Raw genomic sequence first — 67,528 nt, 5'->3', positions numbered from 1 at the left:
GGGCCACCTTCTCCTGCCCAGCCCAGCAAACGGGCTGTGAAGGTGGATCCTAAATTCTCCTCCTGGCACCCCAGACAGGTGAACATCTGCTCTGCAGCTCAGAGAGCCCCTGCCCCATCCAGGTCTGCCAGACCTGGCCCCATCCATTTATAACCAGCAGGATTCACGTGGCAAAGGCAGGTGGCTCCAGCAGCCGCGGGCACCGCAGTGACAGAAGACTTGCTTCAGAAGGTGTTCAAGCTCCAGGAGGGGAAGATTTCTGCAGAGGACACAGAATGGGAAAGGAAGAATACCTGCAACAAGGGCAAAACCACCAGGGACCTGCCGACAGGAAGGTTCACGGTCATGGATGGGGCAGAAGACCCAGAGGTGAAGGAAAAGCAACGCCACCTCTTCGGCATTCCACAGCCGCAGCCAGGAGGTGCAAGGAGGAGCCAATTTTAAGCTGCTCCCTCATAGCCCGAGGCCTGTCAGCTGCTGGGTGCGACTGATCTCACCTGCAGCATGCAGCTACTGGCTTCTTTATCTTTTTTTTTCTTCCTCTGGAAACCGCTATGGCAGGGATTAATGCTGTGAAGCGCAAGTTCCTGCTCCACTCCAGAGTTTGGAGAGCCACTGAGGGAAAAGGAAGGCATGGGCGAGCACACCCAGCCTCTGCTTGCTCCTGGATCCCGTCCTAGCTGTGCTTCACCCCATGGATGTTTCAGCAAAGCCTGCCCGAAACCGCAGCAACAAGCCATCATCACTTATCTGCTGGCTCTGGAGTGGAACCATCGGGTGATGTCAGCCCAGCAACCCTGGCAGTAGCTCGAGAGGTGCCATAAATCACCAACAATTAGTTAATCACTTGAGCTACTAGCTGAGGAGACAGGGAATACGTTGTTCTAGAAGGAGGCGAGATTTGACAGTGACAAAACACGGTATTCCCCCTCATTGCTTTCTGCTGTTGACAAGAGCAACCCTAAAAGGGGTTTGCTGTGAAATCTCCCCCATCGCCAGCGGGGAGACTGAAGCAGCTCTTGATGTAACTCCAAAACAAAAAGATCTTGTGTCACCGGGGCATTTGGGAGGAAGAAAAAAAAACCACCTCCTCCTCCTCGATAACGTCAGCTGGCAGCCTCGCGTCAACTTTCACCCAGGGACGTGGAAATGCTGTAAAGCAGCAGGATGCTGAGCTGCAGCTCCCGTTGGCACGTGGAGCTCTCCCTCTTCCGAGGTAACACAATGGGAGGCTTCTTTTCCAAGTACATACTTGTATAGACACACAACAACAATAATAATAAAAAAAAAATCCATTGAATTCGCCGTGCTTTCCTCCTCCTGCCTCGCCGAGCTGACAAAGGGTTTGACACCTGGAAAGGTTTTTGAGAGCATTTTTGGAAACCACCAGATTTTGTGCTGGAGAACTAAAGGAGTGCTTTGCTGTCGTGCCAACACTCGTAACCCTCTCCATCCACATAAAGTGGGTGGTATTTAAAAGATGTGTGGCTGTGGTGCTTCGGGACATGGTTCAGGGGTAGATCTGGCACCCCAAAACCTCAGCTATGAACTCCTTCAAGAAACCACTTGTCAATGAGCCGTCCCCTCCCACCTCCCCATATCACACTGGATTTTAGGGACCTGCTCCATTTCCCTCCCTTCTCTTCTTTCACAAGCTAAGGAGCCCTGATCTCTTAACCACTCCTCTCAGAAGGACACAAAGCTCATTCCTGGTGGTGGTGCTCTTGCCAAGAAGGGTTTGGGTGGCATCAAGAGAAACCAGAGGAAGGTGGGGGGACACTGGGCACCAGATCTTGCAGGCGATGTGATTTTCCTCCACAGGCACACACAGCACTGAATTATTTCCTCAGAGCTGCTGTGTGAGGCAACCTAGATGAATCCCTCATCACAAATCTCATCCTCTGCTGGAGATCATGCTTTGAAAGCGAGCTAACATCAAGGACCCCCTGGCTTGGTGTAGGAGGGCTGCTGCACCTCTCTGCAGGCAGCAAGCTCACAAAAAGGGCAGCAGACAGACAGGAGGACCTTGTCACTCCCACCTCCAAGCACCAGGCTGCAGAAATCCAAAGAAAATCCATCATTGGGAGGACATTTATCCTACCCCCGAGCTGGTTGTGAGGTTCTTTCCCATTTTTTTCATTGTGGAGCCCTGATTAGCAGCAGATGAGCAGAAACGTGCCTGAAGTCAGAGCAGGAGGCGACCGGCGTTCCCTGTTCCCAGCTCTCGGCCGGAATCACGGTCAAGGGGGCGAGTCTGAAATAAAAAGCTTTCGTCCTGTGAACTTTCCAGAGGAAGCCCGTTTTCTCCTGAAAAGAACAGAAAACGTGTGTGGCAGGAGCGAGAGGCTCCTCGGGGGCTGCCTGCGCAGGAAGGAAGATGGTTTGATTTATTCGAGGTGTGAAGCCGGGCCAGGGACGCTTGCCAGGTGTTTGTGCGGGTTGTGCTTCGTCACCGGGCTGCGTTCCTGGTGGGAACTTTGCTTCCCAAACCTGGCCTCCTCACACCCACAGCCAGGAGGAGGAGCGGGGGACAGCCAGCAGCAAGTGCACGACCAAATGCCCAAAACCAAGCGCCCAGCTCCTCACGATGAATTTCCCAAGCGATGGAGACCAAAAGCAGCACCTGCAACGAGGCTGGGAGAAGCCAGAGCCACAGAAGCTCGAGGCACAGGGGCGAGCAGCCTTTGTCACGGCCACAATGCAACAACTTCCCGCAGACGTGGCCGGTTCCCATCGGCTTTTGTGCCTCCAGGCAGCAGGGAATGGGGCCAGGGAGCAGCCACCCTCCTGCCTTCCCCCTCCGCAGGAACTGCAAGGTGCTGAGAGAGCCTGGCAGCAGGCTTAAAACAAACAAAGGGAAGTGCTTTTTCACACCACTCACAAATAGACGGGGGAACTCGCTGCCAAAAAGCCCGGCCACGTTACGGCCACTGGAAGCGGTGGGAAAGCAGGCGTTTTGTTCCAGCCCCCAGCTGGCTCGAGGCTTGTGCTTCCCTGAATGCAAGGGGCTTTCCTTCCCCTCCCAGGGTGTAAAGGCACAGCTTTTGCTGCTTTTTACTCTTCCCCTTCCCTTTCCAGCATCTTTTCGCACAGGTCTCAGAGGCAGGTGGCCCATTAGCATCACCCCTTCCCTCCACTGGTGTTGCTTTCTCACCTCATCCTCTTCTGTGTCCTGGAGAGGATGGAGAGTGCCATTCCTCACCTGCTTTCCTCAAATCCTCTACATCTTCTTTACACCCTATTTCTGTCCTTCCACCTCTCCCTCCCTTTAAGTTTTTCCCCTTCCCAGCACCCACATCTATCCTGCGGAAGGCGATTCACCCAAGACCCAGCGGTGCTGAGGAGCTCACATCTTCCCTGTGAGACCACCTCGTGCACATCCCCACCCCATCACCCAGGGCTGGTTCTCCTCTGCACCTCCTGTGGCTTTCCTGGGGCCAGGAGACAACACCATTTCTTATGTTTCTGCTCCATTTGTGGTGCTGAAGTGATGTCCCTGAAGAGTTTGCTAAGGTGCTAAGGTGCTGCAAAGCAGCATGTGCTGGTGTGGGGACTCTTGGAGTCCTGGGGGATGCCACAAAGGGCAGACCAACTGCATCCATACAACCTGAAATCCGGGAGAGGAGTCTCTGGTGCAAGCTATCCCCAAAATCATGCTCAGGTTCCTGTAGAGGACATTCAGATTTATTCCAACAGCAATATAGGTTTCTGCATGCCTCCTGCTGCTTGTTCTGTTACTCCAGCATTGCCTTCACCATCAACTCCCTTCACTGTTAAGAGGGAGGACCAAGGACAACGACCCAACCCTTCTCATTGAAGGCATTCGAGCTCTCCTTTGCCACTTCAGGCTGCACACCACTGCAGCCTCCAGCGCTTTGTCACCACATCCTTCCATTTAGCCTCTTACCAGACCTCGTGCTTTCTCTGCTCTTTCCTCCCAATGTCACCAGAAGGCAACCACACGCTCCACTCAAACAGTTTGCCTTGTACACCAGGATCTCGGCCTCAAACAGAACTTTGCTCAAACCAGAGGTAAAATCACCTCAAAGGACATCCCAAGAGGTCAGAAGTGCGGAGCTGAGCTTCGAGAGGTGATGCAGACAGAGCAAGCGGTTCTTGACTTTGTTCCAGACCAAGCACGCCCCTTTCCTTGGGACAGGGCTGACTTGCCAGGCACACACACAACATCCTGCATTTCCCTGACACCTGCACCTAGCAGGGCCCTGGGGGCGATTTGTGGGCAGTCTTCAGCTCTGAGTGTTCCTGGTTTCACAGCCCCAAATCCGACCTTTATTGTCATGAGAAGGATGTTATGGTGAGCACTGTCACTTCCACTCGCTGCTGGGAATCGGACCTTGAACCAGCACTCACATTCCCTGGAATATGAAGCCATCTATTGGTTTTTAGGACTTTTATCAACAGTCCTTCCTTGGAAGGGCAGGAAGAGACCTGCCTTCACAGAAACACAGGCAACAAAACCCACCTGCTTGGATCCTAATGGCTCTTTCCAAGGACTTTTGTTCCAGAAGGACACGACCCCGAGTGTCACCCCGTTGACCAAGCAGGCTGCTTCACCTTTCTGGAGGGTTTTTCCTATCCTTTTATCCTAAACTAGGGAAACCAAGCTCATTGTGCTGCATTTCCTTGCAGCACCTCCAAACACAAAGAGATGTGATGTGAAAATACCACCAGGTGAGAAATTTCATCAGGTCCAGCTCCATCGCCTCATTCTGCACTACCCACCTCTCCAAAAGCATTGTTTACACCTGATGCCAGGTCCTGGAGGCACCGCAGCACCTGGTAGCTTCAGCATATTCAAATGGGACCTCCAGCCCAAGCCCTGGTTGCTTCCTTTTGTTACGGGGCTGCTGGCAGTGCAGGCAAACCTCACGGGAGAAGAGCTGCTGAAGAACCCATCCCAAAGGCCTCATCATCGGGACAGGCAGCAACGAAGCTCCAGCTCCACGGGAAAGCACCTGGCAGCCCTCTCCTGCTCTGGAGGCCTCTCCCCGGAGAAAGGGGGGGAGATGAAAGCAGCCAGGTGCAAAGCAGGCAGCTGCAAAGGGCACCGGAGCCCGTCCTTGCATGCGCAGGGTGCCACGTTCCTGGAGAGGAGTCAGGGTGGTGTGACCTGCTCCAAAAAGCACCCAGGTGATCACATACCTGCTTGGCTCATCAGTTGGGTCATCATGGGTGACCCTTGGATGCCTCAAAGGAGTCCTCGCCACCCAGCGTGGGCTCTGATCCATAGAAGTGGGCATCTGCATCAAAAAAAAGGAGAGGCAGGATGAGCTGGCTTTGGAAATCAGTCCAGGAGCACCTCCCTTCTAATCCCAAGGCTGTTTTCCCAAGGACATCTCATTGTTATGATGAGAGATGATCTCTGTGAGGCCTCACAGGGGTCCCACATCCCCCAAAACCCGAGCTCCTGACCAAGCGCCGCTTCCGACAGGATCTGCCTGAGCACGCCGCGATATGTGGCTCGGGGTTAACCTCAAACACAGGCACAAAGTCTGAAAGAAAAGAAAATGAAAGATTAAATATCAAAGCTAAACCCACTAGAAACAGAACCCCGAAGGGACAAAATCCCCGGCCTCAAAGCAGCTTACACATCTCAAGTTCCCAGTGTTTTGGGTGTTGTTTTTTTTGTTGTTGTTGGTTTTTGACTAGCCTTAGATAAATCCTGCCCAACTTCTCTCCCAGACACTGCATTTCCAAAGCACATCACTTCCTTACCACAAAAGCCTTGCCCCTGCACTGCTACCCCTCTACTTTGCCACATCTATTAAACGTGCTTTCCCCCAGGATCACCTTCCCCTGACTACATCCCCATGCTGCATCTCCACTTTCTTCCCAGCATTGGTCAGTCCCAAATGGCTGGAGCCCCCAGGATCTCCCCATCTGAAAATCTGAACTTCCCAAACCCCTAGGATTACCACCAGCTCACCCAAGCTCCACCAGGAATGCCATCACCAAAGGCATTTCCAAAAACCACTCTACCCAGCGCAAATCCAGACAGGACTGAGACACCTCTGAGCATTTTTCCAGCTCCCCACTCTTGAGTTTCCTTTGGGTTTAGGGCCGAGCTTCCCCCCAGGTCTCTAGGAGACCTCTGCACAGCTCCTCCATCCTGATGCGGGTAGGGGTGAGCCTTGCTCTCCCCTCAACCCTGTACCTCTGTATTTGCCATCCTGCAAACCCCTTATCAGAGGCAGGATTCAGATGGCACAAAAAAATGTGTGCATCTCAATGCTGTAGCAGGAGAGGGGTCTCAAATGCCACCAGATGCCCATTTTCAGGCCACCAAAGACAATCTGGGTGTCAGCTCTCCCACGGCAGCCAGCAGGTTCTCCCTCTGATTTTCTGCTCTGGCACAGATCTTGTGCCAGCGCTGGGAACGAGCCACATCTCGTTTACCCAGACTGCTTGGATGTTGCTCATCCAACATCAACACTCCCCGTGCCAGCTGCGGGAGCATCTCCCATCACACCCAGGGGACTTCCCGTGCTCGTTCTGCAGGGAAAGCAAACACCCCAGCTTTAAGATGGGTTTTGCAGATTGGTGGGGGAAAGTAATGAATCCCCTATGCCATACACAGATGCCTCAGACACTCCAAGGACAGGCTCCCACACCCAAACCCTTCAGATCCCTAATCCCTTTAGGATTTGCTGTGCCACAGCAGACCAAAGGCTCAGCAACAGGTCTCCAAGAGCTCAGGGAGCACTTGAATTGGGATTTTTGAGGATCTTCTTTCTCATGTGAAGTTTCCAGTGTGCTTTTTCAGTGCCTGAAAGGAAACAGAGATAGGAGGGAGGAGTCCAAGTCTGTCTCCTGCCTTGTATCCCGGATCCAGGGCTTACAAGGCAGATTCAGACCCAAAACTCAGCACCAAAACCTACTGTGAGCTTTGTAATGATTTTATAGCTCCTCTCTATCACAGGTAAGAAACCCACAGGCAGGAGAAAAAATGAAAACCACAAGGCAAATGCCTAAAAATGCTCCACCTGCATAAAAAAGCAGCATTAAGGTGACAATTAAAGAAGAAACACTTTGGAGTAGCATCCCGTGGCTTTCTCCCCCACTTCCAGAGCAGGCAGGGAGCCAGCCAGGAGAGCAGCAGCAAAATCCCAGCCTGTATCCCTGAGAAAGGAGGGATTGTGACAGCTGCTCAGGCCAGGAGGATGCTGCAGATGAGGATGTTGTGGATGTGCTCCAGAATTAACGCCCCACGTGCAGGTGTGGGCATCATTCAGCAGAGCCTTGCTCCGTACCCAACGCACAATCCACGTGCCCTGCCAGCACAGCTCATCCAAAGGAAATCATTTGGGGATTAAGTGGGCGTGCGTGCAGCAGAGAGACATGAGCAAGCAAGCAGGGAAAAAAGGCACTGCCAGCGAGGGGAGCCCTGCAGCCTCCTCCTGCCTGGTGGGGAGATGCAGAGCTCACCCAAAAGGAATTGATAAGGAAAAAGAGACCGATTGCACTTTAGGAGCCCTAAAAGGAAATAAAATAAATCCGACAAAACAGTTTCGAGTTTGGAACTCGTGTCCCAACACCAAACGGTGCTTGTAGCAGTGAGCCAGACTCGTGCAAGGGGAAGCAGCACGGCTCTGCAGGCTGCAGGAGACACTGCAGCCCCTGACTTCCACCTTGTACCTTTCCACAGCAACAGGGAATTTCCAGAGATGAAGAGATCTCTGTATTTTGTTTGGTAATTATCCCCTGCTAGCTGCTTCCCTTCATCTCTGGTTTTATTTTGACATACTCACTGTGCTCTTTTGATCTCCTGCTTTGCGGTGACACCCTGGGTAACGACTTCCAGCGAAGGATTAAATATTTTGACATCTCCACAAGCAGCATCTGCTGTCACTCCTTCAGCCTCATATGATCCAGAACAATTCCCATCCTGGAGCACCTGTGTCAGGTTTGTGTTTCACTTTCATTACATTATTCATAGCCAGAAACATCTGCATTAAGAGAAAATGAAGGTTCTGATGTCAAACTTTAACGTGATGGAGGATGCTTCAACTGGGAGAGCTCCCCATCCTCGCCCTGGGTCCTGGTGCATGTAAGAGCTCACGCTCATCCCCACCAGACCTCATTTTGCTCAGGGTGAGGACAAAGCAGCTCTGGGACCAAATCTGAACCCTATAATAGGAAATCAGGGTCTGCAGCTCTCCTTGGGGGTCAGGGGATGGTGCCCTGCACGAGGCAGGGAAGAGAAGGGCTGCTGCTAAAAAAAGTCACTGCGTGTCGTCAGCAAATACTGACACCACCTCTGCTGCCACACTAAATCACCTTAAGTAGTAGGAGGAGGAAGGGATTGCTCGCTCGCACCTTCTTTATTTCCTAGATGCCCACGGTGGCAGGGAAACCTGCGTCATCAGCTCACGCAGCGCCTCCAGCAGCAGCGGGGCTCCACGCTCCGCCTGACGACGACAGCCAGCAGTCACCCAGGGCAGCGGGGAGGAAACAAAAATAAACCTAAATAACCTCTTTGGTGCACACATAATACAAAAAAAAAAAAAAAAGCACATCTATAATGGAAAATGAAGATTCCAGTTTGTGCCATCACACACCCAAGGAATAACGTAAGCATTAGCACAGGCAGCCTGGCATCCCCCAGCTTTTGGGGTCTTGCGGGATCAACCCTCACTGCCTCAGGGCAATTTAATGATATATAAAGAACACCCACAGCAATGCTTGGCAGGGGAGAGATGGGATGTGGGACAATTTTGACAGGTTTGGACTGAGGGACATGATCTGATGCCAGCTAGTGACAGAAGTGGAGAGAAAACTCCTGTGGATGAGATCTCAAAGCTTTCAGCAAGTGGGACAGCGTGATCAGGTGAAGTATCCTTACACATAACTTCAAAAAGCATTTCACAACGTAGAAAAAAAGTAGAGACCCACCACATCCATCCTAAGAGTCACTTACCATATTGCCCTCAAGCCCCAGGGTTTGCTGTCAGCCCCATTACAGAAGTTTAATCTCTCAGTGCTCACAACCACCAGCCACAGCACGAACAGCGTGCCGCTTTCAGGAGCTCAACCCCCAAATTCATTACAGGGCAGGCTTACATTACAAGCCCTGAGCTGAAACCAGCGTCCTGGAAAACCCCAGGGCACCTGCAAGCTGTGCCAAGGCCGGCTGATGACAGGAACGTGGCCACGGTTCAGTTTCGGGTGGCAACCTGCCAGGGTGCCGTGCTTCTGATCGCACCCCACAGGGCAAGGAGCTCGTCCTCTGGCCAGGCTCCCTCGGCTGCTCTCCTGTTTCAAGACCCCATGGGCTACACAGATGTCAGATGGTCATAGAGCAGGGCAAGCAGATGGATGTTACTGTTTGGGACACCAGAAAAAAAAAAAAAAAAGAAAAAAAAAGAGTCTTAATAGGGCCTTGGGAAGGTGGAAGATGTCACCCCGTGGTGACAGGGAGCAAGGTAATGCAACACAGCCAAGGGCAGTGGTTGTGAGGTGGGACTGGAAGAGAAAAGATGCTGGGAATGGGCAGGTCTGGAGGCCACCCTTTGGGACCAGCTTGGAGTTCCAGCTGGAGACAGTCACAGCAGGCTGGAATATCCCCATCCAGGTGCTCAGGCTTTTAGGGCTTCTGGAGATGCCTTCAGTCTGCCTTCCCCCTTCACCAGTCTACCTTATCTTAGACAGCACCCTGTGGAAGTCTGGGATGCTCTCAGACATCTCAAACAGCAGCACACCTACCTTGGGACATCCAAGCTTGGCCTGTTGATACTTCCAACCATTAGCATCTCAGTCCAGGAGCTGAATCCCATACTTTTTTCCTGCATGCACGCTCAGAGATGCTGCAGGAAGCACTCTTTTGCTCAATCTAGTTTAGCAAACCAAGACACAAACCAAGCCTCAAAGCAGAAAACAAGAAGCTGATGGACTAGCTGAATACAACCACTCTTCCAGAAGAGAGAAAAAAAAAAAAAAAAAAAAAAAAAAAAAAAAAAAAAAAGCTCAAATATGGTCTGAAGGCCCCCAGGCTGAGTTTAAATAGTGCTCCTGGGTCCATGGGTGGGGTGGAGGCCCCAGGTGGAGGTGCTCAGGGCTGTTAAGGCTTATTAGTGCCCTCAGAGCCCTGATAACAAGGATGTTTCAGGTGACACAGGTGCCTGTGTGTGGACAGTTGAATGGAGCAGGATCAAAACCCTTCCTGCAGCCACACCAGCTGAAAGTTTCAGCGAAGATAATCCAGCTGTGAAGGTGACGCAGATCCCAAAAGGACCTGCAGAGTCCTTTCACATCAGAAATGTCCAAATATCTTGTCTTCAGATGTTGAAAACACCCTCCTGCCTTTCTCCTGCTGTCCTCCCTTACTCTAGGGGTGGCTTTGTTTCAGGGTTGCCCTCTTCTAGCCCCAGGGCTGGCACAGCATCCACTAAGTGAAGCATTTCAGACCCTTGGGCAAGCGGTGCCGTGGTGCTCCAGGAGATGCACGCAGACCGCAAGCCTGCGTCATCTTTCTCTCACCCTTTGAAGTGTGGAAGTCATCTGACCAGTGGGTAATGCAACTGGAAGTTAAGGAGCTTAGCAATCCTGACATTTATGTTCAAAAGGGCCTGGTTTTGCTGCAGCCCAGCAGGGAAACTATTCTGCTGTGACGCCAACCGATCGCTTTGGGGACATCATCTCTCCCGAACATTAATACCCACGAGCAAACAAAAGCTTGTGTCCGAAGGGGAAAGAGTCCCACCCCAGGAAGGAAGGCAGTCTTCTTTTTATGCCTTTACACTAAAAGCTGATTCTAAATTCAGCGTTAGGAAAGGTCAGTTCCCATGCCAGCATCTGCGTGTCCACAGGAGGGTTCACAGGTTGTGACCTTACCACCGAGGGACCAGTCAGTCCTTCAGAAGACCTTGGCCATACAAGAGAGCAATGAAGACCTTATAATGAGCAGAAATCTCTTTGTGAGCTGCCCCAGAAGTCTGAGTTGTGCTTCCGAGGACACAAGCACTGGGAAGAGACAGAACCAAGCCCCAGCTCCTCCTCTCCTAACCCCGTTTGGACCTGTAAGCTGGCAAACAATTATCTTAGGGACCTGGAAAAGCAATGAAAGGCTGTGCGAGGAGTGAAGCAGCATGTTACCTCTGTTCCCAGCTCACCTTCTGCCACCACCCACTGCTAAGAAGAGGTTATTCGAGGAGCAACATGACACAAGCTCTAGGTTTCTCCCATGGCAGACCCCCATGGGGTCATTGCTAGATGTCCAGACCTGACCTGAAGACATCTGGGGCACGTGGAGTCTCTGGTTTCCATGGTCAATGGATGGGATGTAGAGGGAAGGAGGCACCAGCTCCCTTTGGATGCTGGAGATGCTCCTCCAGGTCTTTTCTGCCGAAACACGGAAAAGGTGGGAGCAGGACCCACCCCGCAGAGACACAACCAGCCCGGCTGAGCCACACCGTAGGCATTTCCCACCGTTCTGCTGCCTGGCAGCGATACACACGACCCCCGGCTGCAGCTAACGGTAATGTGAGCGGGGAATCCCTCTGCTTTCAGATCTCCTGCCCGCCGTTGCAAGCCCTGGGCGAAGCTGGCTCACTGCAGGCTGCGGAGCGCCTGCCAGCAGCCCAAGCAAAACAGAAACAGCATCAGCCAGGGTTGCCCTTGGCAAACCCAGGCCTGAAATTCAGGCTGTTTCTGTAAGCCCTGGCTCATGCGGGACCTCTGAAGGAGAAGCCACGGAAGGACCTGCAGTGCTTCTGCTAGAAGGGCTTTATTTACAGAGGGGACTTCGGACCGACCTGGCTGGCAGCCCACCAGGACCCTAGGTTGCTCCCTTGCCCCAGGTAGTAATCAGAAAGGTAGCAAGAAGGTGGTCACTTCAGAGGGTGGGAGGGAGAGGAAGCCTTAACACAGAGAAGACAACCAAGAAGATGGCAAAACCCTTCCTGTGAAGCCTCACCACCCCACCTCTCTGATAACATCTACAACCTGGACCTGGAAATTGAGGGAAGGACGGCTGCTCACCTCAAATTATCATGGTGCCCGGGCCCAGCCCTGCCCACATGCTGGGGGAAAAACAAATTCAGCTCCCAAGTGCTAGAGGATCTAGCTGAGCAAGAGCTTTACGTGAAAGAAGACAAGCAAAGAACAAGTAAATCAGGTGGTGCTGAGTACTTTGCAGCATGAGCTGATCCTAGCATATCTCTCCAGCGTATGGGGACACTTCAGGATGCTTGACCAGCCAATATGGAATGACTTTGGCCATCAGGAGATGACTACCTACCCAACCCAGACTGCAGCCAGTGATACCCTTCTTGTTTTCAGAAGGCGATGCCGATGACCATGAGTAACCAAACTCTACCTGAAGCAGCTCAGGGCATGGCTGTAGCTGGTGTTTCACTGGGTGGGATAGAAAATCCGCTGGGACAGTAACTTCTGCTGGCAGTTAAGGTCATGTCTGCCCACAGCTTCATGCAGCTGGGTTTTTTGGTGCAATCTTTCAAAGCCTCTCTACATCCCCTCCTTCAGAGCCCTCCTGGTCAACCCAGCCTAAATCTCCACGGATTTGGCTGCTGCTTCTCCTCACAGCTCCTGAGCTCAGTTTGAGTGTCTTTGGCTGGCTGGATAGGAGCCGTGGGTGGCTCTGGGGTCCTGGATGCTTTTTTAGTGCCAGTGGCTCCAGCTGGTCTGCCTCTGCTCCAGAGAGCCGGTCGGGGTGGGAGTAGGAAAATAGCATAGGAAAAAGATGTGACTGCGGCTCTGTTTTGTAATCCGTGGGTGCTCTGTTTTTAATCTAGCTTGGGAAAGCCCCGAGGGATGTCTGTGCGAGGAAAATAAAGAGCGAGAGCACTGAGTTGTCAAGGTCAACCAGCTCCGCGTGTTTGGAGGAAGGGCAGGACTCGCGGAGGGCCGGGCCACAAGCAAGGCTCTGCCCAGGCTGCTAGGCAAAAAGCAAGCCCAAGGCAGGCTCCCATGGGCTGAAAGCACAAACCACGGCATTTCCATCGTGCCGTGGGTGAACCAAGGCCAGGCCAGCCCCTGCGAGCAGTCTGTGTCAGTCACAGCCTCTGAAAATCAGGCCAGCAGGACCTCAGAGCCCACCGAGGTGTGGAGCACCCCGAGTCACGTTTAAACATCAGCAAGGGGAAGATGGCAGAGCACGGCCTTGAGCAAGACCCTGTTAATTATCAGCACAAGCAGGCTGAGAGTTGTATTGGTTTAGGGTTATGGTTCTCCTCGTGAAGAAACCTGCTCACACGGCCCTACCAGGCCAGCCGTCAGCGTGCTCGTAGCAAGGTGGTGCTCCCGGTGGAGAAGTTGTGTGAGGAGCCTGAGGGCAACACGCCCTTTGAAATACAAGCTCTGTACAGACACTAGGAGGCTTTATTGATGTCTGGGGGATCTTATCGTGGTGTATAAATACATGAAAATAGGCTGTGGAGGGGTTGGAGCCAGGCTCTGCTCAGGGCCAGGCCCAGAGGCCTCAGCCTGGAGCCCCGGAGGCTGCCCCTGCCCCTCAGGGGGCACCACCAGCACCCAGGGGCCCTGCCTGCCCTCATATTTTGGGATCCTGTGTCCTCAGAGCCCACCCAAGGCTTCATCCTCCCCACTCCACATCCCAGCGATACCCTGGCTTGCATCAACCCCTTCCCCACCATGCTATGGAAGTAAAGCCCCAAATCACCCCAAACTGCCCCCACTCGGTCTCACATCAAGGGCTGGGACATTTCCCTGTGGCCCAGGAGCTCTCTCAACCAAAACCCATTTGGTTTTACCCCAGCCCCAAGCCAAGGACACGGCTGGGAAGCTGTGCACACACACAAACACCTCTGCAACCCTCCCCAACCCACAGCCTCCAGGCCTCAGCACATCAGCAAGGCAGGCATACTCTAATCAAAAATCACAGAACATATGGATGTGTGTCTCCACGGGACAGACTCATTCACATTGCTTTTCCCAGCTCAGGGCAGCTGGGAAAGGTTTGGTGTTGTGCAAATATCTTGCTTTGCATCCTCCTAGAATGCGAGGTTATGAGGGGGTTGATGGGTTTTGCTTTGGTTTTGCTGCTGCATTCCAGATTGAAATTAGTCTCATTGTGCTTGCAATAGTCACCATACCAATAGTTAGGGGAGTTTTGCATTCCTGGGAGAAGGACTCAAAGCTCAGTCCTTCCTTTAGGACATGCAGACTGTTTCTTTGTCATTTACTGCCCTGTATTTACAGGGCTCCTTGTCCCCAGAATCTCTAAATCCCCATATAAATCCTTGGCAATGAGTAGGCCAGTTGGCAATGAGTAGGCCAGTCTCCTCCCCTTTTTAACTTGTGCCAAGCTCCAAACACCTTTTCTCCTGGATTCAAATGGAGATGGTGAGGAAGGCGAAGTGTTAAGAGAAGCAGGAGACCTCTGGGACCTCCCCCCTACAGCTTGGAAGAAGAAGGAATGAGGGGGCTGAAATCAGACACTGGATCTTTCCATAACGAAATGCCCCAACACTGCCAAGAGGGTTTTTTCCACTCTACAGCTACTATAGGGTTGATGACAGGAAAGCTAATTATATCAACATCCTGTTTACCCGGCAGCATGGAACCAGAGCCCAGATATAGTTGGGCTGTGAGGGCATGCTCTGATGCAGTTGCATAAAAGAAAAATTCCAGCCGTGCATCTGGGTCTTCTTCTTTTGCAGGTGACTGCTTCCACTGTCCCAAACTGTTGTTGGTTTGCCCAACGAGAGACACTGGAAAGCAAATCCTGCAAAGTCTACCATATTCTGCTCACCTGCTGCCATCCTACCATTTGTCATCATTTCTCATCTCCTCATTTCTTCCGCTAAGCCTGAAACATCACGGGATAGCCCGAGGACAGCAGGGCTGGGGATAAGAGAGGGCCACCAGCAAGAAGCCTTCTCCTCCTCCCTCCACTCCCCAGCACATTGCCACCACAATCTGCACCCAACCACCTTGAGTTCATGGGTTATGGATTTTTATGGTTAGGGATTATTTGTTATGGGTTAAGGGATATAAGTTATAAGTTAATGGTGGGCATTCACCAGCATCAGGGCGAGTGGTATTCTGTTGGCTTTTCCTTCCAGTATTCAGATATCAGAGTACTTTTAAATGTAAGCAACTCAAATAATTTGTATAGCCCTGGAGAAACCATCCAGGATCGGAAAGCGTCACCTTATTCAGCCTCTTATGCTGGCTTAGGAAACAGGAGGAGAAAGCAACTTCGCCTACCCTCTCCTGGCCAACAACTCGGTGATGTGACAGTGATGGAGAGAAGGAGCTGAAAGGCACAGCTTCCTGAGCTAGGGCTGCCAGCGGGCCAGGGATTTGTCACCTGGATGCAGGCCAAGGAAAGTGCTCAGACCTGCCTCCAGATGTCATGAGTTGACAGCACATTTCTACCTGAGCGTTGTGCTGACGGAGCCCAGAGCGAGACAGACAGACAGAGAGACAGACAGAGAGACAGACTCCAGCTTCTGGATCTGAATTTCCTCGGAGCTCCAGAGGGCCCACCAGAGTCTGGGGTTGGGTCCATCCTGGTGAAATTCAGTGGAAAAGAGGAGAGACTCTGGCTGAGCCGTGGTTTTTGTAGCTATCCTTCAAAACCTTCAACCTCTCCTTACAGGAGATGCGGTCTAGACCCCCAACCTTTTTGGGGTAGCAAACCAAAGTTCCCGGACTGCTGGAGGTCCTGCCTCCCATGGCAAATCAAGCCCAGGTCCTGTCACTTCTTCATTATCAGCAACCCTCCAGCATTTTTAATGAGGGCTATGTCATTAACACCGAGCCCCTAGTACAGTTATCTCCTGCCTCCTTCGGATCCTGCTGGAATTCCCAAGGGCTGTGCAGCAGCCAAAATGTGGCACATGGGTGCGGGGCACAGCTACACGGTCAGGTGTCACCCATCAGGTGGGCTGCCTCTCAGCAGCTAGGGTGCAATAATCACCTTCTAATTAACATGGAGATATTATGAAGCTTAATGACTTGGCTTGCACAAGGTGCTCTGAAAAGAGCCGCTGAAGGAACACAGCTGGGCAAAGAACAAGGGAATTTGGTGAACCCTCATGGCCGTTCATTCCCCAAAACGCAAGACCCAAAATCCACATCTCAGCCAAGTCTGAGACAAGTAAGCCTGTTTTAGAGATTTTGTTTCTCTTGTCAAACGAAAAGCCAATCCTAATTAACGCTAGGCCCAGTGCCATGGCCAAGACTTCAGAAGGCCACTCTTGTTGCCAAACGTTCTTCCTTCATTCCCATCAGCTGCAGAACTGAAATGATGACGGGTTTTTCCAGGCCTCGTTATGAATTAACAAGCCTACCCAGGTGTATTTATTGTTCAGCAACACGGATATATCTTTGCAGAAGAGCATGGCACACTGTTTCAGCCCTTTTTCACCATGTGAGGAGAAGGTAGAGGTCCCTGCTCAGGCCCTGAGGTATTTACCACCTCATGGGGTACCGAGGTAGGATGAAGCAAGAAGATGGATCACAAACCCTGGCAGCTGCCCCACCAGGGACCTGTGGACCACGGAGAAGCTCCAGGCACCATCTGCAAGGGGCTGGGTGATCTGAGCGAGGGCCAAAGAGCAGCATCTGGAGACCCCGAGCTGAGGCAGAGCTGTGGGTCAGCGCTTGCACGGGTGTCCTACATGAGTCACGGCTCAGATGGCCCTTTCTGCTGAAAAAATGTGCATGTAAGTGGTCAGAAGAAATCCTGAATTTGGCAAATCATTCTGGCCAGACGAAAAAAAAATAAAATAAATACACAAAAGCGCAGGGTTTGTTTCAGAACAGCCAACATCTGCCACGGCTTTTTCACACCAGCAGTACTAAATCAAAACAGAGTTAAGGTTAGAAACAAACCCAAAATAACTCTTTTGTTTTGAGTCAGATTTCCTTTTTTCTTTTTTTTTCAGACTCTGTTTTCAATGGGGGGGGGGGTTCTGTTTATTTACCTCATTTGACTCAGCCCCGAATTCCCTTTGATTTTTCAGGGCAAGCTGCTGAAAGCGACACTCACTTATTTACACAGCCGCCTGCGTGCCCCGTGGCTGTCCCTCTTGTGGGAGGACATCGGGGCAGCCGTTTAGGGTCAGGCCAGAAATGCTACGAGACACATCCTGTGACAGGGGAGCAGGAGGTCCTCCAGTGTCCCCATCCAACCCTCAAGCACCATACAAATAAAGGGGCACGGTGACCTCTCAGCACGCTCTCCTGCAGGTCCCTACGTGCCACCAAAGCCACCAGAAACAAGGGCTATTCAACCAAAAGGAGAAACAAGGCTCACAGCTGCGGAAGAAATAATTGGAGCAAATTAATGAAGAGAGTACCAGTGTACCAGAGCTACAAGCACATAGCTGAGCAGTCCCAGGAGGAGATGCAATTTATTTTTTGTGGATAAAGAGGAGATACAATGAAGAACCAGATGCTCTAGTTTGGGTAGCAGGCTCTGTACTCATCGCAGAGTCACAGAATATCCCAAGTTGGAAGGAACCCACAAGGTTCATCGAGTCCAACTCCTGGGTCCTCACAGGACCAGTCAAAAATCCGAGGGCTGAAGACAAAAAGTATTTTACAGGCTTCTCTGGAACTGAAAGGGATTTTCGGGAAGACGTAAAGAGTTTCAGGGCAGCTGCATACGGCCCTTAATCCCTTTTTCCTGATCAAGCACTGCAGGAAGGAGCAGCCCTGCCGTGTTATCATCTGAGGATGAGATCTGCTCAGGGATAGAGCCCCATCCTTGGCAAACCCTCCTGTACAATGAAAGCAAGGACCATTCCTCCAGTCCCCTGGCTTTCAGGGCCCTCTCCAGTGCGCAAGACACAAAACAGCTGCAGAAAACAGCTGGAGCCTTCCCTCTCCACCCAACGGGGGCAAAACTTTTTTTCTCCTAATCTCGTTCTTGCAAAACGCTCCAATATTTTAGCCGAAACTTTCCAAAAACATTTCAGCCTGGAGGCAGCCAGCCAGCCTGGAGAAAAACGAGAGTCTGGCGGAGTTATCAGTAATTAATGGCAAAGTCTTTTAATTGGAAACAAGGAGCATGCTGACAGTAGAGACTCGCTGTCCTTTAAAGATGATCAACCATAAAGATGCCCTGGGGCAGTGAAAAGGAGAGAGTTATGGGTGGGTGGAGGGATGGATGGATGGATGGAGGATGGAGCATAGTGGTAAGAAGCTGGGAAACCCATTCCCTGCTCAGGATAAAGAGCAGGATGTTCTTCATGATGTCCAGGTGAAGCCCTATGAGCACAACCACAGTCAGAGGAGGTCCTCCCAGCCCTATCTCCACGGGCATCAGCCACCCCACAGCCCATGATATGGATGCCACCAGTTGTCATCTCACTGGGAGAAGGGGTGGGGGTGCAAACTCATTTTTTCCCTGATGTCTGCAGAAGCTCTTGGTCTTTTCCAGACCTGCAGCAGCCCCTCAGGCAGCACTGCTGGGCCGGGTGGGTGCCGGAGCCCTGGCACAGGCTGCCCAGAGCTTGGGGAGCTCCTCCTTGGGGGGTTTCAGCAGCTGCCAGAACGTGGGATTTGTGTTGAGACCACCAAAAGCATCGTGGGGACGCAATCCTAAATCACACAGACTGATTTGGGGTTTCCAGGCAGCTCAGGCATTGGACATGCATGGAAACCTCACTGCAGAGCGAGAAATGCAGCCAGAGCCTGTAATCCAGTGACAGACAGCTGGAGGGTAGCAAATTTCCATCGTAACCACAAAGCGTCAGGATTGCAGCTACAGCAAAAGCTGCGAACAATCTGAAACTCTGCTTCGGCCAAGAATATTCACAGCCCGCTTGGGATCTGCAGGACAGAGCGACCAAAACACTCAGACCTCGGGGGCACCGACTGAGGAATTTTTGGATTGTTAGAGTATCTCCTTGGGGCTTTTCTTTTCTTTTCTTTTCTTTTCTTTTCTTTTCTTTTCTTTTCTTTTCTTTTCTTTTCTTTTCTTTTCTTTTCTTTTCTTTTCTTTTCTTTTCTTTTCTTTTCTTTTCTTTTCTTTTCTTTCCTTTCCTTTCCTTTCCTTTCCTTTCCTTTCCTTTCCTTTCCTTTCCTTTCCTTTCCTTTCCTTTCCTTTCCTTTCCTTTCCTTTCCTTTCCTTTCCGGGCAGTAAGGAAAAGCAGCAGAGATCCCATTCAACAGCCAACGCCGTCTGTATCCCTGCTGTATTGTCCTTAATTAGTTTCTTTCAATAATTTTTCTATTAATCGATTTCATTGGTTTGGTTCCTAAGCTACCCTTTCATGGAGCAGGATCCAAGAGGTAGGAATTCCACGACTTTTTCAAGCTGTGTTCCAAATCTGCTCCAAACTTCAAAAACCGGCTGTCATTCCCAACCTTTGTACTGTTGGGCAGGAGACTGATAGAGAAATAGGGTCAGCATCCCAAAACCATACCTGACCACATGCATCTCCCACCAGGGAGCCAGCAGATGCAGTGGCAGCCCGAGGCAGGAGCCATGCTGAGTTTCCATCCTTTTTTTTTGCCCAATTCCCGTTTTTTCTGGCCATCAGCACCCAAGGGAAGCAGGGGGTCTCTCTGCAGGGTGCACGTGGTGATGGGGAAACGCTGCAGGTCATGGAGCAGCCCCATTTGTCCGATCAACATGGACCTGAGCCAAACACCACCAGTGGTTTTAAATATGGGTTTCTAAAGTTTTAATTCCGGAGACATCGCCGCTGCTGTGCTTCTGGATGCAGCCACTAGAGGATGGCAATGTCCTAGGTCACCCGCCGCACGCTGGAAACCACCGAGATCCAGCTTTGGAAACACGAGGTGGCCAAAAAATGCTCCACCGGGATGCGCCGGAGCCACAGGGGGCATTTTGGGGTGCAGGATCCCCAGGGTGACCCTGCCCCATAGCTGAGCTCGGTCTCCCCAGGCAGGTAAATTGAGGCACAGCTACGGACACCGATAATGCACCAGCGGTTTTGTTTTGACCGCTGGAATTGGTCAAAGTGGAAGCCAACCCGTGCCAAAAATGTGCTGCCTGAGGGACAGCGGTGAGGAAACGTTCCTCCTGCTGAGGAAACGTAAAACCTGAGCCAGTCCGAATGAGGCAATCTCAAATGGGACCCGGCTTCCAGCTGTGCTCTTGTGGTGGTCCCAAGTCCTGCTCTGCAGAGCTGCCCCCATCTGGGTGCTGAGCCATCCCGTCCTGGACATCTGATGAATTTCAGGTGGGTCCTGTTGGCCCCGTCTCCACCCCACTGTTGGCCATGGGAGCTAAATCCAGCCGAGGAGAGCTTCTAGCTGCCCGCATCAGGGGAGTAGGAGAAAAAAAGAACAGGAATAAAGGTCCCCACGACCCCCAGGAACACACGGGGACGTGGCCCTTTGGCCATCTGCTCCAGCTGCTGGGTGCTGGAGGGGCACAGCAACACCTCGTCCTTCCCCAGCCCCGGGGAGGGAGACCCAGCAGCACAGCACCTGCCAGCAGCGTCCCCGAAACGCTTTCCCTCTTCTAATTAAAGCCTCTGACGTACGTGTTTTAATGCCACGAGGTTGCATAACACCCAGGGGTGGCCAGGGCTTGCCGCTGCGCCAAGGGCAGGGGTGGAAACAGATCCCCCAAACCTTGGCTCCCCGCTCACTACCTGGCACGGGCGCTGCAGGGATGGAGAAGGAGCTGCTGGCTCGGGAGAAGAGGTCATCCTGCTCCAAAAAAAGGTGCAGAAGCAGGATGGATCAGCACTGCTGACCCCACACCCTTCAATGCCTTCAGAGGACCTCAGCGTGGTCCCTGTTGGGGACAGGACACCGTCAGCCCCATCTGGAGGGTGTCTCCGAGCACCCAGACCCTACACGAGGCTCTTTTTTCCTCCCCTGGGGATTTCCGTGCGGCAGCTCGGCTTTCTGCACCCAAACAGAGCTATAAAAAGGCAGAGCGAGACCCGCGGCTCATCCAGCACATTCCTCCCAGCGAGGAGAGTAAGTTTTCACGGGGGGGACCGGGGCTGAGGTTTCAGAGGCAGAGCCAAGCCCTGCTGAGTCAAAGCTCCTTCGCGCCTTGCCAGCTGGACGCGCTGCACCCCGGCTTCACGGGAAAGGCGCCCGGCCAAGAGGAGCACGAAGCATCGCCCAGGTCAAGTGCTCCAAAAAGCACAAAACGGGGCACCGGCTACGTGGATGGAGGCAGGGGCATCCTACAGCCTTCTCCGGTGATCCTAAATAGCCCCAAAGACCTGCTATAACCTGCTGATCCACGGGGAAACCGCGGCTCTCCGTGGGGCTGGTGAAGAGCAGCTCATGGAGGACCCCAAGAGGGTGGCCCGGCTGCAGCAGATGGATTTTCTGGGTCAACCCAGGCAGAAAGCCTCTCCCAGGGCTTCAGGATAACCCCAAGTTGGGCTGCAGCTCTCCCAGCCCTGCTCCACAGAGGTATTATTCCTCTCCGAGGCTCAGCCCACGAACATCCCAATCTTTTGGGAGCTGCAGGATGTCCTCCGGGACCTCCTGCTCCCTTTTCTCCATGCGAAGGTCCCCTACATATTTCCCATGGGTCTAGAAGTTGCTGCTGCTTTTCCCCACTCTGCCCCAAGGGACACAATTTCTCTCAGTGCCCGGACAAAATTACGAAGCCGGATGCCTCTGGGGAGAACAGGTCACCCTCTGTGGGCTGTGCCTCAGTTTCCCTATCGACCACAAGAGGATGAGCGCCCTTCCAGGATGTTTTGAGGTCCATAAATAAACGTGGCCAGGGCAGGACCCGGGCATCACGTAGGTGGGAACCCAGCACCGCCCAGGAAGAGAAAACACGGCCTTGCCTCCACAATTAGCAGGGTGACGGGCAGGGACGGATGCGCTGGGTTTCCCCCCGCCCAGAAATGACTGCAGTCGCCGTGCCCGGCTCTTCCAGCCTTCCTGTTTATCCTGAGGGTGATCACAGAGAGGTTTATGCAGTCCTGGTGCCTCTCCTCCCCTACCAGACCTGCACGCTGGGGTGGGAGGAGAGGAGAAAATCCCATCCTGGTGCGACTCCTGCTTTGCAAAGCGCTTCTGGGCTGGGATTTCTCCTGCTGGAGAGGGGTTGGCAGGAGGATTTTGCGGTGGAGAGGAGAAAACCACCTTGTGCATCCCCTGCTTACGAAGCCCCACGCTCACCCAAGAGGATTTTGGGGTCCAGTCGGGCTCTTGATTTTCCTCTCACCCGCTCAGTGCCCTGGAAGTCCCGTGTCACCTCGCTTGTGTGCAAGGGGGTGGTGATGGTGCTGGGAGCTGCAAAATCCCACTGGGATATATCAGACATGGGGAAACAGCCTCAAGTTGCACCAGGGGAGGTTTAGATTGGATGTCAGGAAGAATTTCTTCATCCCATAATGCTGCTGCGGGTGATGGAGCTGATTTGCAACCCCCCTTGGAGGAGCAAGCGCTGGAGGAAGGATTAGGGAAGATTTGGGGTCACCCCTGCCGCAGATGGATCTGTCGGTGCCATCTGCTGCGTGTCCTTATCCCCGCTGTCCCCACCAGGCTCAACCTGCTCGATGCTGGAACGCTCAGAGGTGGTTTTTGGGGGGGTTCTGGTCTGTAAGAGCAGCGATGCTATCGGGAGTCTCCGCCCTGCCCGTACTTGCAGCAGGCAATATGCATTCGCTAGGGAGGGTGGGGACTTTCCTCGCTGCAGCTTCACGGGAGCAGCATCTGTCTCTAATCAGCACCCAACGAGCGCAGACGTTTGATGACTGCTGCGCCAGATTTTTCAGGCATGGAAGAGGGAGGCGAATTGGCCCCTCCGGCTGCGGGCCACTGGTAGCCACGAGGACGGGGCTGGAGATGTCATTTCTTGCAGAGGCTCTGGGGGATTTATTTTCCCCTCTCTTTCTTCCTTTCTTTCCTTCTTTCTTCCTTCCTTCCTGCGGGTTGGCAACGCTGCGATTTGCTCCACAAAGGCAGGTTGCCAAAGCAGCATTCCTCGTCCCAAAGCCGGTGTCCTCGGCTCCAAAAGCTGATGTCAGGGATCAAAACCACCCTGCTCATCCCAATGCTGCTGGATGTTCCTGATTCCTCCCAGACGCTGCCATCCCTTGCACGTGGCAGCGTCCCCAGCTCCTGCTGACCTGCCACGGGACAGGGGACATCCCACCACCTTCCCCCCTGCTCTCCCTGTGGATGCTGCTGCTAGGATTTTCCCAGCCTAATTTTGAGGCAAGAGTGGTGCCAAATTGAAATATCACAGCCGGGATCAGAGGGACAGCGTTTAACACAGATGTTCTGAGCTTCCAATCCTCCCGATCTGGTTGCGAGATCCCTATTTCCACTCAGTTTTTGTTCCAAAAAGCAAACCGTCCTCCGAACCCATGTGCGGTGACGGATTTTGGCCTCCACTCCTACATCGATGCTGGGGGATGCTGCCGCTCCTGGTAAGGGTGGGATCACCTCCTGTTTCACACGTAGCAGCTGAAAATCCCTAAAATTGCTGAGTCTCGAGGGGATGCTGGCGAAATGGACGGGGTGGCAGAGCCTTCGTGCTCCTGGATGTGATGCAGCTATCGCTAAAACCCATCTGAAGGCCCAGCAGGGATTTGGGGAGAGGCAGCGTGTGCATACGGGACCGTCTGGGGCTGCGAGGGGCCGTTTGGCCCCGTTCCTGCTTCGGAGCATTCCTGCCTCTTTACGGCTGATGTTCTCCAGATGTTTCGTAGCGAGGCCTCCTGTGGAAATCCTGCTCAGCCCTCCACGCTACAGCCGGCGGAGAGGCGGAGGGTGATGTTAGCTCGCTGCGTTTTAGGATATTTAGGATATTTAAACATTTAGGATATTTAAAGCACATCGAACGCGACCACAGCTGCACAGAGCCACACGCTCTAAGCTCTCGCTGAGTTTTGTGGGTTTTTTTTGCACTTTTTTGCCTGGGGAAACGTGGTGACTGTGCTCACCCCCCTGTCTCCACCAGCCCACCGAGCGCTGTTAAACAGCGAGATCCGGAGACAACCCCCTGGCTCGGGAAGTCCCGAAGCAGCAAATTGCCGGAAGCTGGGAAAATATAATGTGGAAAGCATTACCCTCGCTTGGCCCTCGCCTCGCATTCCTCCTGAGCAGCTCCTCGGGGTCCCAGCCAGCGGCCGGATGCTGGAGGAGACCGCCGGGGGCTCTGGGCCAGGAGGATCCCTCACCACCTTGAGTGCCTCTGTGTCCACTGCCCTTCTTGCCCGGTTTGGGTGGATTTTGTTGAACGAGTGGAAATTGCAACCAAAGAGCAAAGCTGGGGTGGCCCCAGCAGCATCGGTGTGGTGAGGCTGCATCAGTCACTGTCTGCCTGGATATAATGCATATAATGTCTTGGAAGAGCTGGTTCGACCTCCCTTTAGGGCACTTTCTCATGTAATATCTGTGTTTTCCACACGCTACACTCACTCTTCTCTCTGTCCCCTGCATCCATCCCTGTACCAGATCCTGCACAGAGCACCCAGAGCTGCCTGGGTCTCACCACCCCAGCTGGTTCCTGTAGTGGGGCCAGAGGGAAAAGATTTGGGTCTTTTTTTGCAGGAAAGGAGCAGAGGCAGAGCCCAAATGCGTCAATGGAGTACGGGAAGATCTGACTGCATCACAGGAATTCCCAAGAACATCTCAGGCAATCTCCTGCATCCCAGGAATGAGGGGTCCGTGCTCCGGAAAAAGACACTCAAAACGTTTTCCTGACATCAGTGGGAGGAAAACACCCTGGGCAATTGGCTCTCCATCCTGCCCGACCCCACGGGTTTCCCAGCGTGGATGCAGGCGCTGCTTACCCCGATTCCCCTTTCCTATAAGCAGAGCAGAGCCCCACGGCATGCCGAAGGAGAGGAAGAGCCGCGGGGCTGGGGTTGCCACCCAGGAGGAATACCTGCTCCACTCGTTCAGCTGGAGTCGAGGCTGAGCACGAGGTGCCTGGGTGGGTTGCGAGGAGGTGGGTCAGCCGTGGGCAAGCCCCGTGGAAGCGGCGCTGTCCCCTGACTCACAAAGCCACGCATGAGTCAAAGCCCCGGGTTAATCGAGGAGGAGAAGGAGTCTGCCCTGCTCCACCCTGCTCCACATGGGTCTGGCACGGGGCAGAAGCAAAGTCCTGCTGATGCCACAGAGGGAGTGGAGAAGACGTCAGAGGAAGCAGCCCCGATAATGCGTCCTCCTGGAGGAGCCTCCCCAGTATCCTTCCAAGATCTTCCCAAGGAGACCCTGCTGGTGGTCTTCTGCGTCCCACCTGCGAGGCAGAGATGGAGTGGGAACTCTCTAAATGTCTCATTTTTGCCAATTTTTTGGCTGCACTGCCTCCTGGATCAGACAGCAAAGCCACCCCGTAGATCTGGAGAGAAAGGAGGGTGAAGGGGAGCCAAGGATAAATTCCTGTGCTGGATGAAAGCATCACAAAGGGACAAATGAGGGTGATTATTTCCAGCGAAGGGGGGAGGACACAGGGTGAAGGTGGCCAGGAGCTGGCAGCAATATGCCACGTGTGTTGGGATCACAGAGGGTCTGCAGGAGCCCATCTCCTCCTCTGCCCACCAGGTCTCCTTTCTGCAGCACTTCTATAACCAGCCTGGCAAAGTCCCCTTGACCAGGCAAAGCCAAGTTTTGGGGACAGACAGTCCAGACAGGCTGTTTTTATGTCCTCTCTACCACTGACACCCAGCGAGGTGACCAAAACCCATTTCTGCTGGCAGACCCAAGCCCACACCACAACTTCTGCCACCAGCAGAGGGGCCTAGGGCTGAGATTTCGGCAGCACGGACCTCACCCAGAAACGGAGTTTGGGAAGAAGCCTGAGGGAAGCAGCCTCCTCCTCCACACCAGAGGCTGAATCTCAACCACGAGGTGAAACGGGAATCCTCCCACGAGAGCTGCCGGTGCTTTTCTTCTGCCCTCTTTCATCTGCACCTCAGCCAAGCCCTATAAAGCCCCCCATGGGTTGTGTGGCACCAGGCATGGGCCAGCCTCCTGCGATGGCAAACACGGGGTCTGTCCCCAAAATCACCTCATGAATTTTTGTTCAAACACGGGAAATTGCACGTGTGGCACCCAAGAGCTGCTTCGGTTGGTGTTCACGGACAAATTCTGGGTTTTCTGCTCAGATGAGGGGCCGTGAGGCAGATCATGGCTTCCCTTGGGCTGTATGGGTGGCGGTAGGCCTCACCCAGAGCAGGGGAACCCAAAACTGCCACCGCCTGCAGGCAGGGCTGAAATTCAGTGGCAAAGCCCCTGTCCCTGTCCCTCGGCCCAGCTGTGGTCCCATGGCTACCCCAGAGGAGCAGGAGAACCCCGGGGGCTGCCACCACTCTGGTTTCCACCCATTTCCAAAGGGACACGCAGGTCCCATGGCTGCCCTGTCACCCCATTTCTCCTGGGGGGACAACAGGGCTGTGGTGGCACTCGTGGTCCTGAACTCATGCTGGGCCAGGAGGAGGGTTTTGGGGCTGGCTTGGTTCCCTCAAGAAGACCTATGGAGGGGAGGAGGTGGTGGTGTCCACACCACAACCTGGCATCCCTGTTGAGACCCCGGGTAGGAGATCACCACAAAGCAAAACCATCCTGGATAGGAAACGAGGAGAAAGGCGAGCGTTTCACCTTCCCAAGGAGACAGACCCACCCTCCCTTATCACCCCATCTCTCTGCCCTAAGGTCCGGGCACGGAAGCCTGCCGGATTTCTTCTTCCTGCACTCAACGAGTAGGAAAAACTGGATCTTCTCATAAATAAAGTGCGGCGGCATTAGCGTGAGCGCCGGGAGCCCAAGGGTGTGCAGGGAGAAAGTGAACCTGTAATTAGGGTGATGAATCGGAGCTCAGAAACGTATCCCCGCTCCCATAAATGTGCTGTTTTGGGGTTGCCATCTCACGAGCTTCGTATCACCAGCCACAGGGGAAAATTCTTCCCATCCCTGCCGGGCCAGGGCTCCGTGGGCTCCTCACCTGTAGCAGGAGACCCTCTGGGGATGGGGACCCCACCACTTCCAGTGCTTGACCATGAAGAAATCCCTCCAGATACCCAACCCAAACCTCCCTGGAACAACTTGGGGTCATGGAGGCCAACAGTTGGCGGACCTCCATCCTCCAACTGCCCCTCGTTGGACATCCTCGCTGCCTGCTTCTTCTGGCAGGGGACAAGGAGGTGGTGTAGGACAGCAGAGTGGGTCCCGTCCCAGGACTTCCCTCCCATCATCGTGTCATTGGGAAATGGGAACATCCCAAATCCGTGGCCAGCCACAGCTCCTCCAAGAGGACATGGAGGACGTCGCTCAGAGCGTGCTTTCAAGAGGAGGGATTAAGGGAAGCCAACCATGGCCATTTTGGGGTTCTTCATGAGGTGGAGATGAGGTTGGCCAGATAGGGCACGGGAGGAGCCCCGAGCCAGGCAGCAGGGCCGGAGTTTCGGGTTGTGCAACGCCTCCACGGCTCGCCCGGGTGAGGTCATGGAGCAGGAGGCACCTCGGCCTCCTCCACGAGGAGAGACACCACCCAGAGCCATGGCATTAAACATGGTGCCACCTCCCCGTGGTCACGCAACGTGCCACCGGTGTCCCCGCTGAGACCGGCAGGTGGTGGGACAGGCCTGGGTGGGGTAGCATGTCCCCATTGTCCCCCATGTCCCTACTGTCCCCAATATCCCCACTATGTCCTCATTGTCCCCCATGTCCCTATTGTCCCCAGTGTTCCCAGTGTCCCCATTATGTCCCCATTGTCCCCTCCATGTCCCCATTGTCCTCCATATCCCCCATGTCCCTATTGTCGCCCTACATCCCCATTGTCCTCCATATCCCCATTATGTCCCCATTGTCCCCATGTCCCTATTGTCCCCATTATGTCCCCATTGTCCCCCATGTCCCTATTGTCACCCTATATCCCCATTAGTTCCCCACTATGTCCCCATTGTCCCCCATGTCCCTATTGTCTCCAATGTTCCCATTATGTCCCCATTATGTCCCCATTATGTCCCCCATGTCCCCATTATGTCCCCATTGTCCCTATGTCCCCACTGTTGCCGTATATCCCCATTGTCCTCCATGTCCCCATTATGTCCCCATTGTCCCCATGTCCCTATTGTCCCCAGTATCCCCATTATGTCCCCATTATGTCCCCATGTCCCCATTGTCCCCAGTGTCCCCATTATGTCCCCATTGTCCCCATTGTCCCTATTGTCCCTATTGTCCCCAATGTCCCCATTATATCCCCATTGTCCCCATGTCTCCATTGTCACCCTACATCCCCATTATCCTCCATGTCCCCATTATGTCCCCATGTCCCCATTGTCCCCAATGTCCCCATTATGTCCCCATTACCCCCAATGTCCCCACTACGTCCCCAACACCCCCATTATGTCCCCATCACCCCCCCTCTCCCCCCTCCCCCCTCCCCTCTCCATGACGTCACCCCTCCCCTCCCTAACCCTCCCCACCCCCCGAGTGGGGGGGGGGGGGAGGCTGTTCCGCGCAGGCGCACTGCGGCGCGGCGAAGCCGGAGCGGCCTTGCCCGGCGCCGGGCGGGGCGGGGCGGGGCGGGGCGGAGGGGGCGGGGCCAGCTCCATCCGGGTCCCTCCCCACCGGCGCCAGAGCGGCCTCGGCGGGACGGTGAGTGCGGGACGGGCCGGGGGGGGGCGGGATAAAGGGGGGGGGTCCCGGCCCTCACACGGGGCCGCCTCCCCCCGAGGGGACGCAGCGGGTCAGGGATTCGTTGCTGTGTCGCTGTGGGGCCGGAGGTTGCCCCCCGGTGCCGTTTTTTGGGGGTTTGAGCTCTACCGGTGCGGCTCTGTGGGGTGGGGGAGGCCCCTCGGGAGCGCTGTGGGGGGCTGAGGGGGCTGGGAGCCCGCCTCACAGAGTGTCTGTGGGGTAGGGGGATGCCCGGTCCTGTATCCTTATGGGGCAAGGAGCTCCCCCTCCGTTATCCTTAAGGGGCAAGGAGGCCCCCCCCAGCATCCTTATAGGGCAAGAAGCCCCCCCCAGTATCCCTATGGGGCAAGGACCCCCCCTCTGTTATCCCTATGGGGCAGGGAGCCCCCCCCAGTATCCCTATGGGGCAGGGGAACCCCCTGCAGTATCCCTATGGGGCAGGAGGCCCCCCGTCCAGTATCCCTATGGGGTAAGGAGCCCCCCTCCAGCACCCTTATGGGGTGCTGAGCCCTTCCCATTCACTGCACTGTGGGGCTGGGATCCCCCTCTTCCAGCACCTCTATGGGGCAGGGGAACCCCCTCCAGTATCCCTATGGGGTAAGAATCCCCCCCTCCAGCATCCTTACGGGGCAAGGAATCCCCCCTCCATTGTCCTTATGGGTTAGGGGGACCCCTCCTCCAGCACCCTTATGGGGTGCTGACCCCTTCCCATTCACCACCCTGTGGGGCAGGGACCCCTTCTTATAGGACACTGAGCCCCCTTCCAGCACCCTAATGGGGCAGGGACCCCCCTTCCATCACCCCTATGGGGCTGGGACCCCCCTCCAGCACCCCTATGGGGCAGGACCCCCTCCCCTTGCACAACCCTATAAATCAGTGGGGTTGCCCCTTCCTTCCCTCTTCGTGCACTCCCCTCCTGTTCCCTGCAGGGCACCGCCTGTCCCTGCCACCCCATATCCTGTCCCTTTTTGGGGTGCCACGCTTGGCACCCCCGAGAAGGTCCCGACGTGGCGGGGGGGGAGGAGGCGACGCTCTGAGGGCTGCCTTGGCTAAAAAAAGCCCAAAAATGAAAAAAAAAAAAAAAAAAGGGCTCGGGATAGAAGCAGGGCAGCGGGGCGGGCACATCCCGAGCCTACTTTTGGCAGGGGACTTGTGCGGGTCCCACGGGGCTGCAAACTGCACGTTTGGGGTGAAAAACGTGCCTTTGGGGTTTTCATTTTCGTGCGCCTGTGTTTGGTTTTTTTTTGGTATTTTCGGGCTTGTGTTGTCTCGGACTTCCTCAGCTGCCTTTGGGCTTTGTTTTAGCGTGGCTGTGGGCTGGAGGGGAGCATCTCCCGACCCCAAAAACACCCTTGGGAACAGCGGGGGGGGCTCTGCGGGGTCCATCGGGGTGCGGGGGGGTCCCACGTGCGGCGAACAAAGCGCGTGGCTCGTTGTGTTGTGCTGCTTTTCTTTTTTTATTATTATTATTATCGATTTTTCTCTCCTCCTCTCCCCCCCGCCCCTCTGGCAGGAGGTTAGGATTACGCGCTGCTCCCCGCCTTTCATCTCCTCCTTCCTGCCCTGCGCGACGTGTAGGGCCGCACGCGGGGACGCCGGCCAGGGCGACGAGGGGAAATCTGTGCTGCCCAGGTGGACGAACCCCATTATTCTCACCCAGCCGGGCTGTCAGAGCACGAGCTGAGCTCAAAATATGATTTTTTTCCCCTTTTTTTCTCATTGTTCGAGCCGCGTCCCCTCTGTGGTTGTCCCTCCCGGCGCCCCCTAAGCCAGCTCGCTGATTTATCAGCCAAAAACCCATAAAATATCTCTCCCCAAACCCCATCCTGAGCGTTTCACACTCGCTCTGCTCCTCTCGTCTCCGTTGCTTGGCTCTTTTATTCGTGCAGGCCCGGCCGCTGGGCCATCTGCGGCGAGAAATGAAACGCAGATTTGGCCCCGAGCCCGGAAAGAAAGTAAAAAAAAATAAATAAATAAAATAAAAAAATGAACGAGGCTTTGCCTCGGATAACTCGGGGAGGAAGAGCGCAGGAAGAAACGCTCGGGGGCAACGTGGAAGGAGCCCAAAGCGTGCTAATTGCTGCGTTTTGGGTTAAAAATTAAAAAGGGAAGGCGGCAGGAGCGGCGGGCAGAGGTGCCTGGGTGCTGAGGGTGGCGAGGGGACCCGGCCCGGTCCCAGCAAGGATCCCACTCTCTCTACCCTCCCTAAATCCCTGAAAGTCTCCGGATTTTATTCCCTGCTCGGCGTTTTGGAGCTTTTCCTCGTCGTTCTCACCCAAAATCTGGCTTTGGGTGGCTGTGGTGCCGCCTGGCGTGGGGGCTGTGCTGGTTTGGAGGCGAGCCGAAGCTCTCTGTCAGGCAGGGATGGAGAAGAGGACACGGGACGAGCATCCCATGGACCTTTCCTATTTATTTTTTGCGTTCCTATTTATTTTTTGTTTCCTGCGAGCCGTGCCGAGGGCTCTGCCCCGTCAGACTTTGCCTCGGGAGCGGCCGCCCCGTGGCATCGTAACGGGGCCGGCTCAGCCCAGCTCGGGAGTTTCGGGGTGAGCAATGCAAGAACGGAGAGGAGCCGCTTGGAAAAGCACGGTCGGGCCCCGGCAGTGCCTCCTGCCACGCTGAGAGCCGAGCAGGAATTAATTTGGTTGTTAATTGGAGGTGCGGGAAGCTCGGGCATCACCTCCGCGGGGATGTGGTGGTACCCGAGTGCCCTACGGGGTGGAGCCGCGTTGGTGGGATGCTCAAAGCTGCTTTTTTCTCCCCAAATGGGTGATGTGACGGCGCGCCGACACCCTCCTGCCCCGTCTCATGCGTCCATTAGCTCTAATTAATTAACGAACATCTCGCAAACGAGACGTCGACGGGGGAGTGGCAGCCGTGGAGCTCGAGAGGAGCTTGGAGACGCCGTGGGTGCGCCTCAAGGGGAGGATCTCCCGCCAGGAGGACACGTGAGCTGACCCCAAAAGCCCTCAAATGAACCAAGGAGCATACAGGGGATGGACAAACCGCCACGGTGGCAGTGCCGGCGTCCCCATCCACGTCTCACCGCGCCCCAAACCCCAAAGCAGCACCCAGCAGGTCCCCGCCGTGGCCTTAAATTAGCTGGGAGCAGCTGGGGCGGGGGCTGCCAGGGCTCAGGTTGCTCCCGCGCCGCCGCCGCCTCGGCTAAAACTGGATCAAAGCCTGGGGAAAGGAGCGGGCCGGGGGCAGGAGATGCAGCGAGGGAGCACGGGGCGGTGCGGGGTGTTTTAGTGCTACGGATGATTCCCCCTTTGGATGTTTCCGAGGTCGCCGTTGGGTTTTTTTGGAGCCTTTTGGGTTTCTTTCGCAGCCGCCGCTTCTAAAAGCCCCGCAGCGAGCTCGCTGCGTCGAGGTCGGAGAGGAATTGGGTGCTGGGAGGGCTCCTTCGTCTGCTCCCTTCAACTCGAGGGCTGCGAACGTGGCAAGGAGAGGACACAACTTTGTTTTTTTTCTGGTTTTTCTTCCCGGGGAGGATTAGCCCTGCAGGATTTACGCCGGGCTCTGGAAACGGCGCCAGCTTCCCAGGCGGAGAGAGAAAGCGAAAGCGCCGCACCGACCTTGCCCCCTTCTCGCTCCGGCCCCTCGGACCTAGCGGCTTCCCAGCTGGGGAAGGGCTTTTAGGGAGAAAAAAAGAAAAGAAAAGGCTTGAAGGAAGCTGGAACGTGGTGCTGGGAGGCAGAGCTCAGCTCGTCCATCGGCCCCTTTCCACCCCGGAGGGAATCCCAGCAGGTAAAAGGACCGGGGAGCCCGACAGCCCGTCCCAAGTGATTTTAGGGAGCCCGGGCTCAGCCTGGCTGCTGCCAAGAGGGATAAATCCACCCGAGCATCTTCCCTTCCTCCCTCCCAGCCCCGAGCAGGCCCTTCCTGCCCGCAGCCTGCACGGAATTAAAGCGCTGGCGTGGCGTAAGGATCGAATTAAGCTCCTCTCCTCGCCGAGCTCTTTCGCAAAGCAGCAAATATTTCTGCCTGCCTCCAAAGGAATCATTTTTTCCATTGTTCTGCGCGAAAACCCTCGCCGGGGCTCAGCTTCCCCCCCCGGGGGTGGTTTCCTGGCGGATCGGTTCTTAAGGCAGCTGCGTTTTGGGGGCTTATTTATTTATTTCTCCCTTTTGTGAGCTCCTCAGCGGAGCGGGGACGTGCTGGAGCCGAACAAAAGCAGAGCCCTGCGAGCAGCCTGCCATAAAAGAGGCAGGGGGGGTCCTGGTTGAAATTGTGGGTGAAACGGTGCAGCTTTGCTTAGGGTTTTGGGTTGTTTTGGTGGTTTTCTTGTGGGTTTGGGTGTTTTTTTTTTTGGTTTTGGTGGGAGTTAAAAGTGGGAAGTTGGCTTTCTGTGCGCCGAATGATCACCTGAATCCCTCTCCCTGCTCGCAAAGCCTCCCTCACGCTCTGATTTATCTCACCTCTCGATGTTTCTCTCTGATTTATGGACGGTTCTCCTCCGAGCGAGCAGGTACGACCTGAGAGCGAACCTTTCTGCAGCAGGCAGCTGGTTTTTGTCACGAAAAAGGCCGTGCCTTGCTTCGTTCCCCAAACCAAATCACTGCGGGCCCGCTCGCCCCTTCCCCTCGCTCCGTTTTGGGGTCCATCTGCCTGAAAACTTCGTCGGCTTCCTCCCTCGCCAGGAACTCTAATCCCTTTCAATGAGATCAAGGGATTAACGTCTTATAAAATCGCAGGATTAGCTTGAGCCATTTTTTTTCCCCCCCTTCCTTTCTGCGCAGCGTCACGGCACCGCCGCGCCGGAGTTTCGAAAGGGAGCCGCTCGCCGGTGCTGGCGGAGATGGGGTGCAAGGAGCTGAACCAATTTATGGGATTTGGGGCCAATCAAAGAGTTTAAAGCAATATTTTAACCCTCCTGCGTGTTCTCTGTGAAGTTTTGTGCAGTGGCAGGGTTTTTTTTCATCACGTTTGGCCTCGTTGGTCAGCGGTTAGCTTGGAGGTGCGTGGCTCGGATGGTTTGCAGCTCCTGGTTGGGTAAACACAGAGCTGGCCTGAAAGGTTTCCTTGCAGGAGATCTGCAAAGAATCGTGCTGAGAGACCTCCACGAGCAGTTCCTGGGGGCTGCATTACCCCTGGAAGCAGCATTATTTCCAAAAGTCCCATTATTTCAAAAAATTGCTCCCCTGGAATGATCTCGGGGGGCTTGGGCTGCGCGGGGTCTTCATCGGGACGTGGCTCCCAACCCGATCGTCCCCAGCCCACGAGGAAAACCCGTGCACACCCCGGGGGTTTTTGTGACATCCCTGCTCGAGGCACTGCCAGGAATGCCTGGCCGCAGCCCAGCGTGCCCAAAAAGGGCAGCTCCTAATTTGCACCCTGCTAACGAGGCCGCGGCGCCCTCATTGAACCGCTCCAGCAGCCGCCACGCCGCTCGCCCCGTGAATTCGGATGGGATTTCACACCAAACCCCTCTGAGAGAGCCAGAGCGATGCCGAGGGGAGGATTTGGGGTCCCCCCTCTCGTTTTAAAGGACGTGGCGGGCTGCGATCCGACCTCCGGGCTCTCTCCAAGCGCCTCCAACTCGTAGTAAGAGCTTACGCAAAGGCTCCCGGGCGTCATGCGCTCCCCTGACCTTTGGAGAGACACTCGATGCAGCCTGCGTGCTCGTTGCTAAGCCGGGTCGTTAGCGCCAGCAATATATTTTGCCTTCTAGTAGCCGATTCAGCAGCCAGGAATCTGTAGGGATCTGGCAGGGAGCGGGCTGTTTTCGGGCCTGCCGGTCTCAGGGGTGCCCGAGGAGGCCCCGGTAGCCTTGAAGCAGGTTTGGTTTTGGGTTTTCAGCGAGTTCTGCATCAACGTCGCAGCCTCAGCCTGGTGTTTTTGCTTATTCAGGGTTGAATTTCTGAGAAATTTTAAATTTCGGAGAAATTTAAGCCCTTAAGCCCTCTGGCAAGCGGGGAGTTGGGGCAGGCGATGCTCCAGATTTGTGCCTTGCCCGCCCGTCACCTCCCAGGTCCCACCAGCCCTGCCCTGAATTTGGCGGTCCCTTGCCGTTCTCCGTCCCGCTGAGGTCAGGCCATGGCATCGGGAGAGCTTTCTGGCTGCAGAAAATGTCATTTTTTTAAACCGTTTCTGTGCCAAACAGCTTGCCTGGCGTCAGCACCGCGTGTCAGGAGGGGGCTCTTCTGCCAGCTCAAGGCTTCCCCGCAGCCTGAGGACTTTCTGCAGGAGGGAAGGAAAGAAGGAAGGAAGGAAGGAAGGAAAGCGCGCTCCTGAAAGTGTCTGCTCCTCACGTAAGTCAGGAAAATCCGGCTAATTGACCTCATTAACACCTCCAGCCCTGAGATCAAGCCTCCTTTCTCCTCTCGGACACAAAGCAGGAGAGGGACAGCAGCGCTCAGCGTGGAGACGGAGAGGGAAGGACCCACGCGTGCTGTTCCTACACACATTGCTCCATGGGGCACCCTGCTTGGCCAGGCACTCCAGGAGCAGAGAAATGATTCTCCTGCTGACCTCTGAGGCTTTTGCCCACCTCGCAGAGCTGTGGGAGTGAAGCAATTTGTGCCCCGGGGCCTGACATCTCTTTTTTTTGCTGGGTTTTCAAGCACTGCAAAGCCCCCGGTCGCTGTGAGCAGAGCAGAACAATCCGGGGAAGAAATATTCCCCCAAAACCCAGTGCTTTTGGTAAAAGCAGAGGAAGGGCAGGCCGAGCACGGAGCTCCTTTTTTTTTTTCCTTCCTGTAAGCATTAGGAAAAATATCAGATGGCAGTGACACGGCGGTGGGGTAAATTCCCAGCAGGCTGAGGTTTGGCTTTGGGGTTGCCTGGGTTTTCCTGAAGGGTTTTTAATGCTGTCAGCAGCTGACAACGCAGCCCTCGCAGCGACAGAGGGGCTTTCGGGGCGGCTCTTCCCCGGGATTTCTTGGTGATTTTGGTTTTGGTGTCCGGCTTTCGGTTCTCCCGCATCGAGCTACCTGTTCTGCTTTCTGTATATTTAGTAAAAATGTTGATAAAGAGCCTGCTGGGCGCTCCCAAGGCCCAAAATCCGGGGTTTGGGCTCGGAGGGAGCAGAAGGCAGCAGCATAAAGAGGAATTCTTCCCTCCCAGGCCTCACGCTGCTTTTCCACCGCGAGGCTTTGCGGCCATCTGGATCCCCTTGCAGATTATGCCCCCAAAAAACCTCCATAACCTAGCAACCCCGGGGAGCTGAAACGAGCGCCTCCTTCCCCTCCCACATCCCAAATCGCGCTTGGCTCGGCTCGCCGCCTCGCTCGGGCTGCCGCCAGCAGCTGCTCTCCCCAGCCCCGGAGCTCCTGGAGCGCTTTGCAGGGATTTATTGATCCCTGCACTGCTTTTTTTTTTCTTTTTTTTTTTTTTTCTCCTATTAAATGAGCTCGGGGAGTGGGGACGAAGGGATTTCGGGAGGTCGTATCGTCCATCTGCTTGGCGGAGAAGGCCGGTTGCTTTTTTTTTCTTTGCTTTATTCAGCCTGGTGAGGGTGATTTGATTTTTTTTTTTTTTTTTCCCCAAATGTGATATTTTGGGAGCCCCTTTAGCATCCTGCACCTCTCCCTGTCCGGATTGCGATTCCCTGGGTTATCCGGGCGTTGAGCACCGGGTTCGGCTGGGCAGGGCTTGCAAGGAGCCCATGAATCGGGGAGAAAACTCCATAAATCGAGGCTTTGGCACCTGATGGGATGCGGTAGGGGCTGGTGCTGTGGGGGCAGCGGGGTCGGGTCCCACGGGGCTGCTGCATTTCACAGCCAGGAGGACAGAGGGGGGCTCGGGGCATCCTTTCCCTTCCCACCACGCTGTCGGGAGGAAAAGTGAGCTCAGCGGGTCGTGACATCGCAGCTGGGACGGAGCCACGTGCCAGGAAAAGGGGGTGGAGGGGCAAAAAAAAAACAAACCGCGGGGCCAAAGGGGGAAAAAAAATTCCTCCAGCATTATCTCATGGCCAAGGAGAAGCCCGGCTCAGCTCACGCGGGCAGCCTGCGGCTCCCCCTCAGCCTCCCGAAGATGCTCTGGCAGCCACGGATCCTGCGGCTGCTCCTCCGACTTCCTGCGGCTTTCCCGAAACTTGCTGCCTCGCCTGCAGTTCCCAGAAAAGCTGTGCCGGGTGGGATGACCCCGGGGCTGCTTTCGATTCCTCGTTCCCGCTGCTGCCAGACACGGGGAGCCCGAGCTCCGCTCCCCCGCCGGCTTAGGCTGAATTTTAAAAAGCACCAGGGATTATTATTTTTTTTTTCTTTTTATTTATTTTACATCTTTTTTTTTTTTTTTTTTTCTGTCTGGATCTTGCAAAATCAGCCCTGAGCGAGCCTCTTGTTTGCCTTGCTGACGGCCCTGGGCTTTAACCTGGCGCTGGGAACTGCAGCTGACCTAATTCCTGCGCCTCTCCGGCAGAAGCAAAAAGGTTTTTCCTCCTCAAGATGCGCCTCGGGACGGCGGTGACGGGGCTGCTTCTCCGCTAAACTGACCCTCGAGGATCCAGAAAACTGCAGGGGTGCTGGTGGCACTGCCAGGTGGATCTGTTTATTCTCATTTTAAGACTTTTTGGCCTTTTTGGCTGCTGATTGCGTCGCCGGGAGCCTCTTCCAGCTCGCTCTTTCCCCACCAGCAGCCGAGGGGGTTAAATTTGTGTTTGGTGTCGTCCAGCCAGGGAGCGAAGCCAGGGAATTTTGGTTCCCGTTCCAAAAGCATCCGATTCCCTCTTGGAGGGAGGGGAAAGGGCTCAAAGGTCTGAACCGGGCAGCATCTCCTGGGCAGGCTTTGCTGGAGAATTGCAGCACGATGGACCGGTGGCCCAGAAGGTGCAGGGACGTTTGGAGGGAGATAAATTACACCAGGAGAGGTTTTAGGGCCTCTGCATGGGGGTTTGCAAACCCCATCCCGTGCACCTAGCTGCCCCTGGCCCTGCGTGGAGCATCCTGCTTCCACGGGGAGGAATTTTTAACTTCTGCTGCCCAATTTCTGGGGGAAAAACCGCACCCTTCTGCTCTCCGACCTCCCGCCGTTCCCCGTTCTGCTTTCCATGGGCTCCGCTGGCTCTGGGGGGCTGCCACCGGCTTTTGTCACCCCCTTGGTGACGTGCAGTGACCCCTTGGGTGCCCTGGTGGTGACAGCTCCGTGTTGGGATTCACCAGAATTCACCCACGTGTCACAACATCTCCTGCCGGGCTGCTTGTCCGAGTAGCACCTCGCTGCTGCTTCCAAAGTGCCCCCAAACCCCCTTTTTTTGGAAAAATTATTTGGAAATCTCAGCCTGGACATACAAGTCTCGTATTTCTGGCTTGTGGAAATTCCCAGGGGGAAGGCAATGGGGCCATGTTCCTCAATTCCCCCTACAAACGAAGGGATTTGGGGAAACTTTTCCTCGTGCCTGCTGCCCGCAGCCAGCCCCAAAACCAAACCCTTGGCCTGGGCTAAATGTGGCTGGGACGCTCGGTGCTCCGAAAAGAAATAACAGCAACAAAAACACCCTCGGAAGGAGCAAAAAACCCCAAGAACCATCAGGAAACAGTGAGGGTGAGGTTCCCGTGGTGCTCCCGGTGTCGTGCAGCAAGGGAATCGCCTCCTGGGTTCCTCCCTCGGAGGTTTCCCCGCTGAAAGCTGCGTGGAAGAGCTCGGCCGAGCTGGTTGAGCTCGTTAATTGCTTGCTGCTGTTAATGAGAAGGATGGATTTGGGCTGCGTGGCTTCTTGGGGTTTGCCTTGAAGTGCCCGGCTTGTAATCAGAGGGCGCGGCGAGCAGGGGGAGGGCAGCGGCACCTGCAGCTCTCCCTTCCCTGCCTCCCCTGCTCTTTAACCTCACATTAACCAGAACTGGCCCTTAATTAAAGCCGTTAATTAAATCCCACGGGGACGCGGAGGCTGCGTCCTCCCCGTCCCCGCGGCTGCGTGCGGACCGGCACCTCCTGCAGGGGGTTTTGGGGTTTCCTACGGGATCCCTCCCCGCGGAGAAGCCCCGTCCCTGCGTCCAGCCCTGTCACAAGGACACCTCGGTGCCTTTTAATTTCAGGGCGTTCGGGACGTATCCTCCGTGCCTCAGCCTGGGAAAATCCGACTTTCCCTCCTTCCCTTTCATCTAGGCGGCCGGGTTTGCACTGAGGGGCAGCCTGGCACCTTTTTATAACCCAGCCTCCAGGTCCTGCTGGGTGCAGGTCGGGATTTCAGACCCGCAGCCAGCCCCACGCGGGGTCTGGGGTCCCACAGGCACAGCCTGAAGCTTTTTGTCCTGCCTCGGAAAGCTCCCGGCCTCCCTCACGGCTCCTTTTTATTTCTTTTGGCTGCGCTCTGGGAAATCTGAAGCGAATTAAAGCACAGCTCCTCCCCTACCACGCTCCCCACCCCCCAGAAAAAAAAAAAAAGAGAAAATCAAACAAACCAAAAGCTTGGCTCCTTACAATCATCCCATTTCAGGCTTTTTTTTTTTTCAAGTTAACAGTTTCCTGGATCCTGGGCAGGCTCTTTTTTTGCCTCTATCTGCTGGATTTTTCGCCCTAACGTTTCTGCACCTCTGGGATTGTCCCGAGGAGAATGAGCCCCTGCTGTAGGGTCACGGCCACCTCGGGCACGGCGTTTTGGGGCAAAATCCTGGCCGGGATGATGCGGCAGGGAGCTTGGGATCCCTCGGGCAGCCGTGGTGGTTTGTAGCTGCGGTCTGGTGGAGAAGCTGGATGTGGCCATCGGGAATTCGTGGCTGGAGGAGATCCGAGGCCCTAAATCCCAAGCCCTAAATCCCAGGCCCTAAAAAGGACCAGCTCATCTCCGCTGACATTCTCAGTGCACCGAGGCCCCCAGACCTGGCTCAGTTCAGAGAACGTCGCAGTTTGAAGGAGCTACGAAGGAAGAGGGTTGGTGCCGTGCCTCTTGGTTTGGTTGTTTTGCCTCCAAGATTCATCCCGGATTGTTTGGGGTGCTCGGCTGGCCGGAGGGATGCTCTGTAGGGGCGTTCGGCTCCTTTCCATGCCCCGGTAGCGAGATCCAGCACGTTGGGGTCTCCATCTGCTCGTTTTTTCAAGCCTTGCTGAGGCTTGCTCCCGAAACCTGCGTTCCCACAGAGGATTTATGATCCTCAGAACCCCAAAAACACGCTGCCAACCACAGTGGTCCCCCAAATGGGGACCTCAGCCACTGATATTCCTGGTGGGAGGCCACAAGCTCTGCTCCCGACTCTCAGAACCTCTCCTTCCCCGCATGGGGCAGCCAGCAAACCCGGAATATTTCTGGAAATCCAAGCCAGCGGCCAGCACGAGGAGCCCCTGGCTCAAAAAGGAAGCAGGAGGAGGCTCACAACCGCCTGAAATCCCTTTGACCCAGCAAAGAGCACGGGGATTAAAACCCCAACCCAACCCCGCGCAGCCACGCGAAGCTGCGCATTAACTGTGCCCGAGTCGGGAACAAAGGTTTGGGGGCGGTGTCGCTTTTTTTTTTTTAATTATTTATTCGCAAAGCAAAACAAACACAAAAAAAAAAAAAAACCAACCACCACCTCGGTGGCGTTGAGCAAGCCTCAGTGCGTGCGGGCTCGCGGCTCTTGCAGCCTTCCCGCTCGGGCTGGGCGCCTCGCTGAACACGTGCTCGGCTCTCCGGGGGGTTTTAATCGAGTCCAGGCTTTACCAAAAATCGTTTTTACGCCTCAAAAACCCAGGGAGCCGAAAGCAGCGGCGGGGATGCTGCCCTCGGAGAGGGGCAGGAGGTGACGCCGGGCTGGGGGGCCAGCCTCGAGCGCCCCAGAGGGGAAGAAATCGGTGCCAGGAAGGCGTGAGGATGCCAGGTGGGTGCTGGAAGCTGCAGGAGAGGGGCTGGGGCTGCGTTTTGGGGCCGTGTTTTAATTTTGCTGAGGCTGCTGAGCTTGCCGCTGTCGCGTCGTCTCGCTGCCTGCCCAAAACAGCGGGGCCTGATCCTGCGAGGTGAGGGATGGGAGAGCTGCTCCTGCGCCAAGAAAACACCCGGTGAGGCTTAGAAAAAAACGGGACAAAGGAGGAAAGGCTGCTCAGGAGCCTTTGCTGTTGGGTAGAGTTTCTTTGCTGAAACTTCCTGGGCTTAAACCCAGTTTCTTTAGGTGCCACGAAGTCCCTGCACCGATGGGGCCGCGGCAGCAGCAAAGAGCACGGATCATTTCAGGGATTATTTTCTTTCAGACCCTGAATCCAGCCTTGTTGGGAGCCCAAATGCCTCCCTGCAGGTTCACAGCTCAGATTTGGGGCTTTTCATCGCCGTTTTCCCCGGTTATCCCCGGCCACCTCCCCCGCTTTCACCCCGTCCTGCACAAAACCTGGAGCCGCGCGGCTCCTGCGCCGAAAAAAAAAAACAAAAACCCTGCTCCGGGGGGGGATTTTGTCATCCCTCCGTAATTGAATTCCCCAAAAGCTGGGGGCAGACTGCAGGTAGTTTCCCTGTTTGTTGTGAAACTGGCTTGCACGCCGCCTCCCGTGGGCAGTAACCGATGAAAGGAAAACAAGAGAGATCATTTATTATTGGTGTTTTTTGGTTTTGTTTTTTTTTTTTTAACTTCCTTCTCCGAGCTGGGGGCGGGGGAACTTTGTGCCTGTTCATTCAAGGGTGAGCGGCTCGGGAGCCGCGGGGCGGAAAGGAACGATGAGGAGCCACAGCAAATCCCTGCTTTTCGGTGATTTTTCGGACGTTTGGGGCTCAGGGAGGTTTATATGGCACGGGAGAGCTCGCAGGCTGAAATCATCACCCCGGGGATGTGCCCGGGAGGTTTCGTCGGGCTCTGTCTGTGGGATTTTTGCTGGCACCTGTATTTATGGCACCTGTAAATCCCGGCAGCTCTGCCATCTGCCGCGGCGATGTCCTTGCCCTCCCCTCGGCCCCGCTGGCAGCGTGGAAATCACCCTAAAGGAGTGGCGGAGGGCAGAATTTCTGCTCCGTGAGGAAACCACAAGAGAGGAGGGGAGGAAAGACTCTCCAGCCTGCCTTCTGGCTGCTTTGGGGCGTTTCAGTCTAATTAATGGGGGTTTCGGGCACAGGGGGACGTTGGGATTGGGGTGGCTTGGATGCAAATCCCCGCCTGGAGCTGAATTTAAAGGACTGCCTGCGTCGGCAGGAGGGGAAATCGCTGGGCGAGGAGCACGTGGAGGGAGAAGGGGAATCCCAGGCATGGTTTAGCCTGCCCCGCTTTGTTTTCGGGGCGTCCCTCCTCTCCTCTGTGGGGCATCCCGTGTGCGGATGGAGCCTGACGTCCTCCTCTTCTCTCCCTTTCCTCGCAGCCTACCCATGAGCTCGGATTTCCAGCACTACAGTTTCAGGATGCCGAACATCGGGTTCCAGAACCTGCCTCTCAACATATACATCGTGGTTTTCGGCACGGCCATCTTCGTCTTCATCCTCAGTTTACTCTTCTGCTGCTACCTGATCAGGTAAGAATAATCGATTAGAGAAAGAATATTAAAAAAAAAAAAAGGATTAAAATCAGAAAAAAAGGATTTGCTCAGCCCTTAGCATCGGCCTCAACATTCATCCCTCGCAGAAGAAACGGATGCGGAGCTTACGCAGCGTGGACCCAACACGTCTGGGAGCGAGCAGCTCCGAAAGGAACCGTGTTATCGGCTCCAAACCCAGCAGAAATTTATTTCTGGGGCCACGTAACACGGGCACGGAGCACGGTTGCTCAGGCAGGCGTCTCAAACGGGACTTGGAAGCGGGGTTTTATGGTTCCTGCCCACGGCTCGCTCTTTAATGGCTAACTCGGGCGCCGGCTGCTTAGGGAATGTTTAATGCCTGCCCCCTCGTTACCCTACCCAAATCCCTCCTCGTGAGGGATGTGTTTTCCCCGGGTTGAGCTGAACCTGTGCGGCTTGCCTGCAAAACGAAGAGGTGTTTGGGCTTTGCGAGTGTTTTCCCGGGCACTGGGTCTCGCTGGGTGTGTTCTGCCCCAGAGAAGAAATAACCAGGAGTAATGTCTGGAGGATGGAGCCAGCAAACCTTTAAATTTAGAAGTTGGAGGCGTGTGGGAAGAGAGAGGGTGAGTAACTGCTGAGAGAAGCCAGCGAGGGAAGCGGCAAGCTCCTGCTGTCTTTAAATGAAGACGGAGTGCCTGTCGGGGAGGGACGTTTGGCTGCCACCCCCAGGAATAACACCGACCTCTGAGAGATGGGAGCTTGGGCTAGATCATCTCACGATCCCTGCACAGCCCCAGCCTCGACCGAGACCCGAGGAATCCAACCAGCAGCACCAGGATTTGCAAAGGAGGATCCTCCACACCCGGAGCAGCCCCAGAAACCCAAAGCCCCCCAAAAACCAGCGGCAGGAGGATCCGGTACACAAAGCAACACCTTGAGTTCACGCTGAGTTTCTCCCCCTCCTCAGCCAGCTGCTGAAGCCCTCCTGGGTTACCCCACACATCCCTGACCCCTCCTGCGCTGAGATTTGGGGCTTTTAACCGAGGATCACATCTGGAGGCTGTGGAGCAGCGAGGAATTCATTTAACCTTTGGGGAGATGCGACGCGGGAGCATCCTCTGCAGCCCTCTTGGTGCAGCAAACCCAGCCAGGAGGCACCCCGAGCGTGGGAGAGCCAATATCTGGTGTTTTTACCCCAATCTCCGAGCTGACAGCATGGGATCAAGGATTGCCTGTGGGATCTGCCACCGCCGCCCCCCCGTAGCCTCTCGTTTGGCGAGTCTCTGATTGCCCACCACCTCCGCGAGGCACGGCGATCAGCTCTGGAGCTGGCTCTCCTGGGAGAGCTTTTTTCCCCCCTCGTAGGTGGTCCCCGGCAGCCAAGCTCTGCTTTTCCCCATCTGGGTTTCATAAGCACTTTCCCAGCCTCGGGGCTGGGCCGGTTTCACCCCTCTTGCTCCATCCCCGCTCCACAAAAATCCCCAGCCCGAATTGGGCGGCTGCTGCCTGCCTGCCTCGTTTCCCGTGGCCGTCCTCTCCGAAATCACAAAGGAAAACCGAAGCGATTAGATGGGGAGGGGAGGGAAGCGAGGTGTCTTTGGGGTGTTCCTGCTGTTTTGGGGTTAATCCTGCTGTCTTGGCCTGCCCTCACTTCTCTCCCTCTCTTCGTTCCAGGCTCAGACACCAAGCACACAAAGAGCTTTACGCCTACAAGCAGGTGAGGTGATGAACGGGCTCCGAGAGCCAATAATCGCTCCTTCAGGTTGCCATTGAGCTTTTCTTTTCACCGGGAGGCTCTAGGTCTTTGAAAAGAGGTTGCCAACGCTCTGCCAAACCTCTTTTCCAGCTGATTTAGTTTTTTTTTGCCAGCTGGGCCCCCTGAGAGCATCTCTTGCCTGCATGCAGTCCTCTGCAGGTCTCAGCATCTCGGGGTCTGCTGCTGTCCGACCTGGATGCTGCCCTGCAGGTGCTTGGGTGCTTCCCCCTAAGCGAGCTCAGAGGCAGCAAGAGCAATCAGCAGGACAAAAAGAGCAGAAATATCATTTATTTAAAGATAAAACACCCTGAAAGCAAGATTTTAAGCTGGGAGAGGCTTCCCCCAGCTGAAACCAAACACAGGTGCCAAGTCTCGGAGCGTTTTCCCGGGCGCTGGGGATGTCTCCACCCTCAGAGCACCTCCACTGGCGCTTCCCAAACCCTCGGGGGTGTCGTGGTGGCAGCATCCAGCGCTCCTCCAGCAGCTGCAGTGTGGGCTGGAGCTGGCTGTGGGGTCAGCACAGCCCCATCCATCCCGGGGAAGGCATCTCCGCGGCCAACCCAGCTGCTTTCTGCAGCCACCCACACGCAGGGGTTAAAATAAACTCCATTTTCTGCTGAAAAATCCCGTTTTCCCCGGGGTTTTGTAGCTTTTTCCACCTCTGACCTAGCGTTTAGGCAGGAAACCGAAGGAGGTGGGGCCGGGCTGGATGGATGTTCCAGCACGTGGCTGTTCCTGGAGCGCAGCCCCCTCCAGGCGCTCGGTTTGGGGACCTCCTGAGGTTTGTCCTCGGATCTTTTTTTTGTGCAAACACCACTTTTCGCCCTGTCCACCCACAGGGATGCGTGCAGGCTGGAGGTGGGGTGCCGGAGGTTTCTAGCTCCCGGGGAGCTCCACGCATACAGAGAGCTGTCACAGCACGGGCACATCCGTGGCTCTGTGGTTATTTTTTATGATTATTGCTCAGAGTGTGCAGAACTGGCCCAGTTTTTAGCATGTTTTTAGAATTCAGGTTTAATTTACAGCGGGCTCTTTCTGTTTGTGCTGTGCCCTGCAAAACCTCAGCCCATTGCTGCCTTGGTGCAGCACCCGGCCCCAGCTGGTGCCCAAAAGGGGGGATTTTCAGTGTAACAGATTTTGCGCGTGGAAATTTGGATTTATGGGGATCTGAGCAGCTGTAAACACATCGGGGGCCGTGTCCTGACCCCATCTCTATGTTGCAGGTCATTCTCAAGGAGAAGGTGAAGGAGCTGAACCTCCACGAGGTGAGTGCGTGCGGGGCTTTGCTTCCTGGGGCGCCGCCAGCAGCAGGGGAACGCGATGAGTTTCCATCCCCGGCAGCTCCTGCAGCTCCCCTCCGTCCCTTGCCACCTCCTGGCTGCAGGGACACCGTGCCAAAAGCTGACGTGTGCCTGGCCCTGCAGCCTCCTTGCACCTCCTTGTGCTCACTCCCTGATGCTGCTCCTCATCCTCTGCGCGTCCCAGCGCTCGCTAACGCAGCTGCCACAGGCACAGCTGCAGAGGGGCCAGATCGAGCCAGCCCCAGCCCCCTCCCAGGGGCCTTTTCCTTTTTATGCACCATTATTTTCATGCGTTATTAATTTTCGTCATCATCATTTTCAAGCAGCATTGTTTTCCTGCAGTGGTCTTCATGCGTTTTCATGCATTTTTTTTAACGCGTTTTCACGTATTTTTGTGCGTTTTCATGCGTTGCTGTCCTCATGCGTTTTCATTCATTGTTATTTTAGGCATTTTCATGCATTTTCACAGATTGCTTTTATGCATTTTCGTGGATTTTTATTCATTTTCATGGATTTTGATTCGTTTTCATGCATTTTTATGCATTTTCACGCGTTTTTGTCTGTATGCACTGTCATCTTCATGCAATTTTCCACGCGTGGTTGTTTCTCCTGCAATTTTTTTCCACGCATCGTCCCTTCAATGCATTTTTTTCATGCATTGCTGTGGGTTTTCTGCGCCGTCGTCCCCGCAGCAAGGAGCTGTGGCTGGAGGAGAGGCCAGCTGCGGGCTGCTTGGGTGTGTTAGGAATTAAAAACCCTGTTTGCATCCCCAAAGGGAAGGATGTGGGAGAACAGAGCGCTCTGCACAGGGGATTGGGGAAGGCTGGGAGGGTTTTGCTCAGGCTCCTTCCGAAACATCCCATTTTGGGCAAAAAATTAGGTATTGGGGGATTGATGCAGCAGCTGTCAGGGCTCACCAGGAGGCAAAATCCCTGCTGGGCTCCTCTGTGCTTGCCCAGCTCTGTTTTTTTTTCCCTTTTTCCCGTTACGCCGCCTCTCCGAGGGCTTCACAGGCTCCGAAAAGTGCTCGGTCCTCGGTGCAAACCCACCAGGCTGTGCAAATAAAGCTGGGGGGGTATCAGAAGCTTCCAGGGGCAGTGGTTCCCCGCAGCCTCCTGCGATGTTTGTGGGTAAAGCAGGCAGGGAGGCGCTGCCCGGCCCAGAGGCTGCCAACCCCGGCAATTAGAGCCCGGATTAAAGGCAGATTGGGCTTTAAACTTATTTTGATTGCTGTTTAAATGAACGGAGCAGCTTAATGACCGCAGGAGCTGGAGGATTTACCTCCGGGAGGGCCGCAGCCCCGGGGCTGTGCAAAGCTGCACTAAGCCGGGCTCTGTCCCGCAGCCAAGCCAAGCTCTGCCCAGCACCGCTGCTGAGCTCAGACAGGAGCCAAATTCCCCTTTTTTTTCCCCAATTAAAGGCAGTGGTGAGGTGAGCACCGGGGAGAGGACAGAAACCTGCACCAGGAGCCAGGAAACACTCACAGGGAGGTTTTTGGGGGAGAATTTCCCCCGGTTTAGAGGTATGCGTGGATTTTTTGTGCTGGAAAACGCTGACCGTGCCGGTGACCCGCTCGTCTTTCAGATCTGCGCCGTCTGCTTGGAGGAGTTCAAGCCCAAGGACGAGCTGGGGATCTGTCCGTGCAAACATGCCTTCCACAGAAAGTAAGTGCGGGATGATTTCAAACACAGCAGGAGCCAGGGGCTGGGGCTGGGTCCTTTGCACGCCTCTGGTCCGAGGCACGACGCGAGGGACGGCGCCTGAATTACGCAGCCGGCGCTGCTTGGCCTGTCCCGGGCTTTAGAGAATAAACAACTGCCACCTCCCCTTTAATCAGCTTTTATTTACGGCGTGGAGCGGTGCTGCTCACCCCTTGGCTCCAGGATCAGCGCCAGGCTGCTCTCCCAGGCTCTCTGAGAGCCTGGAAAGCCGAGCGCGGCCCCAAATCCACCTGCGCCTGCAGCTCCTGGGTGGCTGCCGGGCTCCCCCTGCGCTGGAAAAGCCCCGGCCGGGGCGCTGCGATTTTTGAAGGCGTTTTAAGAGGCAGCGAGGCGGAGGCGCCGGCACAGGGAGGTGCCAAAGCCCAAAAAATGCTCGTTCAGGTGGAGAGCGTCTCTTAAATTTCTCCACGAGGGCTAGGGGATGGCTGTCAGTGAGCCGAGCTCGCTGCGGTGCTCCTTTCTGCCTTGCTGCGGTGGGAGAGGACAGAGGAGAACCAAAAAGCCTCCCGTTTAGCCTGGTTTTGTGGCGTTGCGTCTTCAGCAATCTGCTCTGGGGTTTTCTTCCCCCTCCAGCAAGGGGAAAGGAAAAAAAAAAAAAAACAAAAGAAAGGAAAGGAAAAGCCCCTTTCCAGATGGCTCTGAGCGTTTGGAGCAGCAAAACTCTAGCGTAACGCTTCGGTTACATGTGGTTGTATTTTATAAAGACATTTTTATCTATACAAAGGCACCTAGGTGGTGAATTCATTGCGCTGACGATGCTGCGGGGGGAGTGGAAACGGCTCGGCCCCGACACGGCCCTGATTTGGGATGATTTGGGATGATTTGGGGTGCTTTACCCTTTTTTTTTTCCCCCCCCAGGTGCCTCATCAAATGGCTGGAGGTGCGCAAGGTGTGCCCGCTCTGCAATATGCCGGTGCTGCAGCTGGCCCAGCTGCACAGCAAGCAGGACCCTGGGCCCCCCCAAAGCCCCCTCCCGGGCGCGGAGAACCTGGTATAGCTCCGAGCCCCCCCCTGGACTCGCCCCGGCGCTCAGGGGGAGCCCCCCCCGGGCCCCCGGAGCCGCCAACCAAAGCACTACGGCACCAGCATGGAGCTGGGGACGGACGGACGGACGGACAGAGAGCTGAGAGCACTTTAGGAGGGAGCACGTCCCCCCCCCGCACCTCCCTCGTCCTCAGAATGAGGTTTTTGGGGTTTTTTGTTTCCTCCCCGGGATCCCGGAGCTGAGGGAGAGGGGGAGAGCCTCGCCTCCACACCCGTCCCGCAGCCGGTGCCCCCCCCCCGGAGCAGCGCCGCCCACATCCACCGCGGGTTCGGTGGCACCCGAGGGGGGATTTCGGGTTTTATTTCCCCTCCTGGGGGGGTGACGTGGGTGCAGCCCCACCTCGGGGCTGCCTTTCGTGCTCTCTCTGCCCCCCGAGGGCTTCGTGCCGGGATCCCAAAAGGGCTGAGCGGGGCAGGGGGGCTGTGTCCCCCCCCCATGGCGCGTGTTGGGCTACCTCAGGGCTTCCTCAACCCCCTGCCACAGGCGAGCCCCCAGGGGGGGGACAAAAATCCTGCCCTGTGCACCCGCTCTCAGCCCCAGGGGGCTCCAGGCAGTGCCAAAATCCCCCAAACCAAGCAGCCCGCGGGGCGCAAGCTGCTGGGGGGGGGGGCCCCAACGCCCCCACTTTGCCTTTTGGGGCAAACCCGAGCACCCCACAGGCACCCGGCCCCCTTCTCCTTGCAGCTCTCGGTCCCTTTTAGGGGGGCAGAGGGGGGGGGCTCAGTATTACCAGGGGCACAGCAGCGTGGGGCGTCCCCCCCCTATAAAAACCGTGCCCCCCTCCGACTGTTTATGGAGCGTGGAGCCTCATAGACGTGTTTGTACACTACGAATTCTGCAGCAGAATATTTTTTAAAACGGTCGCTGTTTTGTTTTTTTTTTTTTTTTTTTTTTTTTTTATTTTTGGTCTTTTTTTTTTTTTTTGTAAGCTCTATTTTTGTATATTTAATTGCTATTTTAAAAATCCTAATGCGTCCTTTTTGCTAATCACACTATTCGTAAGGAAAAGGAGGAGAGAAAAAAAAAAAAAGAAAAAAAAAAACGTTTTTTTTTTTTTTTGCATGTGATTTGACTTGAAATGTAAATAAAAGCAGGTTTTGGAAGCGGGGCTGTGTTTGTAGGGGGGTGGAAACGGCCCCAGCCTCGCCCCCAGAGGGATTTTTGGTGGGTTTGGGGGGATTTGGTTTCAGGAGGCGGTGTGGGGGCGCTGGGTACCTGCTGGCGCGTTCCCTCCGCAGCGGGGCAGAAGAGCAGGAGAAGCCAACAAGGGGGAGTTTGGCGTATACAAAAATAACTGAAATGTTTTATTCCAAGAAAAAAAAAAAAGAAAAAACACAAAAAAAGAACTTTTACAAAAGGACGCACACAGCACGGCACCTGCAGGACCCACACAAACCCACGGGCGGCACGAGGGACGCGAGCTCGGCCCCTCCACGCGTGCCAGGGCAGGATCTTGTTTCGCAGCACAGCTTCCTCCTCTCTCAGCAGCTTCCCCTCGCGTCCCCAAATCTTTTCCAGGTGGCTTCTGCCTCCCCTCAGCTCCCCGGGGCTGCTCCTGGAGACATCGGCCCTGCAAGGATTCCCTTCTGCACCCGGAGGTGCCCTGCCTGCGCCCAAGGGGGCTCTGGAAAAGCCCTGGGGCAAATTCTGGCTGCTAAGCCCCCCCCAGGCCTTACTTGCAGGGGCACAAAAGCTTCCTGAAGCTTTTTCTCTCCTATCCTCCCCATCCCCTTTTTTTAATTATGGGACACGCTCAGGAAGTTCCAGGCCCTTCAAGCTTTGGAGATACCTCGCTTCGTGCTGCCTGCTCCTGGCAGAACTGACGTGACAGCCTTCAGAGAAGCCTCACACAGGATCTAAGCTAGGAAAAAAAACTGCTGAATGGACCGTTTCTCCCCTTTTCAGCCCCAAACGAGAGGCAGGTGCCACGGGGACAACTGAAGCGAGCAGCGTGGGAAGGAGAACGCCAACAGCGCCCTTCTCGCTACAGCCCCTGCGCCTTTTAGAGCTGAACTCTAAAAGTGAGAAGAATTTCTAAGAAACAAGGCAAGGCAAAGCAGAGGAACAAGGAGGATCAACGCACAAGCTGCGTGGATGCAGTCAGCCTGTTTTAAACTGTTGGCCGCTAGCAGCAGCTCTGCTCTTTGGAGAGCTCGTTTGCTCGGTACGCAGCAAGCAACCTGCAAAATCCCAGCCTGGGAGTTGTTACCTTCAGAGGCTCCAAGCTGCAGCGAGCCGCTTCCCAGGCTGCTCACGGGGCTGCGTGCATGGAGAAAAAAAGAGGAGAGAACAACTCGTGGAAGGGAAGAACAGCTTCCCTCCGAACCACGGCACTTTAGCCATTAACGAGCATAAAATGGAGCGTTACAGAGACCCCAAGCGTGGCTGAAAGAAATCTTTGGTGTCGTTACGTGCAGCCTGGTCTGACAGCAGAGGGAAAGAAGAAACCTGGTTCACCCTCACGTTTGCTTTCAGCACGCCTCAAGGTCACGGGCTCCTAACGCGATGCCAACACCGCGCCGGTCTGCAGAGCGCCACAGGCTGCGAGCGGAACCGAGCTGAGCAGATTTGGGAAGCCAGGACACGATTTACACCTTCCCTTCCAGCTCTGAGAACCCCTACGCAAGGGTAAGAAGCTGCTCTAACAGAAATGAAGGCCCGCTGGCAGGCTGCTGCGTGGTGCGGAGGGGACAGGAGCGGTCCTCAGGGGTTTCAGGTGCCAGGGTTTTAGGCCCTGCCCCAACCCCAGGATTTACAGCGGAACGAGGACCTGACGTTTCATTCGCAGCACAGGAAACGTTGAGCTGGATTCTATAAAATAGGAACTAGGGGGACATCCGGCACTCACAGGGATCTTGAGGAAAGGGAAAGAGCAAATTTTGCACGACGTGACCACCATGAAACGTGTGTGGGAGGCTGCACGGAGAGGGACGCTCGATGGCGGCGGCTTCGTGCCCTGCAGACGCTCAACCCAACTGCATCCCCGCGAGCAAACCCGCTCTGAATTACAGCCTGCCTTCAACTGACAGTCAGCAACATCAATCCTGCCCTCTGACAGGATCACGCAGCCAGTTGTAACAGGTCACCGAAGCCAAACGAGGGCATCGAGGCCCAGGGAGCGCCCCGATTTTGTAGGGCCGACGTCCGGAGGCTGCAGGGAGTCAGGCTGAATCCAGGAGTTCCAGAAGAGCACCGACGGCACCAAAATAACCCTGCAAGCAAACAGACAGCAGCCATCAATAACTCAAACCTGGGCGTGCACCCGACACGAGAGGAAGAATAACAGGAATAAATACTGAACGGTGCAATTTTAAAAACTTATAAAGCATGGTGGAAGAAATAACCAGATGTAGGTACATTAGGAAGTAAATTCTGATTCTGTTTGCTACGAGGGAGCAGAGCTGCAAGGAACGAGCTGTGGTGTCATGGAAATGGTCTAGAAAAATGAAAGTTCACAAGCAAGCACGAGCTTGGCAGTAAATCATTCTTATTGTAGTTCCCAGAGCAACGTTTGTGCTTGCTGGGACCCTGCGATGGTGCCCGGAGGAACAAGGCAGCTGGAACCTGCTGCACAACGCCCAGCACCGCAGCTACAAACCCCACAGGACTGCTGCCAGAGCGCTCCAAGACCTGAGCGTTGTAAGAGAAAATAAAGCTGGAGCGTCGTTTCACCTCGTGTTCCAAGAAGAGAGCTTTCAGCTGTCCCTTCGACCAGTAGTCCAAGGCGTACGCCAGCAGCCTCATGGAGATCGTATTGATCCGCAGGAAATTGCCGACAAAAACCACTCGGTTGATGTTCTGCAGGAATGAGGGAAAAAGATTGAAAAAGATTGGAGAGTTCAGCCTGAATTTGTCGTTTTCTGCTTGCAACAAAAGCCCCACCTTCGAGTTAGAAGGAAAAAAAAACTAGAGTGCTTTTCAGGAAGGCCACGTGTAGCTTTTCAAATCCATTCTCCAGTGGGACTTGATGCAAACCAACTTGAAAGCAAACCAAAAGTCACTGGTCCACATTAAATTCCCCATTAAATCCAGAGAAACTTTACATCACCCCAAAAGCCTGCTCCTGGCAGCTAAGGAGCAAAAATTCCTTGGTGGGTGGGGATGGGAGCCACAGGTAGCAGAGTTACAGGTGTGACTGCAGCTTCTCGAGCTTAGGGATTTCACCAAATCCTTGGGGTTTTGTTATCAGGTCCCGTAACTGCTTAGAAGGGCTGTTTGGCGCGTGCCATCTCCTCTCTCTCCCCCCACCTCTGGCCTTTCACAGGGAAAGCTGAACAGCTTTCAACCTGAAAAAAAAAATAATATTTAAAAACCCATAACCAGCACAATTCTGAATGAGAGGAAGAGACCGACCCAGTTCAGATTTAAAGCGGATTTTCAGCCAAACTTTTCCCTCACAGAACGGTTCTCTGGAGCCAAGGGATGAAGGAAAACTTTCTTTTTCTCCAACAGAGAAGTAATTTTCAGTTCCCCCACTTACTGAGGAATCAGGAACACCTCCTAACTGCTCACATGCTTCTTCTTTGGATCTTCCTTCCACCCCCACACTCATTAACGCTTTGCTCTAACGAACTATTCACCATCTTCTCTTCATTACCCCGTGTGTTGGCAAGGACCCAGCTGGTGTTTTGTGGGCACGACAATTTGTGAGATACCTTGCCCGCTTTTAGCAGATAACGATGATAAATCGGGTTTGCCAACAAGTGAGGAGCGTGCTCCGAGCCAAGCGAAGAGCCTCTGCTCTTTCATAGCCCTGTACAATGCTGCTTGACATGAACGCAACAAGGCAGCACTGTAAAGAAGCTGAAAGCACAAAGATACGGTGACGGCTGCGGAAGTGGTGGCACTCGAGCGAGGAAACGAGGTAAAACAGGGTAAAAATAACCCAGGGAACCCCAAGTACGCAGGCGGGCAGGAAGAAAATTCATTTAAGAATCCAAAAGGAGCGGATTACATCTTACTGAACGTCCAGAAATACAGGAATGAATGCACCTGGATGAAGTGTATGCAGGGAAAGAGGCACAGCAGCACGGAAGGGATGCTGCAGAGGGGCAGCAGTGAGGTGGGTTTTCCCTTAGTACCTCGTTGAGGGCGCACATCCGCGCGATGGAGCCGATGTTGTTGGTGATGGTTATCAGGGTGGCCTTCGCGAGATCCTCCTTGCTGACAGACTCCCGCTTCTCCTTGCTCATCATGTTCCCAAAACTGCAAGGAAAGGCTCGGGGTTAAAGGCCTGGTTAAATCAGAACTCCAGAAGAGAAAGGGAATCACTACGTTAACTAAAATGATTCATTTGGAAGCTTTTCTAGCTTTACAAAGCAGCACAGGCAGTCATTTAGATCTGGTGCAACACCAGCAGGAGTGGTGGATCTCCTAAAACATACAAATCCAGTTTTTCATCGTTGCAGAAGTTATTGTAGGGAAAAAAAAAACACCACCAAGCCTTACCTGGACGCCACGGCCCAGCCCGGCAGTCCAAAGCGCTCGTAGTCTCCGCCGTAGATGTCCCGCACCAATTTGTCCACTTTGGTGCTGTCCCCGTGGGACGCCATCTCCAGGGCTTCTTCGAAGGTGGAGCAACCGGTGAGAAGGCAGCAGAGACCGAAAAAGGTTCCCCCTCCGAGGCTGCGATGTAAAAGGGAACCCAAGTCACCCACCTGGCTTCTGAAGGGGCACGGGAGCTCGTGCAAGCTGCCCCATCCCTCCTGCTGCTTCTCTTTTTGGTGAGAATAATCCCAAAAAGAGGAGCTCTTCTCTTTAAACCCGCTCCTTTCCAGCGGCCCGCAGCCTGTACGCGACCCCATGCCCTCACAGCCTTCTGCAGAGGGCATGTTCCTAAATAAGAAGGCAGCTTTCCTGTTTTACAAACATCCACCTTCTTCCCAGCGCTCTGAGGAGCTGATCCCAAAATAAATAGCGGTCCTGAGGGCTTCACGGAGCATTAAGGCACAGCTATGCACAACGCTGGAAAAAACGACGTCCTGTGCACGCTGCTGTGCAAACACACCACTAAACACGTCTGAGAGGAGTCAGGTCTGTGCTGTGGGGGCGTTATTATTATTATTATCGCTCTTTTTAAAGAAATTGTGGAAAAGCTTAAAGCCAAGGAGCTCTCTGGCTCTGCTGGCACCACGAGTCACATCTCCAAGAACTGCAGCAGCCCAGCAATGGCTGGGGAGTTACGGTTGTTCCAGCAGCCCTTTGCCAAAAAAAAAGGTACCTTGCACGAGTTTGGATTCAAATCTCTGCTGCTATGACTGGAGCTAACCGTGGGCACGAGCAGGTTGGGGTTAGTACCGAAACGTGGGATCTCTGCTGAATAAAAGGGTTTAATTCCTGCAGCGGGGCAACTCAGAAAACAGCCTCTAAGGACACAAGTTGCAGCAGGGAGACTAAAACATGACATTCAGATTCCCTCTTCCAGGAGGGATCTTTATTGGCAGAGAGAAGGGACTGCAGGAGAAGCTGGAGGCTGACACTCAACTCGGCCCTGAAAACACCATCTACAACGCAGAAAAAACCATTTAGGAGCCTAAAATAAGGCTCCCTCCCCCCCTCTCACAGCGCTCACCTGGTGCCCGTTACCCGTTTGTAGTTCTCTTTCGAGTAGACGGCCAAAATGCTGACCCCCGAGCCGATGTTCACCAGGAGGAGCGGGTAGGGGTTCTCCAAGGTGAACGGCAGCTTCTGGCACCGCTCGGCGTCCGTGGGGTTTTCGAAGTAGTAGCACTCCGAGTGGCCGTTGAAGCCGACCGAGTCGATGTAGAGCACTCCTTTGATAAGGCAGTCGAGCTCGTCGAGCTTCCGCAGCTGAAGGTCACCCATCTGGCGCGGGGGGAAAGGAAAAGAAAGAGATGGGATATTCGAGAAGTAGCGAGGGACACAAAGGGTTTGTGCTCAGGGCTAGGAAAACGTCTTCATTTCAGTTATCCCCGCATCTCGTGGTGGCAGGGAAAGAAGTGTGGAGGGCAGGAGGGCTGCGCGCCCCCCAGCACGGGCTGCTAACTGCCCTGGCGTGAAGCACGTGTGCACAAAGGAGGGGGAAACAAGCAATTTGAAGCAGATTTGGAAGCCAAGAGAATCCCATCAACTGCCCAGGGGCTCAGGACTAGCATGAAAAGGAAGAAAAAAAATGAAGAGAGGCTTAACGGCTCAAAAAAAAATTAAAAAAGAGTTCTGAGATTGTTTTCTGCTTATATCACTGCCTGGAGTGCACAAAATCCCTCTTCGGTACATTTTTCAAGGCTTGGTTGAACAAAGAATGTAGCACACACGTACTACAGCCCTAAACAAGGCTTTATCTTACAAGGAAGCCACACGATGATGTCAAATCCCCCCCCTCCTGACCTCCTTTTGATTAATTCCCCACCTAATTGGGCTGAACCTCAACCAGCCGAGTTACGTGCGTTAGACACAAAACCACACGAGCTAGGGAACGATATGAAAAAAGAATTAAGCATGTGAACACAGTGATGAGGAAACACCAGGAGATCAGCACAATCACAGATTAATAACAGAGCAAATCTTGTAAGGGCACACAGCACGGCAGCCAGCGAGTCGTTGCAGGGCTGTGGGAAGGCTTTTAGGAAAGGGGTTGGAATTCAGGGAGCTGAACGCGGCTCCGCACAGTTCCCTGAGCTAATTTGGGTTGAATTAGGCGCGCTCTTCCGACGCTGATTTAGAGGAGTTTGGAGTCTGCAGGGAGAGGCTGGAAGCAATTCCTAGCTCGAAGCTCAACCAGGGTGGCGCTAGCAGATCCTAAGTGTGTAGAGAAGCCAAAAATGCCTACTGTGCGAAAGTCCTGCTCAAATTTGTACGCTCCACCTCCCGTGGCACATAAGGTAGTATGGAGGCTCGAGAAGTGCTTTTCGCTTCCCATTTGAATAAAAGCAGGCATGTCATGAGTAGGAAAGCGTATAAAGTGCAGATTGCCTTTGCGTCCACACAGGGTAAGGTCCTTTAGCTCTAGGTGCACATCCCGAATGCCTGTGGAGCCGTAGGCTACGTTGGAGGTCAGGTACTTTCGGATGCTTTTGAGGTTTTCCACTTCTTCCTTCTCCTCTTCGGCGGTGATGTCCTTGGGTTCAAAATACACCAGTTTCACCAAGGTGCCTCCGATGTCCAGGCCAAACCAAGGGAAGACTAGAAAGGGGAGAGAAAAGAAGAATAAAAGAGACAAAAATGGGCTATGGAACACCAAAACTACTTACAGACTGAATTGATGCATGCAATTCTCTGAGGACTCCAAAACACAGCCCCACTGGAGCTACCCAAACTGGTGGGAAATACAAATTGTGTGCTCTTTGTCAGCACGTGGCTGTCAGCACTGAGAGCCCTCAGCTAACTCCTCCTTTGAGGCAGCTGGTGCTCGGGAGCCCCCCAAAACCTCTCTGCAATCCCCCAAATCCCCGCAGCACCCTAAAGACACGGCCCCGGCCGGGTGCCGCTCTGATTTTAATCCCCAGCGATTTCTTTCCATAAAGTCCTGAGCCGGAGCCAGAGCCGAGGCTAATTCCAGTGCTGTTCCATCAAAGCAAGGCACAGACGGTAACTAATTACAGCACGCAACGCCGGGGTAGACGAGGCATCTAAGATGCCCCAGGGAGGCGAAAACAAACGTCTAATTGGATTATTTTATTAGTCAAATTCCCCCCCTCGGTGTAAAATACGCATCAGTGGCAGGCCCAGCAGCGGTTACGGCTGCGTTAGGTAATGAGCTTCTTGGAGAAGATGAAGAGAAAACCCCGATGAGATGGAATCTGCGATGGGAGCGGGGAACTGGAAGGGATTAATAGTGGTGTTAACGAGCTGAAGGCTAGGCGGGAGCCACCGAGACACGGGGGAGCCCAAGCAAAGGGAAAAGCGCAGCCACGGGCTTGTGGCAGCAGGGTGAAACCCTCGGTGTTCTGTAAAGGAAAAAAAAAACTGTTCTGTTCTGTGAAGAGAGATGAAAGGAGACATAAGAAGCCCATAACAGGCCCACGAAGCTCTGAACAGGTGGAACAGCAAGGGTGGAGGCTCTCCACAGCGGGCTCCCTGAAGATGGGGAAAAAAAACAAGGGGAGAACCAGAAAACCCAAGGGGAGGACGCTCTCCTGGCCGGGCGCCACCACCAGCTGCTGTTTCTCCTCAAATACTGATTTCTCCAGCATCTACCACAGTCAGAGACAGCTTTCCTGGCCCAATTTGGGATCTGCAGGCTCTGCTGTCTCCCAGCACCTTCCGGGAAGCGTTTTGCCTCTCGGTGGTGTCTAAAAGAAAGGCCTGCTAAAGCAGGTGCAGCGTCTTCAAAGCAATTTTCTTCCAAAAGAACAAAATTCTTCATCTTTTGGCCTGAGGAAGGTTCTCCTCCCTTAGCACAGGCGCTGCACAAAGCATCCTGTGAGCACTTTTTCATACACACAGTTCAGTTGTGGCTTTCTGTCTCAAAACCATGCATTTTTTCCAGTGGGCAGATCTCTGGATCCGGTCTGTGAGCGAAGTGGGGAGCTTCCAGCCCCCCAAAACACAGCTGGAGGAGCTGCAGAGCGCCAGGATCGAAGAGGTGATGAGTTAAAGGTCTCTGTGGTGGGTTTTCTTCATGTGACTGGCAGGATTGCAGGCTGATCCCTGAGTTCGGAGGCACTTCTGTTAGCAGCTAAAAAGATTTGCCCGTGGAGCAACGAAGACTGACGATTTAGCCGAGTGCACAACGACAAAAACCACTCGATGCCGTATTTTAATAGCGTTATGCTGCTATGGAAATGGGAGAGCTGGGGGGAAAAGGAAAAAAAACAGCATTTGTCAGCATTAAATGCAGAGTGCCACTCATCTCACAGCTCCGAAAAGGGGAATTCACGTTTCATACGTGACTCCAAATCAGGAAAAGGCATTTAAAAGAATTGAAGCTTAAATTCTGTGTTGCAAAGGAGCTGCTGAAGCAGTTTTAGGGCTTCTTATTTGGAAGAAGACGCTAGAAGTTCCAAAGCCAACGTTCTGCTGCTCCTCGCTGCCTGGGCATCGCTGGTTTCTCTCCTCCTTCCTCTTCCTCCCAGCCCAGCCCGCAGGCGCAGACCTCACAGGAAACTCCAACAACCCCAGAAAGGAATTCCTCCTTTTGCAGAAACTGCCCAAGAGCAGAGCGGGGGGGGTTAATCCCTTAATGCACGGCTCCACCCACACCCACCCTCATTTTTGAGCTCTCCTTCGCAGCTGATGGCTCCCTAAGGAGGAATCCTGTGGCTCCCAGTGGGATCTCCAGGATCTTCAGGGGATCTCCTTAGAGGCAGCCACACCAGACTCACTCCCCAAGGTGGTTTTGCTGCACATGAATGACAAAGGCAATCACTGAGGAGGCTCTGCAGCGGGCGAGCACTTTGAAACCACTTTTTGGGCTTTTTTTTTGGCCGTAACAGTGTGGCTGGCAAAGAAAAAACTCCCTTTTCTCCAGCAGCCAGAAAAAAAAGCCTTTAGCACTGAGGAGAAGATCACGGAAAGCACCGCACGATGCGGGGACTGCAGCGGCTCAGCTGCACGGTAATTCTGATTGCTGCTTTCAGGCCGGGCTGCCCCGGCCTCGGGCTCTGTTTGGGGTGTCCTTCAAGGGCTGTGTCCTTCAGGAGCCGTGTTATGGTGCCGCTGCCTCCTCCTGCGGGCACCCCCGGGCACCTGCAGGCCCCCAGCTCCGGGAAAGCGGCCACGGCTGCTGCCAAAACCCGGGCTGCCACCTGCTCTGTGCCAGCCCACGCAGTGTGGCTCAGGGGCTGGCTTGTCACAACGTCCCTGCTGAGCCGTGGGGCTTCTCTGCACCCCTGCTCCCCACTGCCGTGCTCCCACCAGGCACTGCTCCAACCCTCACTGCCTGGCTCTGCCTGTGGGCTGCTGTCCCTTGTGTCCCCTCGTCCCGTATCCCCCCCTGTCCCCCTGTCTGTGTGCCGTGTCCTCCTGTCTGTCCTCTTGTCCCCCACCTGTGTCCTTCTGTCTCCCTGGCCCTTTATCCTCCTGCCCTGTGTCCCCTCCTTTCCCCTGCGTCTCCCCCTGTCCTTCTGTCCCCCTACCCCGTGTCCCCTGTCCCCTTATCCCCCATCCTTCTGTCCCTTTGTATCCCCCTGTCCTTCCATCCCCCTGTCCCCTTATCCCCTGTCCTTCTGTCCCCCTGTCCAACCCCCCCATTACACCCCCATAGCGCCCCCTGCACCCCCTTAGCCCCGCCCCCAACCCCCCTAGCCCCACCCACCTCCCTTAACCACGCCCCCTCCCTTAAACCCCGCCCACCCCACCCCCTCCCACCCACCCCTCCTTCCCCTTAAGCCCCGCCCCCTCCTCTAGGCCACACCCCCTTCCCACCCAGGCTCCGCCCCTCCCTTTAGGCCCCTCCCCCTCCCTTTAAACCCCTCCCCCTCCCCTTTAGGCCCCGCCCCCTCCCCTGAGGCGCACTCACGCGGCCGGTTCTTGCGGACCGAGTCCCGCCGCTGCCTGCCGCTAGGCCCGGCCGCCGCCGAGCTGTCAGCGCCCGCCGCGCCTCCACCTCCACCTCCGCTCCACCGCCTCGGGGGCCCGGAGTCCGCTCCCCGCCTCCGGGCCTTGTCCTCCGCCCCGCCGCCGTTGCGCAGCGGCTCCATCCGCAGCGCGGCCCTTCCCCATGGGCCGCCCGCCCCGCCGCGCCCCTCAGCCGCCGCCGTCGCCGCCGCCACAGCCGCAGCCGCCGCCCGCAGCGCGCCTGCGCCGAGCGGCCCCGGCCCTGCCTCCCCCCCCCCGTCTGAGGGCCCGGCCGCGCTCGCTCCTGCCCCGAGGGAAGGGGGCGGGAGGAGCCGTGAGGCGGCGGCCAATCGGCTGCCGCCGTTGAGCGGAGCGACGGGTGGGGTGGCCAATGAGGGGAGAGGGATGGGAGGCGGCGGGGTGGGGAGCCAATAGGAGGAGGGAGCGCGGGGAGGGGAGGGGCGGGGATGGGAGACGGAGTTGGCCTATGGCGTGCTTTCGGGGAGAGAGTGACAGGGCCGTCGGCCAATGGAGTGAGGTGAATGCGGTTGGGGCGGGATAACGCGGATGATTGACAGCCGGGGTAACCATGGCAACGCAGACGGGGGCCGAGGGGAAGACTGCAGTAGGCCCGGCTGGGCTGGGCCGCGGGGGGGGGGGAGGGGGGGCTGCTTTGCATACGATTTGCATATGCAAATAGCGAGGCCTCTCCCTCCGGCTGCCTTTTCTGTCACGACATGAGCGCAATATGTCACGACATGCACCCCCACACACCCTTAGGGCCATCCCTAGGGAAATGGGGGCGCTCCCACTGGGGGCGGGTCTGGACTGAGGGCTAATTGGTAATTAGCCATGGGTAATTAGGGGGTAACGGCCGATTGCTAATTACCTGGCGCACCCCCAGCACGGCCGGCTGTGACCGCAGCCCTGCAGCCTGCCCTGCCCTCGCTGCGCCCCGCAGAGGACACCCAACGCTGCAAAAAGGGCTGCTTCCAGCCACCTTGCCCAAAACCTCCCTAATTCTCCCCAAAAGACACCCGGGAACCCCCCACCAGCAGGGTTTGGGAGCGGAGCTGAACCCAGAGGGGCTCGGCTCCATCCCTGCACCAGCTCCTGCAGGCACAGGGTCAGGATTTGGGATTTATTTCAGTTCCCCTTCCCCCTGCCCCCCCCATACCCTTCCCCGCCCTACAAAATTTGGGATTTTCCCCCCGTTACGCGCAGGGCACCTCAAGGGTTCTGTGAAGCGGCAAAGGGTTTTATTCCGTGTTTCACAACACGCCTCGTTGTTTATTTTTTAAAGGATTCGCAGGGCACAATCCCCTTCCCGCGGGTTCGCCCGCTGCCGAGGCTCTTAAAGTGCTACGTGGCGAGGTGGGAGCGGCGGCACGTCGCACCGAACACCGAAAAAAATGAAAAAAAAAATGAGAAAACTTCGTGCTTTTATCAAGTAAAATGAATCAGCCGCTTCCCAGGAGCGATTCAAGTGGAAATACGAAGTGAGTGAGACGTCGCGACGAAGTTCTGGGGAAATAAGGGAAGGATTCTGCTAAGAGAGCCCTGCTCCGGGTGCTGCATTTGGGAAGATTTTCCGTGTCCGCTGCAAATTCAGAGGAAATCCGAGCGTTAAAAGCTGCGGCTTCCGTGGGGAGCTGTGTGCGAAGCACTCACGGACAAAATTCCTTAAGGCTGAGCAAAATGTTTCGCTGGGCACTGCTGGCGGGGGAATTCCGGGCTCTTCTCCCTGCTTGGGGGGAGCTTTGGGAATTCACCGCGGCCTTTTTGAGAGGAGAGCAGCCCCCGGCGCGGCAGAGGACATAAAGTGCGCTCTGAAAGCCCTCTGCCACCCGCCCACAGATCCAAAACCGGGCGCAGCTCACGTCCAGCCCCAAAATCAGCCCCGTCAGAGCAAAATCCCGCTGTTTGTTTCCTGCCCGTCGTTTTTCGGAAGGCACTTCGTGCGTTTGGCTGCGGAATTGAATTGGGTTTGGGGTTTCAGCTCGGTTGGAAGCCCCGCAGCACGATCCCCGTGCGCTCCAAGCCGCTCCCTGGGGGCGGTCGGGAAATTCGGGACCCGAATTTGGAACAGGACCTTTGGGGTAAGGCTGCTCCTCGGGGTTTCAGACGTCTCCTCGGGGTTTCAGACGTGCCAGACGAATCCCTGCGGGGAAGAGGAACCTCCCAAGGGCGGCCCCAGCTCCCCGTTTCCCTCTCCCCTCCTCTATTTCTGCAGCCGGGCGTACACCAGGAAGGCCACGGCGGAGATGAGCGCGATGCCCACGGCCGGGACGAGGTAGGGCAAGGAAAACCCGGGGCTGTCCCCAGAGCTGGGGACACCGCGGCCACCCCTCGAGTGAGAATCTGGGAGGCTGCCCACGCCACCAGCTCCATCCTGGAGCTCGTTGCTCGCCTTCAGCAGCACGCTGGGGCTGTGCTCCACGCGGATCTCCTCGGTTCTCCAGCTGAGAGGCGAACAGGAGCGCGTTTCCCCCGCTTCTTCTCTTCCAGGAACCGGGGAACAACGTCCCGAAGCGGATCCCTCGTGCGTTTCTCCGGGATCTGAGCTGTCTGAGCTCATCAGGAGCGGGTCGCTGCTCAAACCGAGGTGATCGGTGGCCTCGGAAGCCACCCGCGGGCTTTCCCCCGGCAGCGAGAGGAGGACGCCCGGCTTGCTGAGCTCCACGTCCTCCTCCGGGCCGTTGGGAGAGGCCCAGATGCTTGTGGCGGAGCTCCCCTGGCAGGACGTCCTCCCAGGTGGGCTCACGGAGCTTCCCCCCACTGCTGAGCCCTGCAGAGGGGCCGCCGAGGCCGGGAGCACCTTTGGGAGACAGCAAAAGGGGGAAAAAGGGGAGCAGGGAGGTGCTGACCAACGAATCTTGGCTCCCTTTCTCCTCCCAGCGTTTGGGAAACCATCCCAAACCCCAAAGCTGACCAAACGAAGCCCCACAAAATCAGCGGGGGATGTTCCAGTGAGTTCGGGGTCGGGCTGGGGTCGGGCTGGGCTCGTGCGTGCTGCAACAGCCAGCAGGTGAGGCTGCACACAGGCCCTAAAATACAGCTTGGGGACAGGAAAAGGAACACAGAGGGGAAAAAAACCCGAGTAAACTCACCCCCAGCTCAAAAAGCCTTACGCTGCAGCAAAAATAAAAAGTTCCCAGGCAGGGGAGATTAAAAGGACCTGAATGAGGCACCGAAAGGTCACCTACTTTCTCCTCTGCTGGCACGGGGGGGGTGCTGCTGGCTGCCTTCCCCGCAGGCAGCGTTTGCTCTGGCACAGGAAGCTTCCAGGAGATGTCACGGGATGGGGAAGCGTCTCTGGGGGCGGTGGTTTCCACCCGAGTGTCTGACGGGGAGAGAACAAGACGCTGCGTTAACCAGGAGACCTTCCAGAAGCTCGCCGCCAGCCAGCTTGGGAAGGAAACTCACCTCCACCTTCGTGTTCTCGCAGCATCCCGGCCAGTTTCTGCTCTGCATCGAACTGCCGCTGGATGAGGAGGGGGCTGCGCACATCCACCAGGCTGCTGGGAGCCTCTCCGTGCTCAGCGCCGAGCTCAGCCTCCTTCTCCTGCCTCCCCTGCGATCCCGGGGGCTCTGCCAACTCTGCGGGCAGCTCGGCGGAGATGTAAACGTCTTCCTGGGGCTCGTTTCTGGGCTGCCCCGCGCCGCGAGCGCTGAGCGGATCCCTGAGCGGGACGGATGTGCCCAGCCCCGAGCCCGGCGCCGCACGGTGCAGGTGTTTGGAGTTCCCGAAGCAGCCGTCGGCCACGCACACCGGGGATCGCTGGCTCAGCCACTCCCGGCCCTGCTCGGGGGGCGCAGCCCACGGAAAAAGCCCCCCAGGGGGCCCCGCTGCCACCCCCTCAGCCTCCGTCGGGCACGGGAGCGGCCCCGCAGCGCTGCGCCCATCGCTCGCTCCACTGTAGGTTGTGGCCAGAGGTGGTGGTGGAGGCTGCGGGCTCGTTTTTTCCAGGGGCTGGAAGAAAAGGAGCTGGTAAATCGCTGGGCAGCCCCATTTTGTCCCGGCTGAGGACTCACAGGGCACCAGGGAGCACAGAACAAGAGCAAAGCCCGTCCTCGCACGGTTATAGGGCCGAGTGGAGGCTAAAAGGGTGCAGCTTGCTGCTTCTCACCAGCAGAAGCCGCATTCTACCCCAAATTCTGCGTGGAAATGGCACAGAAGGTGCCCGGGTGGGTGAAGCTGCCAGGTACGGCGAGCACACAGCAGAAACCAGCAGCAAGAGCGTGCCCGTGGCATCCAAAGCACCAAAACTCGGCTCCAAAAGGGATCTTTGCAGCCCTGTCCTGCTCACCTTTTCCTGCACAGGGGCCCTGGCATCCAGGTCGGTGCTGGGAACGTCCCTGCTTGCAGCTGGGCTCGCACTGGTGGCGGCAGAGCCCCCAGTGGACGAGGTGCAGCGGGGAGGATCGGCCAGCGGGGCGTCCGCAGCGGGTTTTGGCCCCGAAAATGGCAGCTGGGCACTGACAGAGACAGCAGGCCGGGCATCGGGAGGGAAGGAGGCAGCAGCAGGATTTGGAGCAGCTGGCGGAGCTGAGGCTCTTGGAGAAGCTGAGGAGGTGCAGGTAAAAGCTGAGGCGGCGCGGAAAAGCCGAGGAGGCAGAGGGTGGACGTGGGGCTGAGGCAGCCCCTCTCGCACCCATGCTCCGTCCCCACATCAGCCAAACCTGCAGCACCCCTTAATTCCCGTTTCCACCTCCCCTTAGGACAAGGATGCTGAGACACACAGCCCACTGCCACCCCAAGCAGCTTTGAACAAGGATCCCTGCCGCCCTCCTCCCGTCCCCAGGCACGTCACCAGGGCAAGGTGCTGCAGGGAGGCCACTTACGGATTCGGTAGAGGTCGTAGACCTGCTGCAGCTCTTCGGCCAGGTGCCCCGCGTTGTTCTGGTGCAGGGCGTTGATCAGGTCGGTCACCCAGCCCCGGCAGCACTTCACGCGCTGATAGAATTTGTAGGCGGTCGCATTGCTGCCCCGCATCTCCTGCCGGGTATGAAGTTCATCCTGAACAAAGAACACCAAGAGGCAAGGCGTGCCTTAGAGGGAGAATCACAGAACTGTTTGGGTTGGAAGGGACCCTAAAACCCAGCTATTTCCAGCCCCTGCCATGGGCAGGGACATCTCCCACCAGACCAGGTTGCCCAAAGCCCCATCCAGCCTGGCCTTGGGCATTGCCAGGGCTGGGGCAGCCACAGCTCCTCGGGGCGGCCTGGGCAGGGCCTCACCACCCTCATAGTGAAGGATTTCTGCCTTGTATCTAACCTAAATCTGCCCTCTTTTAGTTTAAAGTTGTTACTCCTTTTCCTATCACTGCCCTCCCCCGACGAAGAGTCCCTCCCCAGCATTCCTGCAGCCCCCTTTAGGTACGGGCAGGCCACTGGGAGCTCTCCCTGGGGGTTTCTCTTCCCCAGGCCCACCACTCCCCTCTCTCAGAGCTGTTCCAGCCCCTGAGCACCCCCACGGCCTCCTCAGGCCCTGCTCCAGCAGCTCCATTTCCCCGTGCTGGGCCCAGAGCCGAGCACAGCACCACGAAGGGGGGTCAAAACAGCAGAGCAGAAGGTGACACCCCCCTCCCTCGCCTTGCTGGCCACAAATAACCAGAAACAAAGCTTCTGCACCCCCCTCCCCCCCACCCCGTGCTATAACACCAGGCGAGGTGCCCGGTTTTAACACCAGCGACTTACCCTGTCCGCTTCGGTGAGGCAGCCGAGGGAATCGACCAGCGACGCCACGTGGATGTTCTTGAACTTGGCCATGTTCCTCAGGATGTGGTTGTACACCTTGTCCTCCGCGAAGCCCATCCCGCCTCAGCGCCTGAGGGGGAGAGGGAGGCCCGAGGGGGAGCAGGGCCCGCTTGGCGACGCCCGGCGGAGCTCGAAGGGGGCACCGAGAGGCAGCTCCCGAGCACGGAGGCAGCACGGGGAGCTTTTTGGGGAAAAAAACAGCTCAGCCTGGCCTCCCGGGGCAGCTCTGAGGGGATTTAGGGTCGGGGACGCGCTCCCGGTACCTCACAACCCTCCCGGCCCGCCGCCGCCACAGCCGCCGCGTCACCGGCCGGCCGCTAAGCCCGCCCACTTTCCCCTTCTCGCGCCTCTCATTGGTCGCAACGCCTGTCCGTCGAGGGAAAGGCGGGCACTGATAGGCGGAGCGCTGTGAGGTGGCCTAGGGCCGCCCCGCGGGCTGAGGCCTCGGGGCCGCGCCCGGTTGTGGGCGGCAGGGCCTTGCGGAAATGGTCCCAGCTCGGGCTGGGCAAAACGCCTCGTTTTCCTCATTTTGTTCACTTCTGGGCTGTAGTTTGCCTCACAATGCAGGGAAAACGCTTCGTTTTCCGCATTTTGGGTTCGATTTGTGCTGTAGTTCGCCTCACGGTGGAGGGAAAACGCTTCATGTTCCACATTGTGCCCACATTCCGGCTGAAGTTTGGCTCACGGTGGAGGCAAAACGCTTCATTTTCCCCATTTTGGGTCCAAATTTGGGCTGAAGATTGGCTCACGGGAAGAAAAACACTTCATTATCCACATTTTGGGTTCACATTCGGGCTGTAGTTTTCCTCATGGTGAAGGAAATACACTTCATTTTCCACATTTTCTCCACATTTCGGCTGTAGTTTGCCTCACACTGGAAGAAAAATGCTTCGTTTTCCACATTTTGTGCACATTTGGGCTGAAATCTGGCTCACGCACGGTGGAGGCAAAACGTTTCATCTTCCCCATTTGGAGTACAAATTTGCGCTGAAGTTTGGCTCATGGGGGAGGAAAAATACCTCATGTGCCACATTTTGTCCCCATTTGGGCTGTAGTTTGCCTCACAGTGGAGGGGAAACACTTCATTATCCACATTTTGGGTTCACATTTGGGCTGTAGTTTGCCTCCTGGTGAAGGAAAACACTTCATTTTCCACATTTTCTCCAGATTTCGGCTGTAGTTTGCCTCACGGTGGAGGAAAAAAACGCTTCGTTTTCCACATTTTGTCCCCATTTGGGCTGTAGTTTGGCTCACAGTGGAGGGAAAACACATTTTGCCCACATTTTGTCCACATTTGTGTTGAAGTTTGGCTCACGGAGGAAGCAAAATGTTTCGTTTTCCCCATTTTGGGTCCACATCTGGGCTGTAGTTTGGCTCACAATGGAGGGAAAATGCTTCGTTTTCCACATTTGGGGTCCAAATTTGGGCTGAAGTTTGGCTCACAGGGGAGGAAAAACACTTCATTTTCCACAATTTCTCCACATTTTGGCTGTAGTTTGCCTCACGGTGGAGGAAAACTGCTTCATTTTCCTCGTTTTAGGTCCACATTTGTGCTGAAGTTGGGCTCACGGTGGAGGCAAAACATTTCATCTTCCCCATTTTGGGTCCACATTTGTGCTGAAGTTTGGCTCTCGGTGGAAGTAAAACGTTTCATTTTCCCCATTTGGGGTCCAAATTTGGGCTGAAGTTTGGCTCAAGGTACACCCAAAACACTTCATTTTCCCCATTTTGGCCCACCTTGGGGCTGCAGCTTGGCTCCCGGTGCAGCCAACCACCCTGCTGCCCGCCAGGCTCAGCCTTAGCCCCATTTCGATACCCACAGTGTGCAAAGTAGCTAAAACCCCAAAACCACCCAGCCCAACCCTGCCTCCTTCAGCCCTTCTGCATGATAACACCAGAAATAACAACGGAGGCGACAGTGGGGCCAAAACCACAGAGCCCCACATCACTTGGTGGGGCCGGGAGGGAGAAACCCACGGGGAGGAGGCTGAAGGTTTCCCCCCGGCACAGGGCACGCTGCAGCCCACGGGCACGGGTGGAAAAGCTCTGCTCCTGCCAGCCAAAAGTCAGCTTTATTTGTAGGGTTTGGGCCGGTTTAGATCGATGAGATCAAGGAGAAAGGTCTGGCTGTGAGGGGGTGTTTTCGTGGCGGTGATGCCGAGTCCAGGCTGGTGTTTTCTCCACAAAGCCCATCTCCAGACGGTGCCCTGAGCTTTTAGAGGTCAGGAGGGGTTTCTTCAATCGGCAGCACGGCATCTCCAGGTAAGATCCAGGCTTTAACTTCCTATTTTTCTCTCCCTTCCTTACTGCTGGCTTCCTTTCTCATCGAATATCCTTAGCAAAATAAATTTCATGGTGGCACCAGGTGTACATTTCTGGCATCCTTCCTGCCCTGACCGCTTCTTTTCCACAATAACTAAGTCTCCCTCTGTGTCTGTTCTCCTGAAAGGCTTCGGGAGCCTGAAGCCTTAATTCTGGGGACCAAAAGTCGGATGTATTTGCCCAGGGAGGTGTGAGGCAGCGTTTTTTGGGGAAGAGCTGAAGCTGCTTTCCTTCATGCAGGGCTGCATCTGCTGTGTCCCCTCCTGAAGCAGCTTCTCCTCCT

The 67,528-nt window shown here is 55.5% G+C and overlaps 3 protein-coding genes and 1 long non-coding RNA gene across 15 annotated transcripts; 1 reads left to right on the top strand and 3 right to left on the bottom strand.

Moving 5' to 3' along the window:
• Nucleotides 1-2,189: 2,189 nt before the first annotated feature.
• On the bottom strand, nt 2,190-9,936 carry LOC311435836. 4 transcript variants are annotated; one of them, XR_014692430.1, is made up of 5 exons: nt 9,724-9,936; nt 8,939-9,342; nt 8,338-8,429; nt 7,770-7,967; nt 2,190-5,513 (listed from the first exon to the last, which is right to left on the bottom strand). It is a non-coding gene; the product is annotated as an uncharacterized lncRNA (long non-coding RNA). The 4 variants fall into 4 exon arrangements; XR_014692431.1 differs by having other exon boundaries at nt 2,190-5,261; XR_014692432.1 differs by having other exon boundaries at nt 2,190-5,261; nt 9,082-9,342.
• An 18,527-nt stretch (nt 9,937-28,463) lies between these two features.
• RNF24 (ring finger protein 24) lies at nt 28,464-48,207 on the top strand. 7 transcript variants are annotated; one of them, XM_084517035.1, is made up of 8 exons: nt 30,276-32,307; nt 34,664-34,811; nt 36,829-37,043; nt 41,752-41,901; nt 43,558-43,600; nt 44,863-44,904; nt 46,525-46,604; nt 47,520-47,800. In XM_084517035.1, the coding sequence occupies exons 4-8, from the start codon at nt 41,759-41,761 to the stop codon at nt 47,656-47,658; spliced, it is 447 nt and encodes a 148-aa protein (XP_084373161.1). In that variant the 5' UTR covers nt 30,276-32,307; nt 34,664-34,811; nt 36,829-37,043; nt 41,752-41,758; the 3' UTR covers nt 47,659-47,800. The 7 variants fall into 7 exon arrangements, with proteins under 7 accessions (XP_084373163.1, XP_084373160.1, XP_084373161.1 ...); XM_084517034.1 differs by lacking the exons at nt 30,276-32,307; nt 36,829-37,043 and adding an exon at nt 28,465-28,518; XM_084517033.1 differs by lacking the exon at nt 36,829-37,043 and having other exon boundaries at nt 30,588-32,307.
• A 1,795-nt stretch (nt 48,208-50,002) lies between these two features.
• On the bottom strand, nt 50,003-59,403 carry PANK2 (pantothenate kinase 2). Of its 3 annotated transcripts, none has more exons than XM_084517018.1 (7): nt 59,126-59,403; nt 55,496-55,848; nt 54,278-54,531; nt 53,155-53,331; nt 52,788-52,911; nt 51,379-51,504; nt 50,003-50,918 (listed from the first exon to the last, which is right to left on the bottom strand). In XM_084517018.1, the coding sequence occupies exons 1-7, from the start codon at nt 59,304-59,306 to the stop codon at nt 50,868-50,870; spliced, it is 1,266 nt and encodes a 421-aa protein (XP_084373144.1). In that variant the 5' UTR covers nt 59,307-59,403; the 3' UTR covers nt 50,003-50,867. The 3 variants fall into 3 exon arrangements, with proteins under 3 accessions (XP_084373144.1, XP_084373145.1, XP_084373146.1); XM_084517019.1 differs by lacking the exon at nt 59,126-59,403 and adding an exon at nt 57,872-58,084; XM_084517020.1 differs by lacking the exon at nt 59,126-59,403 and having other exon boundaries at nt 55,639-55,848.
• Nucleotides 59,404-60,405: 1,002 nt separating this feature from the next.
• Nucleotides 60,406-65,384, bottom strand: MAVS (mitochondrial antiviral signaling protein). The gene is made up of 6 exons (XM_084517499.1): nt 64,864-65,384; nt 64,009-64,183; nt 63,474-63,730; nt 62,590-63,136; nt 62,370-62,506; nt 60,406-61,981 (listed from the first exon to the last, which is right to left on the bottom strand). Exons 1-6 carry the CDS (start codon nt 64,978-64,980, stop codon nt 61,385-61,387), a joined length of 1,830 nt encoding a protein of 609 aa, XP_084373625.1. The 5' UTR covers nt 64,981-65,384; the 3' UTR covers nt 60,406-61,384.
• Between the last annotated feature and the right edge of the window lie 2,144 nt (nt 65,385-67,528).

Source organism: Aythya ferina, assembly GCF_964211825.1.
Source record: "Aythya ferina genome assembly, chromosome: 4".
Lineage (NCBI taxonomy): Eukaryota > Metazoa > Chordata > Aves > Anseriformes > Anatidae > Aythya > Aythya ferina.
The sequence above is the reverse complement of the archived record's forward strand: the minus strand, read 5'-3'. Positions and strand labels throughout refer to the sequence as shown.

Excerpts from the sequence above, each read along its gene's own strand:
- PANK2 (XM_084517018.1), bottom strand. The coding sequence starts at position 59,306 with ATGGAGCCGCTGCGCAACGGCGGCGGGGCGGAGGACAAGGCCCGGAGG. Across the intron at positions 52,912-53,154 it reads GGCTGGGCCGTGGCGTCCAG|TTTTGGGAACATGATGAGCA; the intron begins GTAAGGCTTGGT and ends CTTTCCTTGCAG. Across the intron at positions 50,919-51,378 it reads CTCTCTTCTTGGAACACGAG|GGTTATTTTGGTGCCGTCGG; the intron begins GTGAAACGACGC and ends GTTTGCTTGCAG.
- MAVS (XM_084517499.1), bottom strand. The coding sequence starts at position 64,980 with ATGGGCTTCGCGGAGGACAAGGTGTACAACCACATCCTGAGGAACATG. Across the intron at positions 63,731-64,008 it reads CTACGACCTCTACCGAATCC|CTTCTCCAAGAGCCTCAGCT; the intron begins GTAAGTGGCCTC and ends GCACCTCCTCAG. Across the intron at positions 61,982-62,369 it reads CCGTGCCAGCAGAGGAGAAA|GTGCTCCCGGCCTCGGCGGC; the intron begins GTAGGTGACCTT and ends TGTCTCCCAAAG.
- RNF24 (XM_084517032.1), top strand. The coding sequence starts at position 37,948 with ATGTGGCTGGGACGCTCGGTGCTCCGAAAAGAAATAACAGCAACAAAA. Across the intron at positions 43,601-44,862 it reads AGCTTTACGCCTACAAGCAG|GTCATTCTCAAGGAGAAGGT; the intron begins GTGAGGTGATGA and ends TCTATGTTGCAG. Across the intron at positions 46,605-47,519 it reads AAACATGCCTTCCACAGAAA|GTGCCTCATCAAATGGCTGG; the intron begins GTAAGTGCGGGA and ends TTCCCCCCCCAG.